Source organism: Eurosta solidaginis, chromosome 5 (genome assembly GCF_040869045.1).
Source record: "Eurosta solidaginis isolate ZX-2024a chromosome 5, ASM4086904v1, whole genome shotgun sequence".
Lineage (NCBI taxonomy): Eukaryota > Metazoa > Arthropoda > Insecta > Diptera > Tephritidae > Eurosta > Eurosta solidaginis.
The window spans coordinates 234,313,243-234,385,331 of record NC_090323.1 but is presented as its reverse complement, the minus strand read 5'-3'; the positions used below and the strand labels follow the sequence as shown (position 1 = coordinate 234,385,331).

Here is a 72,089-nt window from a genome sequence, read left to right as displayed (position 1 = left end):
TTTGTACGATATGGGTATCAAATTAAAGGTATTAATGAGGGTTTTAAAAGGGAGTGGTGGTAGTTGTATATGTGAAGGCGTTTTCCAGATATCGACCAAAATGTGGACCAGGGTGACCCAGAACATCATCTGTTGGATACCGCTAATTTATTTATATATGTAATACCTGCCAAGATTTCAAGGGTTTTTTATTTCGCCCTGCAGAACTTTTTCATTTTCTTCTACTTAATATGGTAGGTGTCACAACCATTTTACAAAGTTTTTTTCTGAAGTTATATTTCGCGTCAATAAACCAATCCAATTACCATGTTTCATCCCTTTTTTCGTATTTGGTATAGAGTTATGGCATTTTTTTCATTTTTCGTAATTTGCGATATCGAAAAAGTGGAAGTGGTCATAGTCGGATTTCGTTCATTTTTTATACCAAGATAAAGTGAGTTCAGATAAGTGCGTGAATTAAGTTCAGTTCGATTTTTGCTCAAGCTATCGTGTTAACGGCCATGCGGAAGGACACAAGGACGACTGTGTATAAAAACTGGGCGTGGCTTCAACCGATTTCGCCCATTTTCACAGAAAACAGTTAACGTCATAAAATCTATGCGCCTAACAAATTTAAAAAGGATTGGTAAATATTTGTTCGACTTATGGCATTAAAAGTATCCTAGACAAATTAAATGAAAAAGGGCGGAGCCGCGCCCATTTTAAAATTTTCTTTTATTTTTGCATTTTGTTGAACCATATCATTACTAAAGTTGAATGTTGACATAATTTACTTATATACTGTAAAGATATTAAATTTTTTGTTAAAATTTTACTTTATAAATTTTTTTTTTTAAAGTGGGCGTGGTCCTTCTCCGATTTTGCCAATTTTTATTGAGCGTACATATAGTAGTAGGAGTAACGTTCCTGCCAAATTTCATCACGATATCTTCAACGACTGCCAAATTACAGCTTGCAAAAGTTTTAAATTACCTTTTTTTAAAAGTGGGCGGTGCCACGCCCATTGTCCAAAATTTTACTAATTTTCTATTCTGCGTCATAAGTTCAACTCACCTACCAAGTTTCATCAGTTTATCTGTCTTTGGTAATGAATTATTGCACTTTTTCAGTTTTTCGAAATTTTCGATATCGAAAAAGTGGGCGTGGTTATAGTCCGATATCGTTCATTTTAAATAGCGATCTGAGATGAGTGCTCAGGAACCAAAGTACCAAATTTCATCAAGCTACCTCAAAATTTACTCAAGTTATCGTGTTAACGGACGGACGCACGGACGGACGGACATGGCTCAATAAAATTTTTTTTTCGAAACTGATGATTTTGATATATGGAAGTCTATATCTATCTCGATTCTTTACACCTGTACAACCAACCGTTATCCACTCAAAGTTAATATACTCTGTGAGTTCTGCTCAACTGAGTATAAACAAGTAAGGAAGGTTAAGTTCGGGTGTAACCGAACATTACATACTCAGTTGAGAGCTATGGTGACAACATAAGGGAAAATAACCATGTAGGAAAATGAACCGAGGGAAACCCTGGAATGTGTTTGTATGACATGTGTATCAAATGAAAGGCATTAAAGAGTATTTTATGAGGGAGTGGGCCATAGTTCTATAGGTGGACGCCATTTAGGGATATAGCCATAAAGGTGGATCAGGGTTGACTCTAGAATGCGTTTGTACGATATGGGTATCAAATGAAAGGTATTAATGAGTATTTTAAAAGGGCGTGGACCTAAGTTGTATAGATGGACGCCGTTTCGAGATATCGCCATAAAGGTGGACCAGGGGTGACCCTAGAATTTGTTTGCACAATATGGGCATCAAACGAAAGGTGTTAATGAGTATTCTAAAAGGGAGTGGGCCTTAGTTCTATAGGTGGACGCCGAATCGAGATATCGCCATAAAGGTGGGCCAGGGGTGACTCTAGACTTTGTTTGTACGATATGGGTATCAAATGAAAGATGTTAATGAGTATTTTTAAAAGGGAGTGGGCCTTCGTTTTATAGGTGTTCGCCTATTCGAGATATCGCCATAAAGGTGGACCAGGGATGACTTTAGAATTTGTTTGTATGATATGGGTATCAAATGAAAGGTGTTAATGATTATTTTAAAAGGGCGTGGGGCTTAGTTCTATAGGGGGACCCCTTTTCGAGATATCGCCATAAAGGTGGACCAGGGGTGACTCTAGAATTCGTTTGTACAATATGGGTATCAAACGAAAGGAGTTAATGAGTATTTTAAGAGGGAGTGGGCCTTAGTTCTATAGGTGGACACCTTTTCGAGATATCGCCATAAAGATGGACAAGGTGTGACTCTAGAATGCGTTTGTACTATATGGGTATCAAATGAAAGGTGTTAATGAGTATTTTAAAAGGGAGTAATCCTTAGTTCCATAGGTGGACGCCGTTTCGAGATATCGCCATAAAGGTGGGCCAGGGGTGACTCTAGAATTCGTTTGTGCAATATGGGTTTCAAACGAAAGGAGTTAATGAGTATTGTAAGAGGGAGTGGGCCTTTCTGGACCAGGGGTGACTCTAGACTTTGTTTGTACGATATGGGTATCAAATGAAAGGTGTTAATGAGTATTTTTAAAAGGGAGTGGGCCTTCGTTCTATAGGTGTTCGCCTTTTCGAAATATCGCCATAAGGGTGGACCAGGGGTGACTATAGAATGAGTTTGTACGATATGGGTATCAAATTAAAGGTATTAATGAGAGTTTTAAAAGGGAGTGGTGGTAGTTGTATATGTGAAGGCGTTTTCCAGATATCGACCAAAATGTGGACCAAGGTGACCCAGAACATCATCTGTTGGATACCGCTAATTTATTTATATATGTAATACCTGCCAAGATATTAAGGGTTTTTTATTTCGCCCTGCAGAACTTTTTCATTTTCTTCTACTTAATATGGTAGGTGTCACAACCATTTTATAAAGTTTTTTCTAAAGTTATATTTCGCGTCAATAAAACAATCCAATTACCTTACCATATTTCATCCCTTTTTTCGTATTTGGCATAGAATTATGGCATTTTTTTCATTTTTCGTAATTTTCGATATCGAAAAAGTGGGCGTGGTCATAGTCGGATTTAGTTCATTTTTCATACCAAGATAAAGTGAGTTCAGATAAGTACGTGAACTGAGTTTAGTAAAGATATATCGCTTTTTGCTCAAGTTATCGTGTTAACGGCCATGCGGAAGGACAGACGGACTACTGTGTATAAAAACTGGGCGTGGCATCAACCGATTTCGCCCATTTTCACAAAAAACAGTTAACGCCATAAAAACTATGCCCCTACCAAATTTCAAAAGGATTGGTTAATTTTTGTTCGACTTATGGCGTTAAAAGTATCCTAGACAAATTAAATGAAAAAGGGCGGAGCCACGCCCATTTTTAAATTTTCTTTTATTTTCGTATTTAGTTGCACCATATCATTACTGGAGTTGAATCTTGACATAATTTACTTATATACTGTAAAGATATTAAATTTTTTGTTAAAATTTTACTTAAAAAAAATTTTTTTTTGAAAAGCGGGCGTGTCCTTCTCCGATTTTGCTAATTTTTATTAAGCGTACATATAGTAATAAGAGTAACGTTCCTGCAAATTTCATCATGATATCTTCAACGACTGCCAAATTACAGCTTGCAAAAGTTTTAAATTACCTTCTTTTAAAAGTGGGCGGTGCCACGCCCGTTGTCCAAAATTTTACTAATTTTCTATTTTGCGTCATAAGTTCAACTCACCTACCAAGTTTCGTCGCTTTATCGGTCTTTTGTAATGAATTATCGCACTTTTTCGGTTTTTCGAAATTTTCGATATCGAAAAAGTGGGCGTGGTTATACTCCGATATCGTTCGTTTTAAATAACGATCTGAGATGAGTGCTCAGGAACCTACATACCAAATTTCATCAAGATACCTCAAAATTTACTCAAGTTACCGTGTTAAGGGCCGGACGGACGGACGGACGGACGGACATGGCTCACTAAAATTTTTTTTCGATCCTGATTATTTTGATATATGGAAGTCTATATCTATCTCGATTCCTTTATATATGTACAACCAACCGTTATCCAATCAAACTTAATATACTCTGTGAGCTCTGCTCAACTGAGTATAAAAATTAAAAGTAGTCCGATCAGGTTAATCTGCTCATGCTGTCTATGCATTTTTATGCGCTGAATCCGAATAAGCTATAAGAATTGGCCCAACTGGTCTTGGTATGGCCTTAACCTCAAAAGACGTAAAAAAACCACTACATATTGATTTTTGAATAACGATAGGGCCAAGGCAAGACCTGCTAGCCCAATTCCGTTGGCGGATTGGGATTCGGAGCATCACAATACTTGGGAAAACATCCGCGGCTTTGACTCATCGAAAGTATGTATGTAAATGAAAAAAGTTACACCTTCAATTCAATGTCATATACACTAATATGTTTTTATTTAAGATATTATTGCAAACATAGAACTAGTTCTTATTCTCATAAGAATCAAAATCTTCTGAAATTTTGGGTTCAGGAAAAGCGTTTCCCTCAAAATTTTTATAAAGAGAATGATATTATTTTGGTATAACCAGTTTTTCACAAAGAAGAAACGGGTTCCAATAAATCGGTTTGCATTCATTTGAACAACTATTTTTTTAAGGATATTAAGCTATTAAAAATTCTTCATCGGTGTAATTATTTTTTAAGAATATCAGGCACGTATATCCGAACGATGGAACATACGAATATGTGCTGTTCTTATTATTTTTCAAAAATTATAAAAATTGTTTAGCCATATCAAAGAATGCAATTGCAAATTATTGGGGTTTCCATGTACGTCGGAAGCTATACATTAAAGTAGAACCTAGAGAAGCTAAAGGGTAATCCAAAGAGGCCTCTAACACGAAATCGGCCAAATTGCACATTCATTCTTCTGGCTAGCGGGAGACGATATATGAATAGAAAGCGACCTATGGAAAAAAATCGCCGCTGGGTGACGCAAGTATCGAGATATTCACAAAAATCGTATTTGTGGTCAGATTTGGCTCATATTTGGAACACATAATACATACAAGAATAGAAAGCGACCTATGAAAAAATCGCCGCTAGGTGGCGCAAATATCGCGATATTCAAAAATATCGTATTTGTGGTCCGAGTTGGTCCATATTTGGAAAAAATATTACATACAGTCCGGTAGAAGTGACATCAAAATATTTTGGAGTTGGAGGAGTGACAAGCATACGTGGCGCAGAGTCAAGTAAAGTCTTTGGAAGGATTATGTATTGAGAACTTAGATTGTAACAAATTGTCAGGAAAGAGTCCTTATAATAAAGAGTCACTAAATGAGCTAAATAGATTGCGAAATAATGGACAATTAAATAAAGACTAAAAACTTGAAAATAAAATAATAAAAAAAATTTTTTTAAGTTACACGGTTTTATTGAAAACAATACTTACATGAAATAATAATAATAATAATACTAAATGCTAGAAAATAATTAAGTATGTCCTAGGTACTAGTAATCACACTCCTCATCAATTTAAGGCGTTGACCAGACAATTAAATAAAAGCGTTGGGCGCATGAAATTTCTAAAAATATGAGGCGTTGCATAGCCTTATTAAGGTTCAGTTGGTCTTATATATGACTATCAATAGAAATTTGGCGCGTCCAACGCTTTTATTTAATTGTCTGAACAACGCCCTAGATTGATGAGGAGTGTGATGACTAATACCTAGGACCTACCTAATTATTTTATAGCTTTTAGTATTATTATTACTACATGTAAGTATTGATTTCAATAAAACCGTTTAACTTAAAAATTTTTTTTAAATTATTTTATTAATGAATAAATACAGAAAATGACCACTTAATTAGTTTCATCTGTTACCAGAGTGCTTTTAAGCATAAAGTACTACATGATAAATTTTGTGGACGCGATGTATACCTAATTGAGCCTTGTGAATAAAAAATAAACAACAACTTTTTCTTATAGATTTCAGGAATAGTACAAAATAAGTAAAGGTGTATAAGTTCGGGTGTAACCGAACATTATATACTCAGCGTGAGCTTCAATTGTACATTTCATTTCAGATAAATTACTTTTCTACATAACGCGTGGCACCGCTCGTTTAAAAAAATATCTCCCTATTTTCTCTTACAAAAAAACTTGGTAAGTGAAATATCGTTGATTCAAAACTATATATATTATATATATATTATAGCTTATTATTTTCGTCTACGACCCTTTTAAAGATATTTTATATAAAAGTGGGCGTGGTCTTTAACCGATCTCGATCATTTTTTCTAAAAATATTTCATGCTACAGGGAAAATTTGTGTACCCAATTTTATTACGATCCGTTAATTTTTCTTCGAGTTATGGCTCCGAAACATAGAAAATTGCTTAGTCATAAAAAGGGAGGTGCCACGCCCATTTTTTTTAAATTCGAAGTTTTCCTTTTCATTGTTATAAATCATACATGTTAAATTGCAATTAGAATTAGTAATTGATGCAATTGGTTTATATTCTCTAATTCATTAAACAATTAGAAATAGTCAACTAATTCCCATTAGATAATTGAAATTTTTATTCTAATGGTAAATCTAATTGCAATTAGTTGCCATTAGAAAAAAAAATTGGGTTACCTTTACATTTAGTAATGTAGTTGACTTCTGCTAATGTAATTAGATATTCAATTAGCTCGAATTATAATCAACATCTTGTTTTTATACTTAGTTGAGCAGAGCTCACAGAGTATATTAACTTTGATTGGATAACGGTTGGTTGTACAGGTATAAAGGAATCGAGATAGATATAGACTTCCATATATCAAAATCATCAGGATCGAAAAAAAATTTGATTGAGCCATGTCCGTCCGTCCGTCCGTCCGTTAACACGATAACTTGAGTAAATTTTGAGGTATTTTGATGAAATTTGGTATGTAGGTTCCTGAGCACTCAACTCAGATCGCTATTTAAAATGAAAGATATCGGACTATAACCACGCCCACTTTTTCGATATCGAAAATTTCAAAAAACCGAAAAAGTGTGATAATTCATTACCAAAGACGGATAAAGCGATGAAACTTGGTAGGTGAGTTGAACTTATGACTTACTTACTTACTTTATTTAATTGGCGCTTAACCGTCTAAACGGTTATGGCCGTCCAACAAGGCGCGCCAGTCGCTCCTTCGCTCCGCCAACCGGCGCCAATTGGTCACACCAAGGGAGTTTAAATCGTGTTCCACCTGGTCCTTCCAACGGAGTGGGGGCCGCCCTCTACCTCTGCTTCCATAGGCGGGTTCCGATAGAAACACTTTCTTGGCCGGAGCATCATCTTTCATTCGCATAACATGGCCTAGCCAGCGCAGCCGCTGCGTTTTAATTCGCTGGACTATGTTGATGTCTGCGTATAGCTCGTACAGCTCATCATTAAATCTTCTTCGGTAATCGCCATGGCCAACGCGTAGAGGTCCATATATCTTTCGAAGAACTTTTCTCTCGAACACTCCCAAAGCCGCTTCATCTGCTGTTGTCATGGTCCATGCTTCTGCCCCATATAGCAGGACGGGTACGATAAGTGACTTGTAGAGTATGATTTTCGTTCGCAGAGAGAGGACTTTACTTTTCAAGTGCCTACCTAGTCCAAAGTAGCATTTATTGGCAAGATTGATTCTTCGCTGGATTTCAGTTCTGATGTTGTTGCTAGTGTTGCTGCTGGTTCCCAAATAAACGAAGTCATTTACTATTTCGAAATTATGGCTGCCAACAGTAGCGTGGTTGCCAAAGCGCATATGCGCTGACTCTTTGCTCGATGACAACAGGTACTTCGTTTTGTCCTCATTCACCATCAAACCCATCTTTACCGCTTCTTTTTCCAGTTTGGAGTAAGCAGAGCTAACAGCGCCGGTGTTTAGGCCGATGATATCAATGTCATCAGCATATGCCAGTAATTGCACGCTTTTATAGTATATTGTTCCAGTGCGGTTAAGTTCTGCAGCTAGTATAATTTTCTCCAGCATCAAAGAAAAGAAAGCGCACGATAGGGGTCACCCTGTCTGAAACCTCGTTTAGTTTCGAACGGCTCGGAGAGGTCCTTCCCAATTCTGACTGAGCTGATGGTGTTGCTCAACGTCATTTTGCACAGCCGTATAAGCTTTGCGGGGAAACCAAATTCAGACATAGCGGCATATAGGCAGCTCCTTTTCGTGCTGTCGAAGGCGGCTTTAAAGTCGACGAAGAGGTGATGTGTGTCGATTCTTTTTTCACGGGTTTTTTCCAAGATTTGGCGCATTGTGAAAATTTGGTCGATGGTACATTTACCAGGTCTGAAGCCGCACTGATAAGGTCCAATCAGCCGGTGCAGTGGGCTTCAATCTTTCGCACAATACACTTGAAAGGACCTTATATGCGATATTGAGAAGGCTGATTCCACGATAGTTGGTGCATTTTGCAGTATCCCCCTTCTTGTGGACTGGGCAAAGAACACTTAGATTCCAACCGTCGGGCATGCACTCTTCCACCCATATTTTGCTAAGAAGCTGCTGCATGCGCCTTACCAACTCCTCGCCGCCGTACTTGAATAGCTCCGCAGGCAATCCATCAGCGCCCACGCCCTTGTTGTTTTTCATTCTCGTTATTGCTATTCTAACTTCGTCATAGTCGGGCGGGGGACATATATTCCATCATCATCGATTGCGGGATCGGGTTCTTCTGCGCTCTGAATTGCTGCCTCCATTTAGGAGAACAGAGAAGTGTTCCGTCCATAATCTAAGCACTCTCTGGACATCAGCTACAAGGTCGCCGTTTTCGTTCCTACAGGAGTTTGCCCTTAAAACCTTCCGTCTGTCGCCGTATTTTTTGATAAAATTTTCGGGCGTTATTCCTGGTGGCTAGCAGCTCAAGCTCCTCGCACTCACGCCTTTCTGCTTCTGCTTTTCTCTTCCTGAAAAGGCGTCTCGCTTCCTTTTTCAACACACGATAGCGTTCACACACTCCTCTTGTCGCGCTCGCTTTTAACGTAGCCTTGTAGGCAGCGTCTTTTCTTTCAGTTGCAACGCGGCATTCTACATCGTACCTGTTGTTTTTTCGTGGTCGCCGGTAACCAATTTTTTCCTCGGCGGCAGTACGAAGTGCTTTGGAAATATGCTCCCACTGCTCCTGTATTCCTTCAGGATGAGTTGTGCTTTCAGAGAGCAGGTGTGAGAGTCGAGTTGCGAAATCATTGGCAGTCTGTTGTGATTGAAGCTTTTCGACGTCTAGCTTCCCTTGTGTTTTTGTTCCTGGTCCGAGTCGATGTTAGGTCCTCGGATCGTGCGCACATCTAAAACACTGGAGGCATGCCGTCCGTCATTCACAACGTGATCGATCTGATTGCGAGTATTTCGATCAGGAGACAGCCATGTAGCTTGATGTATCTTTTTATGCATGAACCTCGTGCTGGATATGACCATGTTTCGAGCACCGGCAAAGTCAATCAGCCTCAGTCCGTTAGGAGAAGTTTTATTGTGTAGGCTGAACTTTCCGACTGTAGGGCCAAAAACACCTTCTTTGCCCACACTGGCGTTAAAGTCACCAGGCACGACTTTTATATCGTGACGGGGGCAGCGCTCGTATGTGCGTTCTAATTGTTCATAAAAAGTGTCTTTCATCTCATCGTCTTTATCCTCTGTCGGCGCACGGGCGCAGATGAATGATATATTAAAAAATTTTGCTTTTATTCGGATAGCGGCGACACGTTCGTCCACAGGTGTGAACGCCAGAACTTGGCGATAAAGTCTCTCTCCCACAACGAATCCGACGCCGAAACTGCGCTTATTCGTATGGCCCCTCCAATATAGGTCACAATTTCTGATCTTCTTTCTTCCTTGCTTCGTCCAATGCATTTCTTGGATGGCGGTGATGTCAGATTTTGCTTTGACGAGGAAATCAACCAGCCGGGCATCTGCACCAATCCAATTCAGGGAGCGGACGTTCCAAGTGCATGCCCTCAATTCATTGTCCTTCAACCGTTTGCCTTGGTCGTCATCAATAGAGAGTGTTGTTGTTGTTGTTGTTGTTCTAGCAATGCTCGCCCCACCTAATAGCCGCGACCGATCACAAATTGTCATCAATATCCTCTAACGGGAGTCCAAGGAAACTTGCCGTTTCAACAGGGGTGGACCATAAGGAAAGGGGTGTTAGAGGCGTTGGTTCCACATTACAATTAAAGAGATGGTTGGTGTCATGTGGGGACACATTGCAAGCGGGGCATACATTTTGTATGTCGGGGTTGATTCTGGATAGGTAAGAGTTTATCCTGTTACAGTATCCAGAACGAAGTTGAGCAAGAGTGACGCGCGTTTCCCTGGGGAGTATGCGTTCCTCTTCCGCGAGTTCTGGATATTTTTCTTCAAGTGCTGGATTCACCGGGCAATTCCCGACATAAAGGTCCGACGCCTGTCTATGGAGTTCACCAAGGACCTGCTTGTGTTTTTTCGCTTCATACGGCTGGGTTCTCAGGTGCCGTATTTCCTCAAAATGCTTACGGAGATTACTCCTTAGGCCCCTAGGCGGTGCTGGTTCGTCAATCAGATGTCTGTTGGGATGCCCAGGTTTCTGGGTATTCAACAGAAACTGTTTGGTCAGCATCTCATTTCTCTCCCTGATGGGGAGTATTCTCACCTCATTATGCAGATGGTGTTCTGGGGACATAAGAAGACAGCCCGTGGCGATTCTGAGAGCAGTATTTTGGCAGGCCTGTAGTTTCTTCCAGTGGGTAGTTTTTAGGCTTGGCGACCATATGGGTGACGCGTAGCACGTAATCGTCTGGCTAATTGCTTTGTATGTGGTCATGAGCGTTTCTTTATCTTTTCCCCAGGTACTGCCAGCAAGGGATTTGAGGATTTTATTACGGCTCTGAATTCTCGGAACAATTGCGGTTGCGTGCGCACCAAAATGTAGATCCTGATCAAACGTCACACCCAAGATTTTGGGGTGTAGGACAGTCGGTAGCGTAGTGCCATCGACGTGGATGTTCAATATGGTCGACATTTGGGGCGTCCATGTTGTAAATAAGGTCGCGGAAGATTTAGTCGGTGACAATGCCAGGTTTCGCGAGGCGAAAAAACTGGAGTGATCAGGGAGATAGCCGTTTATTTTATTGCATAGCTCATCGATCTCTGGGCCTGGGCCTGTGGCCATTATTGTGCAGTCATCGGCGTAGGAAACTATTGTGACTCCTTCCGGTGGTAAAGGTAGCTTAGATATGTAGAAATTAAACAAAAGTGGGGATAGGACACCACCCTGTGGCACCCCTTGTTTAATTCTCCTTGGTTTTGATGTTTCGTTTCTGAATTGCACCGATGCCTGCCGACCACCCAGATAATTTGCGGTCCACCTTTTAAGACATGGGGGAAGGGTAGACCCTTGCAGGTCTTGCAGTAACGAGCCATGGTTGACCGTATCAAAGGCTTTTGATAGGTCTAGCGCTACGAGTACTGTTCTATGGTGGGGGTATTGATTCAAACCGCAATTTATCTGGGTGCCAATGACATTTAGCGCGGAGGTAGTGCTATGGAGTTTTCTGAAGCCATGCTGATGAGGGGCTAGCTGCAAATGTGCTTGGAAATAAGGGAGCAAAATGGCTTCAAGCGTCTTTGCCACTGGCGATAGGAGAGATATCGGACGATATGACTCACCTATGTTAGCTGGTTTCCCAGGCTTTAGTAGCGGGACCACCTTGGCCATTTTCCATTTCTCGGGTATGACAAAGGTGTAAAGAGACAGGTTGAAGACATGCGCTAAATATTTGAAACCCTCTTTATATATTTATAATATTGCATAGAGTGGTGTATAATAAACGCCAGGCTGCCTCCATTTCCGCTCTCGCGGTCTTTCCTGTGGACATTATACCCAGCGCAGGTCTGCAATGCAGATCTTGCTGTGAGTTTAGTCTCTTGAATCGCAGCAATGCGGATGTTGTGCCGCTTCATGAAATCGACTATCTCCGTAATCTTCCCAGTTAGTCCATTACAGTTTAACTGCAGAATTCTGAAGTGCATGAGGGGTGACGTCGCCACTCTAGGGGTAAGTGACGGGTGACTACGCCTAGGTTGTGGAAGGACAGGACGCAATTGCTGTTGTGGCCTTGGGACTGGGCGCCCTTGGGCAAGCATTGGGGTACCGGGATGATTTGGGTTTGCGACCTGGCAACATGGCGCGATGAAACCCGTCGAGGGGTTGCCGTCGCGGAGACCAGAACATCTAGGAAAGTGGCACCACACAAGGCAGGAGCTGCATTGAGCGGATGTCGCAAACCTATATATTCTGTGCTGGCAGACGGTGCACACGGAGGTAGGGACTAAGAGTCTGTTGCCCTGACTTGCACGATTGCTGCCAGAAAAGAGGGGGGAGAAGAAGACGGGGGCAGGGGCTGATGCTCAGCATTGCTACCAGCTCTACTACGAAGGTAGTAGTTATGAGTGGTATCAGCTGTTTGAGTTGTTGGCGCCGTGGGGCGCGAGCAGCAGCGGGTACTTGTTGTGGCTTGCTGAGCAGCGAGGCTGATGGAAGGTAGTGGGGGGGGGGGGGGGCGCTTAGGCGTAGACTACGGGACGCCCTTGGGTGTGAGCAGCAAGGAGCCACAAAAGATTTATAAAGGTTACGTGGACGTCGGGTTTTGTGATCAAGCCCAGAACAACCTGTCCGATGCAACCATCCCTTGCACGAGACACACTGAACAGAGTATGACCGTCCTAAAAAGATTCTTTTCTGGCAAATGCAGCAAAACCATTTCTCAGGACCGGGGTCAGGAGACGGACCCGGATTGGGTTCGATACCTTCCCGGAGTAAGAGAATATGTAGCAGTCCTGCTGCAAGGAGCTGCTGGGAGGATGACAATTTGTGGGAGGGACGAAACAAATTAAATGGGGTCACACTGAAATGACAGTCCTTGGTCGGGAAAAATCCCGAGTCGCTCCGGTACATAGAACCGACTGCCTTGGGAAGTGAATAGAGAGTGTATTTATCCGAGGCTTGTTGTTATATTTCATTGGAGTACGGTTTTACGTGGCGGGTCCCAAGGCCAGCGCACAACCCGCTCAGCGGGGGTGAAAATGTTACTTGGCACATTTATATAGCGAGCCGCTTGCTCCAAGACAGACGCGCGCTTGCAGCCGCACCAAAAGATGTACAGACGCTGCCGATGAGATCTCCCCCGGCTAGCCCTTCAACCGATTATGTCAGAGTTGCCTAGCCAGGTTGTCGCCTTCTCATATTAGCTCACTGCTAAATGGATGTTTAGCGGCTACCCAGAGGATACTAGGCCGCAAACGAGAGGCAGTAGTGAGCTGCTTGAACCGCATGGAAAAGAATCGCTCTGGCCATTCCCAGGTGAATGGCGGTTAGAAGCTTTCCCCACTTTCGTGGACTTCTACACACGGCCCCACCCTCCTACCCAGCCTGTCAAGTCAAGCTAAATAAAACCGTTTAAAAAAGCATCAGGCGCTCGATTTACAAAAACATGGCACAAAGCGCCCACATTTTTTTCACGATAATACTAGTATTTTTTGTTCGTTATTGTTTTAAACTTATTTTGCAAAATTATTTTTAGCTTTTTAGTTCGATATTATTTAAAACCGTGTATTTTAGTTTTTATACTCAGTTGAGCAGAGCTCACAGAGTATATTAACTTTGATTGGATAACGGTTGGTTGTACAGGTATAAAGGAATCGAGATAGATATAGACTTCCATATATCAAAATCATCAGGATCGAAAAAAAATTTGATTGAGCCATGTCCGTCCGTCCGTCCGTCCGTTAACACGATAAATTGAGTAAATTTTGAGGTATTTTGATGAAATTTGGTATGTAGGTTCCTGAGCACTCATCTCAGATCGCTATTTAAAATGAACAATATCGGGCTATAAGCACGCCCACTTTTTCGATATCGAAAATTTCGAAAAACCGAAAAAGTGCGATAATTCATTACCAAAGAGGGATAAAGCGATGAAACTTGGTAGTTGAGTTGAACTTGTGGCGCCTATACTTGTTGTCAATACACTGTACTTTTATATTATATCTTTTGAACGAATATGCTAAGAGTTTTTTGTAAAAATATTGAAAAGTTTTTTTGGTGATTAAAAAAAAGTTTAGTTGTTCAGAAAATATTCGTTTGTGTAAAAATTAATTTCTTAAATATATTATTTAAGTGAATCCTTTTCTAAGGCACTTTATTGGTGACCCCGACAGAGCTTTGTGAATATTATTCAAGCATGTTCAACCCTCCGCAACTAGCGCCAGTAACCAGAAGTTTCACGAGCCGTGGTTTATACGAATCCGAACACCCACATCTTGATCAGCATGAAATGGAACAACAAGAGGAACATTTTGCTGATGCATCCAACATCATGGTCAAACCATCAAGTGCAGCAGCAGCCGTGTTAATTAAATCACAGCCACCAAAACTATAAGGATATGCAGTAACTAATATCCAATTATGGTTTATTCGACTAGAAGCATACTTTCAGATTCATGGATTGCAGCAGGATGAAGATAAGTTTAACGCCACCATCGTCAATTTAGATGAGCGCATTTTCGATCAAGCTTATGATGTTATCGGCAATCCACCAATCAGCAACAAGTTCGGAGTGCGTAAAGAAACTCTCATTGATAAATTTTCAGCATCATCTTTAACTCGTCTAGAGCAATTGTCCTCCGGTATACAATTAGGTGACAACAAACCAAGTCAGATGTTGACACAGCTTCAAAGGACTAATGTTAAGCGTGATCAACAAATTATAAAAGACTTTTGGCTGCAACGTTTACCAACTGCAGCACGTGCAGTAATTGTTGGTGTAACTAAAACCCAACCGTCCATGTCAGTTGAAAGCCTTGCTAAAATTGCTGATGAGATAATTGACACTATGCGTAGCAGCAATGTTGAAGATGTAGGCACGCAACAACATGTCTAAGCTGTTCATCACAGTAGTAATCGCCATAACCACGATCGATTTTCACAAATTGAGCAATCCATTGATCGTTTGGAAAGTAAACTTAATCAGTTACTCAGAAGCGATGCTCAAACTTCAAAATTATCATCGCCTGTTAACACAAAAACTGCCGATGTGTGCTGGTATCACACAAAATTTGGTGAAAAAGCAAATCAATGCAAGAAACCCTGTTCTTATCAAAAAGACTAGTTTCGTCGACGACGTCATTTAATAGCGTCGTCGATGATCAAATTGCAACAAGCTCTGGACTTTCTAACAACTTGTTTTTTTCGAAACGTCTTTTTATCACAGATCGCTCCACCAAACGCAAGTTTTTAATCAATACTGGCGTAGATGTTTCTATGATTTCTTCCTCGGGTATTGGAAATTTGACAAGAACTTCTCCCGTACTTTTTGCAGCACACAACAGCCCTATTCCAACTTTTGGCACCATTCGAATACCGAATGATTTTGGACTTAAACGAAAATTCGAATGGCCGTTTGTAATAGCATCCACGCATTACAATATAATTGGGGCTGATTTTTTAAATAATTTCGGGTTAGTTGTTGATGTTAAAAACTCGTCTATCGTCGATGCACTCACTAAATTTCAATCAAGACGTGTGATTCATCCTCACCCTATAGTCAGCTCTTAGCTGAATTTTCTGACATAACTCAGTTAAACAAAATTTCATCGTCCTCACCTACGTCAACCGAGCATGTAATTGAAGGAAGAAAGGAAGAATTTTTTTCCTTATGCAGCTTGGCATATGTAGACCATCGAAAAGTCCGTATGCCTCACCACTTATAATGGTTCGTAAACCTAACGGATCTTGGCGGCCTTGCGGGGACTATAGAGCACTCAACGCACAAACGATGCCAGATAAATATCCCTTGCCACACATGCAAGACATTAGTAATATTATGTACGGAAAGTGAATTTTAGTAAAATCGATTTAAATCGTACTTATAATCAAATTCCGATTAGAACGCAGGATATTCCGAAGACGGCTATAATAACACCTTTTGGCCTTTTCGAGTTTACACGTATGACATTTGGCCTTTATAACGCAGCACAGATATTCCAGCGTTTCATGCATGAAGTTTTAGCAGGTTTAGAATTCACATTTTGCTATCTGGATGACATTTGTGTAGCGTCGTCATCATTACTTGAACATTTACAACATTTGTGTAAAGTTTTTGAAAGGTTGCGTCTCTTTAGCCTCACCATTAATCCCTCAAAATGTGAATTTGGAAAGTCTGAAATACTTTTCTTAGGACATGTGATTTCCAGTGCAGGTATAGCACCAAATCCAGCAAAAATTGAAGCCATCATGAATTATCCGATACCCACGAAAGTTTTTGAACTTAAAGGTTTTCTGGACATGATAAATTTTTATAGGAAATTCATTCCGCATGCAATTGTACATCAACAACCCCTTATCAAGTTAATTCCAGGAAACAATAAAGAAGACAAAAGCATAATTGCATGGACGCCAGAAACAAAACATCACTTCGAGCAATGTAAGCAGACTCTTGCCAACTTTACTCTTTTGACTCACCCTCAACCCAAAGCAGAAATTGTTGTATTATGCGATGCTAGGTAACACGGCCGTTGGTGCGGCTTTACATCAAATTGTCAAAAATCAACCACAGCCACTTGGTTTCTTTTCGAAAAAACTATCTGCTGCTCAACAAAAATATAGCATATATGATCGTGAGTTATTGGGAATATATTTAGCTGTAAAAGATTTTAGGTATGCTTTAGAAGGACGCGATTTCGTCATTTGGACAGATCACAAACCGTTAACATTTGCTTTCTTGAAAAAACAAGACTCATCAATACCTCGTCAAATGCGTCACTTAGATTTCGTTGGCCAATTCTCAACATGCATTAAACATGTTCCGGGAAAAGATAACATTACAGCTGATACATTATCCCGAGTAAATGCTTTGCAATCGATGAGTACAGTTATAGATTTTGATACTATAGCAAAAGAACAGCGCAAATGCGCGGAACTAAAAGCTTTTCTTGAGGCTAAAACAACCTCTCTTCAGCTCAAACCTTTTAACTTTCCGCAGTTGTCCAATCCTATCGTTTGCGACTTTTCGATATCTTATGTAAGGCCTTTCATACCACGTCCTTGCAGAGACAATTTAATTGCAAAAATACACAACATAGCACACACCGGTATCAAAGCTACTTCTAAAACAAAAAAGATATTGCAATTTTCGTTAAAAACTGCATCAATTGCCAACGCGCAAAAATACAACCACACACATCGACACCTTTACATCGGTACGTACTTCCACCTCAGCGCTTTGAGCACATTAATATTGATTTAATTGGTCCTTTACCCCCATCAAATGGATATCGTTATTGTCTTACTGTTATTGATCGGTTCTCAAGATGGCCTGAAGCTTTTCCAATTACTGATATCAGCGCGGAAACTGTGGCAAGCAAACTCGTAAGTGATTGGTTTTCAAGGTTTGGAGTACCACTTCGCATTACTTCCGATCAAGGAAGGCAGTTTACATCCACACTTTTTACTGAGTTATCAAAACTTCTTGGAATCAACCATATTAAAACAACAGCTTATCATCCGCAAGCGAATGGTTTAATAGAATGATGGCATCGCACATTAAAATCATCTTTAATGTGTTTCAACACCAACAATTGGTCTCAACATCTACCTCTCATTCTTCTGGGGCTTCGGTCTACGAATAGACCAGATATTGGTGCCAGCCCTGCTGAAATGGTTTTTGGTGCTTGATTAAGGCTGCCGGGCGGAATATTTACCGACAGTAAATTCATTCCACATAACGAGTTCGTAAAAAACTTAACAGATATAATGCGATCCATGCGTCCATCGGATACGGCACATCATAGAGTTAAAAAGCCTTTTGTCAATTCAAATTTAATGAATTCCACGCATGCTTTTGTTCGAAATGATGCGATTTCTCCTGCACTTACTCCACCGTATGATGGTCCGCATAAGGTCAAAAAAACGTTATTCGAAATTTTACACAATTATTATCAAAGGAAAGCCAGTCAATGTTTCACTAGATCGTCTAAAGCCAGCATTTTTATCAACTACTTTCGATCAATAGTCCCACGAATCTTTCATAATTCAACTAGCTTTAAATTTACTTGCCCTAGTCTGGCGGGGAAGTAGTGTGGCGCCTATACTTGCTGTCAATACACTGTACTTTTATATCATTTTTTTTGAAGAAATATGCTAAGAGTTTTTTGTAAAAATATTGAAAAGATTTTTTTGATGATTAAAAAAAAGTTTAGTTGTCCAGAAAATATTCGTTTGTGTCAAAATTTATTTCTTAAAGATATTATTTAAGTGAATCCTTTTCTAAGGCACTTAAAACTTATGACGCAGAATAGAAAATCAGTAAAATTTTGGAAAATGGGCGTGGCACCGCCCACTTTTAAAAGAAGGTAATTTAAAATTTTGCAAGCTGTAATTTGGCAGTCGCTGAAGATATCATTATGAAATTTGGCAGAAACGTTACTCCTATTACTATATGTATGCTTAATAAAAATTATCAAAATCGGAGAACGACCACGCCCACTTTAAAAAAAATTTTTTTAAAGTCAAATTTTAAGAAAAAATTTAATATCTTTACAGTATATAAGTAAATTATGTCAACATTCAACTCCAGTAATGATGTAGTGCAACAAAATACAAAAATAAAAGAAAATTTCAAAATGGGCGTGGCTCCTCCCTTTTTCATTTAATTTGTTTAGGATACTTTAATGCCATAAGTCGAACAAAAATTTACCAATCCTTGTGAAATTTGGTAGGGGCTTAGTTTCTGGGACGATAACTTATTTCTGTGAAAAAGGGCTAAATCGGTTGAAGCCACGCCCAGTTTTTATACACAGTCGACCGTCTGTCCTTCCGCTCGGCCGTTAACACGATAAATTGAGCAAAAATCGATATATCTTTACTAAACTTAGTTCACGTACTTACCTGATCTCACTTTGTATTGGTATAAAAAATGGCCGAAATCCGACTATGACCACGCCCATTTTTCGATATCGAAAATTACGAAAAACGAAAAAAATGCCATTATCTATACCAAATACGAAAAAATGGATGAAACATGGTATTTGGATTGGTTTATTGACGCAAAATATAACTTTAGAAAAAAACTTTGTAAAATGGGTGTGACACCTACCATATTAAGTAGAATGAAATGAAAAAGTCCTGCAGGGTGACATAAAAAACCCTTGAAATCTTGGTAGGAATACTTTTCGTGGTATTATATATATAAATAAATTAGCGGTATCCAACAGATGATCTTCTGGGTCACCCTGGTCCACATTTTGGTTAATATCTAGAAAACGCCTTCACATATACAACTACCACCACCCGGCCACCGTGGTGTGATGGTAGCGTGCTCCGCCTATCACACCGTATGCCCTGGGTTCAACTCCCGGGCAGAGCAACATCAAAATTTTAGAAATAAGATTTTTCAATTAGAAGAAAATTTTTCTAAGCGGGGTCGCCCCTCGGCAGTGTTTGGCAAGCACTCTGGGTGTATTTCTGCCATGAAAAGCTCTCAGTGAAAACTCATATCTCATCTTTTCGATATCTCGAAAAGGCGTCTACCTATAGAACTAAGGCCCACTCCCTTTTAAAATATTCATAAACACCTTTCATTTGATACCCATATCGTACAAACAAAGTCTAGAGTCACCCCTGGTCCAACTTTATGGCGATATCACGAAAAGGCGTCCACCTATAGAACTAAAGCCCACTCCCTTTTAAAATGCTCATTACCCCTTTCATTTGATACCCATATCGTACAAACAAATTCTAGAGTCACTCCTGGTCCACCTTTATGGCGATATCTCGAAACGGCGTCCACCTATGGAACTAAGGATCACCCCCTTTTAAATTATCATTAACACCTTTCATTTGATACCCTTATCGTACAAACAAATTCTAGAGTCACCCCTGGCCCACCTTTATGCCGATATATCGAAAAGGCGACCAGCTATACAACTACCACCACTCCCTTTTAAAACCCTCATTAATACCTTTAATTTGATACCCACATCGTACAATCACATTATAGAGTCACCCCTGGTCCACCTTTATGGGGATATCTCGAAAAGGCGTCCACCTATAAAACTAAGGCCCACTCCCTTTTAAAATACTCATTAACACCTTTCGTTTGATACCCACATCGTACAAACACATTCTAGAGTCACCCCTGGTCCACCTTTATGGGGATATCTCGAAAAGGCGTCCACCTATAGAACTAAGGCCCACTCCCTTTTAAAATACTCATTAACACCTTTCGTTTGATACCCATACTGTACAAACAAATTCTAGAGTCACCCCTGGTCCACATTTATGGCGATATCTCGAAACGGCGTCTACCTATGGAAGTAAGGGTCACCCCCTTTTAAAATACTCATTAACACCTTTCATTTGATACCCTTATCTTACAAACAAATTCTAGAGTCACCCCTGGCCCACCTTTATGCCGATATCTCGAAAAGGCGACCACCTATACAACTACCACCACTCGCTTTTAAAACCCTCATTAATACCTTTAATTTGATACCCATATCGTACAAACACATTCTAGAGTCACCCCTGGTCCACCTTTATGGCGATATATCGAAAAGGCGTCCACCTATAGAACTAAACCCCACGCCCTTTTGAAATACTCATTAACACCTTTCGTTTGGTACCCATATTGTACAAACGCAATCTATGGTCACCCCTGGTCCACCTTTATGGCGATATCTCGAAACGGCGTCCACCTATGGAACTAAGGATCACTCCCTTTTAAAATACTCATTAACACCTTTCATTTGATACCCATATCGTACAAACAAATTCTAGAGTCAAACCTGATCCACCTTTATGGCGATATCCCTAAATGGCGTCCACCTCTAGAACTATGGCCCACTCCCTCATACAATACTCTTTAAATTCATTTGATACACATGTCATACAAACACATTCCAGGGTTACCCTCGGCTCATTTTCCTACATGGTTATTTTCCCTTATGTTGTCACCATAGCTCTCAACTGCGTATGTAATGTTCGGTTACACCCGAACTTAACCTTCCTTACTTGTTTTTTTTTTTTTTTAATTAGTTGAACAATCTGATTTTTTACGGTACTTATGCATATTTCTGCGAAATGAAATGAGATCAGCTTTAACAAAACACTTGCTTTAGTTTTTCAAAAGAAAATTTCCTAGTAATGACTTGTTTATATATGTATTCGCAGAGTTGAATTGTGTTATTAATTAGATATGTGTACAATAGCCGTCAGTGGTGGATCTAGGATTGTACTTTCGGGGGGTTTTTTACTTCATTATTTTATGTCGTATATTTGATTATAACATGATGTAGGCAGTATGTATTTATTTTTATTTTTACCGATGGCCAAAAAGGCAAAACGTTCTCCAGGAAAAAATTTCGATTATGCAACAAGTAAGGAACTCTAAGTTCGGGTGAAACCGAACATTACATACCCAGCTGTACACTTGAACCCACTTTTTCGATATCGAAAATTTCGAAAAACCGAAAAAGTGCTATAATTCAAAAGACGGATAAAGCGATGAAACTTGGCAGGTGGGTTGACCCTATGACGCAGAATAGAAAATTAGTAAAGTTTTGGACAATGGGCGTGGCGTCGCCCACTTTTAAAAGAAGGTAATTTAAAAGTTTTGCAAGCGGTAATATGGCAGTCGTTGAAGATATCAAGATGAAATTTGGCAGGAACGTTACTCTTATCACTGTATATCTGCTTAATGAAAATTAGCAAAATCGGAGAACGACTACGCCCACTTTAAAAAAAAAAAAATTTTTTTAATTCCATTTTTAAAAGAAAAGTTAATATCTTTACAGTATATAAGTAAATTATGTCAACATTCAACTCCAGTAATGATATGTAGCAAGAAAATACAAAAATAAAAGAAAATTTCAAAATGAGCGTGGCTCCGCCCTTTTTCATCTAATTTGTCTAGGATACTTTTAATGCCATAAGTCGAACAAAAATTTACCAATTCTTGTGAAATTTGGTATAAGCTTAGATTCTAGGAAGGTAACTATTTTCTGTGAAAAAGGGCGAAATCGGTTGAAGCCACGCCCAGTTTTTATACACAGTCGACCGTCTGTCCTTCCGTTCGGCCGTTAACACGATAACTTGAGCAAAAATCGATATATCTTCACTAAACTCAGTTCACATACTTATCTGAACTCACTTTGTATTAGTGTAAAAAATGGCCGAAATCCGACTATGACCACGCCCACTTTTTCGATATCGAAAGTTACGAAAAATGAAAAAAATGCCATAATTATATACCAAATACGAAAAAGGGATGAAACATGGTAATTTTATTGTCTATTGACGCAAAATATAACTTTAGAAAAAAACTTTGTAAAATGGGTGTGACACCTACCATATTAAGTAGAAGAAAATGAAAAAGTTTTGCAGGGCGAATTCAAAAGCCCTTGGAATCTTGGAAGGAGTATTGTTCGTGGTATTACATATATAAATAAATTAGCGGTACCCGACAGATGATGTTCTGGATCACCCTGGTCCACATTTTGGTCGATATCTCGAAAACGCCTTCACATATACAACTAAGGGACACTCCCTTTTAAAACCCTCATTAATACCTTTAATTTGATACCCATATCGTACAAACACTTCTAGAGTCACTCCTGGTCCACCTTTATGGCGATATCTCGAAAAGGCGTCCACATATAGAACTAAGGCCCACTTTTTTTTCAAATACTCATTAACACCTTTCATTTGATACCCATATCGTACAAACAAATTCTAGAGTCACCCCTGGTCCACCTTTATGGCGATATCTTGAAAAGGCGTCCACCTATAGAACTAAGGCCCACGCCCTTTTAAAATACTCATTAACACCTTTCATTTGATACCCATATTGTACAAACAAATTTTAGAGTCACCCCTGGCCCACCTTTATGGCGATATCTCGAAAAGGCGTCCACCTATAGAACTATGGCCCACGCCCTTTTAAAATACTCATTAACACCTTTCATTTGATACCCATATTGTACAAACGCATTATAGAGTCACCCCTGGTCCACGTTTATGGCGATATCCCGAAAAGGCGTCCACCCATAGAACTAAGGCCCACTCCCTTTTAAAACACTTATAAGCACCTTTCGTTTGATACCCATATTGTACAAACGCATTCTAGAGTCAAACCTGGTCCACTTTTATAACGATATACCGAAAAGGCGTCCACCTATAGAACTAAGGCCCACTCCCTTTTAAAATACTCATTAACACCTTTCATTTGATACCCATATAGTACAAACCAATTCTAGAGTCACCCCTGGTCCACCTTTATGGCGATATCTCGAAAAGGCTTCCATCTATAGAACTTAGGCCCACGCTCTTTTAAAATCTCATTAATACCTTTCATTTGATACCCATATCGTACAAAATAAATTCTAGATAGAACTGAGGCCCACTCACTTTTAAAATTATCATTAACACCTTTCATTTGATACCCATATAGTACAAACAAATTCTAGAGTCAGGCCTGGTCCACCTTTATGGCGATATCCCTAAATGGCGTCCATCTATAGAACTATGGCCACTTCCTCTTAAAATACTCTTTAATACCTTCCATTTGATACACGTGTCACACAAACACATTCCAGGGTTACCCTAGGTTCTTTTTACAACATGGTGATTTTCCCTTACTTTGTCTCCACAGCTCTCAACTGAGTATGTAATGTTCGGTTACACCCGAACTTAGCCTTCCTTACTTGTTATTTTAACCGATGGCCAAAAAGGCAAAACGTTCTCCAGAAAAAAATTTCGATTATGCAACAAGTAAGGAGGTCTAAGTTCGGGTGAAACCGAACATTATATACCCAGCTGTACACTTGAACCCACTTTTTCGATATCGGAAATTTCGAAAAACCGAAAAAGTGCGATAATTCAAAAGACGGATAAAGCGATGAAACTTGACAGGTGGGTTGACCCTATGACGCAGAAAGAAAATTAGTAAAGTTTTGGACAATGGGCGTGGCGTCGTCCACTTTTAAAAGAAGGTAATTTAAAAGTTTTGCAAACGGAAATATGGCAGTCGTTGAAGATATCAAGATGAAATTTGGCAGGAACGTTACTCTTATTACTGTATGCGTGTCAAATGAAAATCGGATGACGAACACGCCCACGGTTTAAAAAAAATTTTAAAAGTCAAATTTTAACAAAAAATTTAATATCTTTACAGTATATAAGTAAATTATATCAACATTCAACTCCAGTAATGATATGGTGCAACAAAATACAAAAACAGAAAAATAAAAGAAAATTTCAATATGGGCGTGGCTCCGCCCTTTTTCATTTCATTTGTCTAGAATACTTTTAATGCCATAAGTTGAAAAAAAATTTACCAATCCTTGTGAAATTTGGCAAGGGCATAGCTTCTATGACGATAACTGTTTCCTGTGAAAATGGGCGAAATCGGTTGAAGCCAGGCCCAGCTTTTATACACAGTCGACCGTCTGTCCTTCCGCTCGGCCGTTAATACGATAACTTGAGCAAAAATCGATATATCTTTACTAAACTTAGTTCGCGTATTCAAAATATAAAACTTTAGAAAAAACTTTGTAAAATGGGTGTGACACCTACCATATTAAGTAGAAGAAAATGAAAAAGTTCTGCAGGGCGAAATCAAAAGCCCTTGGAATCATGGCAGGAATACTGTTCGCGTGATTACATATATAAATAAATTAGCGGTACCCGACAGATAATGTTCTGGGTCACCCTGGTCCACATTTTGGTCGATATCTCGAAAACGCATTCACATATATAACTAAGGGCCCCTCCCTTTTAAAACCCTCATTAATACCTTTAATTTGATACACATATCGTACAAACACGTTCTAGAGTCACCCCTGGTCCACCTTTATGGCGATATATCGAAAAGGCTTTCACGTATAGAACTAAGGCCCACTCCCTTTTAAAATACTCACTAACACCTTTCACGGGAACTAACTGAACTTAACAAATTAAAATATGAGCTTTTCAAGCATGCGCAAAATACAAATGAATAGGACAATTATAATCATACAAAACGGCACTATAAGAAATTAATTAAAATAAAAAAGAAACATTTTATGGAAAATAAAATAGCGGAAAATTACAATAATCAAAGACTAATGTGGAAATGTCTAAAAGATGCCATAAACTTGAACAGTGACGCATCGCAAAACGCATCGTTATAAATAATATGATCATTGAACAAGACTATGAAATTGCAAGCCAACTAAACCTTTACTTCGTCGAGAGCATAAGAACAATTTGCAATAATATTGAATCAACTACACCAGGTGAAACCCCAGAGGATAGTATTAGAAGTGTATTTAAATTTAAACAAATAAACGTGGAGCAGCTCATGAGAACAAGTGCGACTTTAAAAAATAAGTACGGAGGAAAAAAGCTTGTATCTGAAGGTGTATTTAAAGACAGTATGGAATACTTAGGATACGCATATACGTGTATTATCAATGAAAGCTTTAAAAAAGGTGTCTTTCCGACAAGTTGGAAAATCTCAACCGTTGTACCAGTTGAAAAAGTCAAAAGGACGGAAAAACCGGAGGAAATACGGCCCATTAATACGTTGCCCAGCGATGAAAAAATTATAGAGAAAATCGTGAAGGACCAGCTTCTAGGGTACCTGAACAATCAGAAAATTATAATACATGAGCAATCGGGCTTCAGGTCTAAACACAAACTGCCCTAAATTTGGTAATAACGGAACGGAAAGAAGCCATATCAAAAACCTAATAACAGTTTCAGTCTTCCTAGACCTTAGACCTAAAAAGAGCATTCAAAACAATTGCTAGGGTTATCCTGTTGAGAAAGCTAAAAAGAATAGGAGTACGAAATACGGTTCTTGATTGGTTTAAAAGCTACCTTACTGGAAGAAAACAAAAAACAGTAATCAGAAATGCACAGTCGCCCGCAATAGATGTTGAAATACGTCTACCGGAGGGATCTGTACTTGCAGAAATTTTGTTCATTATTTACATAAACGATATTAAAAACTGTCTTAGCCATTGCAACATACGACTTTTCGCAGATGATGCATTATTGACAATAAACTGTCCAAAATGCAAGCGGATTTGGATGCTACATATAAGTGGTTGTGCCAAAATAAGTTTAAACTAAATATTGAAAAAATAAAATGGATGATCATGTGGAGAAAAATAACAGAACGCAATATTGCCCTAAAAATGGCAAATTGTGTTGATGAAATGAAATACCTAGGAGTAATTGATGAGAAACTCAAGTTTGATGGGTATCTGAAATATATAGAGGCAAAAATATCAAAAAAAAAATTGGATTTATGTTCCGAACGTGCAAGCACGTGAGCAAATATTACAAAATAATGGTCTATAGGTCTATTGTAGAACCGCACTTCATATATTGCCCTACAATTTTATTTACGTTAGCTGACTCGAGCATTACAAAACTGCAGGTGAAACAAAATAAAGCTATGCGGTTCATCCTCAAAAAACGATATGACACTCCAATACATGAAATGCTTAATAGCCTAAATTGGCTGAGTGTAAAACAACTCACTGTTTATTACACTTTAAAATTTATACATAATATCAAACTAGGTAACCTGCCGATATATTTGAGCGACCGAGTGTTATATAATAATGAGGTCCATGCTTATAAAACGAGAAATAGGAACAATTTTCATTTGCCGGCTGTAAGATAGGAATTCGACAAAAAAAAAATATATATTACGATGGAATAAGAGAATACAACGAGCTACCAAATGATATAAAACAATGTCGAAATAGCAATCAATTTAAGAAATTATTGTTCAATTACTGCAAAACAATTCCTTTTAGATAATTTAATGATGAAAACACAAAAATCAATTGCAATAACATAAAGAGATCTCTTAGATGTAATTTTAGAAATTTAAGAAATTAAGTCTACAAGACTGTAAATAAATAAAATAAATAAATTTGATACCCATATCGTACAAAGACATTCTAGAGTCACTCCTGGTCCACCTTTATGACGATACAATAGACGCTCACAAATTAGAACCACTTTGTTTTTAGGGTGATTCTAATTTCTGAAAATTTCTAATTCCTGGACTTTTTTTTATTTATATAAAACTTTAAAAACATAAAATAACAATCCCGTACAATGCATAAAATAAATAAATGTAAGGCGCGATAACCTCCGAAGAGATATAAGGCCAAGCTTCTCTTCCAATTTGCGTCGCGCTCCTTTTGATTTTCCCTACAAATTGGCTAGACGGGACCTACATGTTTTATGCCGACTCCGAACGCCATCTGCAAATCAGAGGAGTTTTCACTGAGAGCTTTTCATGGCAGAAATACACTCGGAGCGCTTGCCAACCACTGCCGAGGGGCGACCCCGCTTAGAAAAATTTTCTTCTAATTGAAAAATTGTATTTCTAAAATTTTGATGTTGCTTTGCCCGGGGTGCGAACCCAGGGCATACATTGTGGTAGGCGGAGCACGCTACCGTCACACCACGGTGGCCCGTACAATGCATATAACATGTTTTTTATTATATATACATATATGTATATATAGGCTAAATCAAAATAATCGGAAAAAAAACTCCAATTACAATAAATATATTTTTTCATTAAAATACATAAGAGATCGATAGAAATACATTAAAAAATCCAAAAATAAATCAAAAACTCCATAACTAATATTCAGCTATGTGCAATAATTTTTTGTTAGGCTCATGATAGGAATTAGAAACAGCGTTTAAAATTGATGATTTATTCGATTTGATATAGCTGATTGCAAAAGGCACCACATCAAATTCTAGGGCTCACCGCTTCGCATGAACACCTTTGTCAAGCTTTTCCAAGATCTGAACTTTGGTTTCCAAGCACAAATTATTTTTCCTACGTTTATTTGGAATTTCAGCGAATTACTTTTAATTTTAAACAAACAATGTCAAAACACGTGCACGCGTATCGAATTTCACACAAAAACTGTACAGAACCGCGACGAAAATCCAACGACTACCGAGCGTAACATGAATAAATTGGGGATTCCCCTTTTTATATCTATTTTGAAACAAAAAATAAAATACGCTCAGAAATTTGAATTATCGATTCTAATTTCAGATCGTGTAATGTATTGAAAAAGTTGATTCTGATTTCTGGATATTCTAGTTACTAAAGGTTCTAATTTGTGAGCGACTACTGTATCTCGAAAAGGCGTTTACCTATAGAACTAAGGCCAACTCCCTTTCAAAATTGTCATCAACAACTTTCATTTGATACCCAAATCGTACAAACACATTCTATAGTCACCCCTGGTCCACTTTTATGGCGATATCCCGAAATGGCGCCAACCTATAGAACTATGGCCCACTCCCTTTTAAAATACTCTTTAATACCTTCCATTTGATACCCATGTCATACAAACACATTCCAGGGTTACCCTAGGTTCATTTTCCTACATGGTGATTTTCCCTTATTTTGTCTCAAAAGCTCTCAGCTGAGTATGTAATGTTCGGTTACACCGGACTTAGCTTTCCTTACTTGTTTTGATGATTTTGGATTGAATTGGAAACAAAGAAGAAACATATAAAAAATAAATAAATATGTCGTTATTCCAACCAACAATCAACAAACGTTGCGTGCGCAGCGGGGCAAGGACATTATCAAACATTATGAATGAAGGTTTGTTAATTGACTCACAATTTCAATACGTATTACTATACTCAGATGCAACTGAAATGCTTATCAATGTTTTACCTCTACACTACCTCTATGTATTACATCTACAAATGGAGTGTGTCCACTATTCACCGCAACCGATTCAACTATAGGTTATACACTATGGCCAACAGACGTGTAAATAAAAACACGGCTTTGGGGTGACCCCGCTTAGAAAAAATATGTTTCTAAATTTTTGATGTTAATTTGCCCGGGAGTTGAACCCAGGACCCTCGGAGTGATAGGCGGAGCACCCTACACCCGAACCACGGCACCCGCCAATTACCATATGTATGTATATGTCATACTTCTATATTGCTACTACAGGCTGGGTACACTCACAAACATCAGAGTGCCGATATATTGCTGTGTTAATGTTTTTGTTTTTGTATTGAATAATCGAATGTACCTAAATTAAAACGTTTTCTTGTCACACTTATGCTGCTACAATCACACAAATTTAGTAGGCTGAATTTTTTTCAATTCAAAACTAATTTTTATTTACACAACAAAATTTTGTATAAATAGCACCCACAAATTCCAACTTCCTTCACTTTACACTTAAAAACCAATTGAAAATCTTATTAAATTAAAATGTATTTATGCAAGTCTTTCGCGATCGTTTGTTTGATATTTGTCATCTTTGTCAGTCTTTTGAACAATACGCTTTCGGAAAATCGCATTGTAGGCGGATTTTTTAATTGGGATATGCAGAATAGCGCGTATGTGGTGGCAATATTATATGACGGACAATATCGTTGTGTTGGTTCTTTAATCTCCACAAAGAGGGTGCTTACATCTAAATCCTGCGTTGGAACTTCACCCGGAGATCATTTCACTGTTATAGCTGGTACATTCAATTTACAACCAGGAGAAGGAGTAAAACGCAAAGCGGGGCGTATATTTCGTCCATGTGATTTTAATCCGGAATTCGTAGAAATGGATTTAGCTGTAATTGCAGTGAAAAAACCTTATTACGAGAGCTCATTAATAAAACCAATAACTTTATGCGAAACTGACTTAAGCCCCGACGTAAAATTGCGAGTTAGTGGATGGGGTTCGATGCATCCATACATTGAGGCCGCTTATCCTATACTCCAATTTGCTGAATTTGAAGTATTCCCAATCAACCAATGTAGGGATTGTTATGCGCCCCTTTATGCGGAAGCAAGGACAAATTTCCCAACAACAGCAATTTGTTTAAAAGATCCGGCAGAGAAAAGTGCTGTGTGTTGGGGAGATGCTGGTGCACCTGCCGTTGCGGAAGATAAACTTTATGCGGTGCTATCAACTATGGTAAAACCTTTGGACCGCTTTTATCCGGCTATATATACAAGTATAAATAATAATGATGTTAAAGCTTTTATAGGATATGCGATGGGGCATGCTAACAGACCTTGAAATAAAAGAAATCAATATAAAAAATGATTCATCATTTTGAATTTTCTGATTGATTGAAAACAAGGTATTTTTTATTGAAGCATATCTTGAATAATGAATAACATTTTATCGTGAGTGATTTTTGTAAATTTTAAGTTAAGGGTTGAGTTATCTTTCATCATTTAAAAATATGGAATAAAATAAAATTTAAATTTTTATTCGGTTATTCAAAAATTAAATAAAATAATTAAAAAAAATTGTTTAAGTTAAACGGTTTCATTGAAAAAAATACTTACATTAAGTAGTAATAATACTAAAAGATAGAAAAGAATTAGGTAGGTCCTAGGTACTAGTCATCCCACTCCTCATTAGGCAATTAAATAAAAGCGTTGGACGCGTAAAATTTCTATTGATAGTCATATATAAGATCAACTGAACGTTAATAAGGTTATGCTCTGCCTCACATTTTTAGAAATTTCGCCCATCTAACGCTTTTATTTATGTGCTCCAAAGTATTTTGATGTCACTTCTACCGGACTGATAAGTACGAGTTTTTTGAATATCTCAATTTTTGCGACACCTAGCGTGAATTTTTTTTACTAAAGCGGTTTCCATTTCTGTATGTCAAATATGATTTCCAAATATGAGCCAAATCGGAGCATAAAGGGCCTCCCTTGGGGTCATTTGGGGCACATTCCGGGATGGTTTTGGGGACTCCCTCGGGGTCATTTGGGGGAGGTTCCGTGATGTTTTGTGTACTCCTTTGGGGTCATTTGAAGGTCATTTGGGGGTCGTTACGGTTTTTGTATAAGAAATTATCCCGAAATAGTTCCGAAAAAGTCCCGAAATAACCCTCAGGGATAACCGGACGGATCCCGGCAACCATCCAGGAAGTATACCGGAAGAGTCCCCAAATGATCCCGAAATAGTCCCGATATAACCCTACGGTATCCCGAAAACCATCCAGAAATGATACCGGAATACTCCCGAAAAAGTCCCAAAATAACCCTCACGGAATCCACGACGGATCCCGAAAACCATCCAGAATGGATGCCAGAAGGGTCCCCAAATAATCCGATAAAGTCCTAAAATAACCCTGGCGAGATCCGGGACGGATCCGAAAACTATACAGAAATGATCCCGGAAGAGTCCCAAAATGATCCCAAAATAGTCCCGAAAAAGTCCCGAAGTTACGCCGACGGGACCCCGGACTGATCCCGAAAACCATCCAGAAATGATCTCGGAAGGGTTTCGATATGACCCTGACGGGATTACAAATAAGGTGAAGCTAATTATTGAAGCATGTTAATAAGGCAAAAGGCGCGTTGAAGCGAATGAAGAGTTAAAAACAAACATCAGGTAAAAATTAGCGTCCTAGCAAAAACAATTAAAGGATGGCGGATGGCGGAAGGAGAAGGAGAGCACCACTGATCGTTTTTCCAAAATTGTTTAGATCGCAATCTATACGAGCCCGATAACAAAAATTATTGATGTTGGAGAAAATTTATATTGAGGTATAACAATAAGGGTGTCACTGCTCACTTTGTAAGCCCTCGACTTATTTTACCCATCGAGTTTGTAATATTGGTGAAGGTCAGTATACTTAAAGTTACAATGTGTAAAAATTATTTAGACGTACTTTTTCGAGAGGTCGTCGACGCCCCCGCCCCTTCTTTCCATTTTCGAAAAATTTTTAGATAGTAGGCTATTGTCGATCTGTGTCCCAAATTTCCTCAAAATCCGTGTAGCCGTTCTTGCGTGATTGAGTCACAAAGACAAACGCCTGGACACACAGACATTCAAACATCAAAGCATTCGCATTTATAATATTACTAGCCTTTACCCGCGGCCCCGTCCCCAAGGAGAAAATAAACAAGTAAGGAAGGCTATGTTCGGGTGTAACCGAACATTACATACTCAGTTGAGAGCTGTGGAGACAAAGTAAGGGAAAATCACCATGTTGTAAAAAGAACCTAGGGTAACCCTGGAACGTGTTTGTATGACATGTGTATCAAATGGAAGGTATTAAAGAGTATTTTAAGAGGAAGTGGGCCATAGTTTTATAGATGGACACCATTTAGAGACATCGCCATAAAGGTGGACCAGGCCTGACTCTAGAATTTGTTTGTACGATGTGGGTATCAAATGAAATGTGTTAATGATAATTTTAAAAGGGAGTGGGCCTAAGTTCTATAGGTGGACGCCTTTTCAAGATATCGCCATAAAGGTGGACCAGGGGTGACTCCAGAATTTGTTTGTACGACATGGGTATCAAATGAAAGGTGTTAATGAGTATTTTAAAAAGGAGTGGGCCTTAGTTCTATATGTGAACGCCTTTTCGAGATATCGCCATAAACGTGGACCAGGGGTGACTCTAGAATATGTTTGCATGATATGGGTATCAAACGAAAGGTGTTAATAAGTGTTTTAAAAGGGAGTGGGCCTTAGTTCTATAGGTGGACGCCTTTTCAAGATATCGCCATAAAGGTGGACCAGGGGTGACTCCAGAATTTGTTTGTACGGCATGGGTATCAAATGAAAGGTGTTAATGAGTATTTTAAAAAGGAGTGGGCCTTAGTTCTATGGGTGGACGCCTTTTCGGGATATCGCCATAAACGTGGACCAGGGGTGACTCTAGAATGCGTTTGTACAATATGGGTATCAAATAAAAGGTGTTAATGACTATTTTAAAAGGGCGTGGGCCTTAGTTCTATAGGTGGACGCCTTTTCGATGTATCGCAATAAAGGTGGACCAGGGGTGACTCTAGAATTTGTTTGTACGATATGGGTATCAAATGCAAGGTGTTAATGAGTATTTTAAAAGGGCGTGGGCCTTAGTTCTATAGGTGAACGCCTTTTCAAGATATCGCCATAAAGGTGGACCAGGGGTGACTCTAGAATTTGTTTGTACGATGTGGGTATCAAATGAAATGTGTTAATGATAATTTTAAAAGGGAGTGGGCCTTAGTTCTATAGGTGGACGCATTTTGAAGATATCGCCATAAAGGTGGACCAGGGGTGACTCCAGAATTTGTTTGTACGACATGGGTATCAAATGAAAGGTGTTAATGAGTATTTTAAAAAGGAGTGGGCCTTAGTTCTATGGGTGGACGCCTTTTCGGGATATCGCCATAAACGTGGACCAGGGGTGACTCTAGAATGCGTTTGTACAATATGGGTATCAAATAAAAGGTGTTAATGAGTATTTTAAAAGGGCGTGGGCCTTAGTTCTATAGGTGGACGCCTTTTCGATGTATCGCAATAAAGGCGGACCAGGGGTGACTCTAGAATTTGTTTGTACGATATGGGTATCAAATGCAAGGTGTTAATGAGTATTTTAAAAGGGCGTGGGCCTTAGTTCTATAGGTGAACGCCTTTTCAAGATATCGCCATAAAGGTGGACCAGGGGTGACTCTAGAATTTGTTTGTACGATGTGGGTATCAAATGAAAGGTGTTAATGAGTATTTTAAAAAGGAGTGGGCCTTAGTTCTATAGGTGGATGCCTTTTCGAGATATCGCCATAAAGGTGGGCCAGGGGTGACTCTAGAATTTTTTTGTACGATATGGATATCAAATGAAAGGTGTTAATGATAATTTTAAAAGGGAGTGGGCCTAAGTTCTATAGGTGGACGCCTTTTCGAGATATCGCCATAAAGATGGACCAGGGGTGACTCCAGAATTTATTTTGTACGATATGGGTTACAAATGAAATGTGTTAATGAGTATTTTAAAAGGGCGTGGGCCTAAGTTCTATAGATGAACGCCTTTTCGAGATATCGCCATAAAAATGGACCAGGGGTGACTCTAGAATTTGTTTGTGCGATATGAGTATCAAATGAAAGGTGTTAATGAGTATTTTAAGAGGGATTGGGCTTTAGTTCTATAGGTGGACGCCTTTTCAAGATATCGCCATAAAGGTGGACCAGGGGTGACTCTAGAATTTGTTTGTACGATATGGGTATCAAATGAAAGGTGTTAATGAGTATTTTAAAAGGGAGTGGGCCTTAGTTCTATAGGTGGACGCCTTTTCGGAATATCGTTATAAAAGTGGACCAGGGTTGACTCTAGAATGCGTTTGTACAATATGGGTATCAAACGAAATGTGATAATAAGTGTTTTAAAAGGGAGTGGGCCTTAGTTCTATGGGTGGACGCCCTTTCGGGATATTGCCATAAACGTGGACCAGGGGTGACTCTAGAATGCGTTTGTACAATATGGGTATCAAATGAAAGGTGTTAATGAGTATTTTAAAAGGGCGTGGGTCTTAGTTCTATAGGTGGACGCCTTTTCGAAATATCGCCATAAAGATGGACCAGGGGTGACTCTAAAATTTGTTTTGTACGATATGGGTATCAAATGAAAGGTGTTAATGAGTATTTTAAGAGGGCATGGGCCTTAGTTCTATAGGTGGACGCCTTTTCGAGATATCGCCATAAAGGTGGACCAGGGGTGACTCTAGAATTTATTTTGTACGATATGGGTAACAAATGAAAGGTGTTAATGAGTATTTTAAAAGGGAATGGGCCTTAGTTCTATATGTGGCCGCCTTTTCGAGATATCGCCATAAAGATGGACCAGGGGTGACTCCAGAATTTGTTTGTACGATATGAGTATCAAATGAAAGGTGTTAGTGAGTATTTTAAGAGGGATTTGGCCTTAGTTCTATAGGTGGACGCCTTTTCGGAATACCGTTATAAAAGTGGACCAGGGTTGACTCTAGAATGCGTTTGTACAATATAGGTATCAAACGAAAGGTGTTAATAAGTGTTTTAAAAGGGAGTGGGCATTAGTTCTATGGGTGGACGCCTTTTCGGGATATCGCCATAAACGTGGACCAGGGGTGGCTCTAGAATGCGTTTGTACAATATGGATATCAAATGAAAGGTGTTAATGAGTACTTTAAAACGGCGTGGGCCTTAGTTCTATAGGTGGACGCCTTTTCAAGATATCGCCATAAATGTGGACCAGGGGTGACTCTAGAATTTGTTTGTACGATATGGGTATCAAATGAAAGGTGTTAATGAGTATTTTAAAAGGGAGTGGGCCTTAGTTCTATAGGTGGACGCCTTTTCGGAATATCGTTATAAAAGTGGACCAGGGTTGACTCTAGAATGCGTTTGTACAATATGGGTATCAAACGAAAGGTGTTAATAAGTGTTTTAAAAGGGAGTGGGCCTTAGTGCAATAGGTGGACGCCTTTTCGAGATATCGCCATAAAGGTGGACCAGGGGTGACTCTATAATTTTTTTTGTACGATATGGGTATCAAAGGAAATGTGTTAATAAGTATTTTAAAAGGGCGTAGGCCTAAATTCTACAGATGAACGCCTTTTCGAGATATCGCCATAAAGATGGTGTTTGGGGGGGATAGCGACGAAAGAAAGCGCCGGTACGAACTCACGAGTAAACGTTGGTAATCTATGTATGTACAAGATTCGTTCTAAATGTAGTAGCTCTCAATTTACAATATAATGCTTAACTCTATAAATTCAAACATGCGTGTAAAGGAAATAAATTGTTGAGCTTTTATTTATATATGTGTATAACTACGTATGTTTTAGGAATTCAATATGTTATAGTATATTCTTACATCTAGTCCTCAGTAAGGAGGCGCCTTCGTAAATTTGTAAACGGTACCCAGTAGGGGGTAGATGTGTCTTAAAGGGCACATGGGCCAGAAAGGACCCAACCGAATATTGAGTTCTGGGCAGTAGGATACCCAGAATACGCTACGATCTCGGTACGCATTATTTTATTATGTACATCGCCGCCGAAGATTACGGCTACCGCGGACGAGGTATGAAAGTTCGGATCGGCTAATAGTAGGTTAACGAATTTGTCTCGCGTCGTTTGGCTGAGGTGGCGGACAGGGGTTTTCAACCCGACCTCCGCGACGACCCTAGCAGCAAACGAGAACTGCACGTATGGGTCATTAGACGAGCTGACGTGCAACTCGCACATTTCGGTGGTTTCACCGGTAAGGTTCGCAAGCTGAGACGCTTGACTAATGACCCACAAACTTTACTCGTCTGCGAGCACGGATCGAGCAGGCCTCGGGTCAAAACCCTCCGCTGCCCCACATGTAAGTATACCGCGACCGTTGGCAATACAGTGATGGTTCCCGAGAGTTGCGTCAGAAGCTGAGGCACCTCTTTTTGGAGGTATAGAGGAGTTTTGGAGTGTAAGAGCGTGTGGTGAGTGTCATGGCAGTACTGGCACGTTCCACTACTTTGGCAATTTTTGGCCCCATGTGAGTGCGCTAGACAGCGCGAACAGTAGCGATGCAATAGTACGAGTCTTAAACGACGTTCATGGTTCGCTTGCAGAAACTTCTTACAGTACCGCAGTGGATGCGCGCGGTGGCAAACTCTGCATTTGAATCGGCCGTCCGATTTTGATGGGGGTTGGATGGCTTTTTTCGGTGCAGTTGGCGCTGGGGGCGATGAGGCGCGTGCCGTGGAGGTTGTCGATTCATTTAAACGTGCCAATTCCATGATGCTAAAGTGAGAGAAATAGAATATACATAAAAGTTAATTGGGTAAGACTACTAACTTCCCGATGTGGCGCGTTATCATTCCCTTTTGGGTGCGAATGTCGGCGACGCGAATTCTTTTATCGGTGCCTTGGAAGACCTTAGTAACCCGGCCCAAGCGCCATTCATTGGGTGGTATATTTTCGTGACGTACAACTACTAAATCATCAATCGCGATATCTCTCTTGGGCAACTTCCACTTATAACGTTTGTGGAGTTCTTTTAAGTATTCCTCCTTCCATCGAAGGGCATGCTGTTGGCTCAAAGCTTTTAACTTCTGCCACCGATTAATTAGCGATGTGGGATTGGCTTCAATGGATGGTTCTGCGGGCGAGAGGATGGGACCTCCCGTGAGAAAATGACCAGGTGTTAAGGCGGCAGAGTCCGATATTTCAGTGGAATTTGGCGATAGTGGTCGAGAGTTAAGGCAAGCTTCTATGCGACATAACAGAGTTTGGAACTCTTCGAATGTGAATTTCTGAGACGCAGCGACTCTTCGGAAATGGAATTTAAAACTTTTAACCCCAGCTTCCCATAGCCCACCCATGTCAGGAGCGCCCGCCGGTATAAAGTACCACGACACCTCTTGATGACTATAGAGGTTACACAAGGATTCCTGAGATGAGGTTAAAAATTGCTTAAAATCCTTTTTAAGGCTGGTTGACGCACCAACGAAGTTTGTCCCATTATCCGAAAAGATATTTTTTGGACAACTTCTGCGGGAAGTGAACTTAGAAAAGGCCCGGAGAAAGGCTTCTGTGGAGAGATCACTGGCCGCTTCCAAATGAATTGCTTTTGTAGAAAAGCAAATGAAAATGCACACATATCCTTTGGTCACCTTATACGATCGTCCGGAATACGTCTTAATGTCGAATGGACCCGCAAAATCGACCCCAGTGTTTTCGAACGGTCTGGAGAGAGTTGTCCTTTCCTCTGGAAGAGCAGCCATGATTTGACTTTGGTCTCGTTGTCTATGCAGAACGCAAGGTAATGATGAATCGTAGTCCTGATTAGATTTTTGGCTTGCGGAATCCAATACTGCTGACGAAGTAACCGTAGTGTCAGTTGATTGCCTCCGTGAAGGGAAATGCAATGTAGAAAGTAAACTAGCAATTTGGAAAACGAACAGTTGTACGGAAGTAGAATTGGATGTTTTTCGTTGTAGGGTATGGTCGGCGAGTTTGCTAACCGGCCGTTGACTCGTATTACACCCTGACTGTCAAAAAATGGATTCAAGGTCAAAATTTTACTTTTCGAGTTAATAGGAATTTTGGAAGTTAGATTGCGATGCTCTTCTGGGAAACAATTCATCTGAGCAAGAATAATTAGCCGTCTACGCGTTTTTGAGATTTCCTCTCCAGAGATGATAAGAGATGGATACAAATGGAACCGACGCGTGTGTGTACAAGTCCGATGGTAAAATCTCATGACGTAGGAAAGCACCCGAAGTGCTCGCGGAAACGAAGAAAACCTTGCGAGAAGGTCCTCATATTTGAATACGACTGAAGTGTGCGCCTTCACTCCCCTCGCTTCGAGGGTTAAGTCCTCGGTTTCAGGATAGTACGATGGCCATTGCCCCGCATCCTTTATCAGCCACGGAGGGCCGTGCCACCATTGCTGATTTTCTCGCAAGTCCACGGGGTAGGCTCCTCTGCTACCAAGATATGCAGGATTCTCCTTTGAGTCCACATGATTCCAATGATCAACCTCGACTAGTTCCTGTATTTTTGCCACTCGATTAGCGACAAAGGTGGTCCAGGAGCTAGGTCGCTTTTTAAGCCACGCTAGCACGATAGTTGAATCTGTCCAACAGAAGATATTTTCCGGTTTAAATGGAAGTTCGCTGAGGAGAGTTTGAAGCATTTCGGCGATGAGAAGAGCACCACATAGCTCCAATCGAGGTAAAGAAATCATTTTGATTGGTGCAACTTTGGTTTTTGCAAATAAAAGGTGAGAAGAAGTGATGTTTGCGGTTTCCACTCTCAAGTATATCACCCCCGCGTATGCCTTTTCCGAGGCGTCGCAAAAGGCATGAATTTGGAAGGGTGATTGTTCGTTGTATTCCACCCATCGTGGAATTTGTATCTCCTCGACATATCTATAGTTTTCCAAAAAGGTTTTCCATTGGGAAAGAGTTTGAAGCTTTAAAGGCTGATCCCACAAGGTACCATCTGACCAAATTTGCTGCATGACTATCTTTGCTAATACTACTACTGGTGCTAGCCAACCGGCTGGATCAAAAAGCTTTGCTATGATCGAGAGCGCTTCACGCTTGGTATAGTTGTCTTTCATAGGAGGGGTATGAACTTGGAAGAAAAACTGATCTGACTTAGCATTCCATCGTATACCTAAAGCTTTTGTAGTGCTAGTTTCCTCTAATTCTAAGAAATCTTTATCTAATAAATGGTCTCGGGGAAGATCTACCAAAGTTTCCCTTGAATTTGACGACCACTTTCTTAGAGACAAACCTGCACTACCTAGTGTTTCAATTAGCTCATTTCGTGCTCTCAGCGCTGTAGATACGTCATGAAAGCCTGCTAGTACATCGTCTACATACATATACTTTCGAAGGATTTGAGCTGCTAATGGATGAGAATCTTGGTTATCCTGGGCCAGTTGGTGAAGCGTCCTAATTGCTAAGTAAGGCGCGCAATTGACCCCAAAGGTTACCGTGTTTAATTGAAAGTCCCTTATGTTACCTTGTGGATCCTCTCTGAAAAGGATTCTTTGATAAGGCCTATGCGCTGGATTTATCAGAATCTGACGATACATCTCCTGAATATCACTGTTGAGAACGAACTTATACATTCTCCATCGAACGATTAAAAGTGTTAAATCCGCTTGAAGAGCGGGACCTACATGCAGAATATCATTTAATGACACTCCATTGGATGTTTTGCTAGAAGCATTAAAGACTACTCGCAACTTCGTTGAAGTGCTTTCAGGCTTTAATACCGCGTGATGTGGGAGATAGAAATGACTAGGAGAATGTTCAAAGGTGGGAGAATCGACTTGTTCATGTGGTCTAGTTCCAAGTATTCCTTGACCACTTTGTCGTATTCTACCTTTAAAGAAGGATTCTTTAATAATCTCGATTCATTGGTATAAAACTGGCGTAGCGCGATGGGTCGAGATACCCCTAACTTCAGATCCGTAGGATAAAACTGTTTGAAGGGCAGTGACACTATGTATCTCCCCTCCGCGTTCCGTATGGTGGTCTTTGCGTATAGCTCCTCACAAAATGAATCCTCTGCCATTTGAAGGTTTCTTTTAGGAAATTCCTCTAATTCCCAAAACTTACACAATTGGTTATCTAGTGGTATGTCCTCTCCCATTGAGACTTTGGTGGCAAAGCAAGAGACGTGTGCAGTGGAAGATGCTCCGGTGATGATCCACCTAAACACGGTCTCTTGGGACAGTAAATTTTTATGGACATTGCGCTTTACCCCATCTAACATCACTTTGGGATACAAGTCTCCTCCTATGAGAACGTCTACCGGACTGCTTTGTAGGAAATTCGGATCTGCCAAGGTTACTTTGGGGATTTGTTCTAAAATCTCTTCGTTTATTGAAGTTGAGGGTAAGTTGCCAGTGATCTTTGGTAAAACATACGCGGTGGCTTCTATCAAAAGATTTGGGTCACGGGGTGAGCCCAAAATGAAGGAACAACTCTTCGAGGAATTATTACAAACTTTTTGATTTAGTCCCGAAATAACCGCGTTTGTTTTTGAGCATGGAAGCTTTAGAAGCTTGCGAAGTCGCTCCGAAATGAAGGATGCTTCCGCAGCTGAGTCAATCAATGCCCGAGCGACATATGTTGACCCCAAGTGACAAATGTGAACCATTGCGGTTCCGAGAAGAGCTGAGGATGAGCTTGACGATTTCAAGGTTTCTTCATCTGGAGATGAGTTTCTATTGGATGGTGTGGACTGTAGATTGGTGTGGAATGCTTGTGAAGCAGTTGCTGCGGTGGAGTCTTTGGAAGGTTGGGTGTTAGAAGTGACTCTGTGCAGAAGAGTATGGTGTCTACTTTTGCACTTGGAACACGAGTATGAACTTTTACAGTCCTTTAATGAGTGGCCTTTTCCCAGACAATTGAGGCAGCAATTATGCTTTTTAACTTGCGCAAACCTGTCATTCACGGCTAGAGCTAAAAATTTGGTACAAAGTCGTAAAGGATGTTGTTGCTTAGGACATAATATACAATTTGATGAGGTGACTTTAGTTGCGAGTGCCATCTTCTTTGGATTTGTTGGATTATGTGACTGTGACGAAATTTTTTGTTGTTGGTTCGTTGAAGCCGCTGAACACTTCACATCCACTATCGATTCCAAAGTCCTATATCGCATGGTGAGGAAGGAATCCATTTGACTCCACTTCGGTATAGCCGTTTTGTCTACTAAAGATTGTTCCCAATGGGCAAGTGTGGTTTCTGGGAGATGGTTGGAACATATGAAAATAAGGATTGGATCCCAATTTTCAATGTTGACCTCGTGCATTTTCATCGCGGACAAGCATCCATTAATGCTCCGCTGTAGCTCTTTTAGAGCTGAAGCGCTTTCAGTCCGAATGACTGGAAGCGAGAAGAGCACCTTCAAGTGGCTATTAATTAACACCCGCTTATTTTCATACGCCGCTTTTAAATTGGACCATGCCATATTAAAACCCTGATTGGTTAGTGGGGCTTTGCTGACGATTTCATTTGCTTCGCCACTTGTCTTTTTAAGAAGATGAAACAGTTTTTCAACGTCACTGAGTCTCCCGCTATTTATAAAAATCGCGGTAAAAAGATCCCGAAAGGATGGCCACGACACATAGTCCCCATGGAAAATGTCTGTGTCACATGGCGGTAAGCGTAAACTATTCGAGGAGTTGGCTACTTGGGCAAGGGTCTGGGAAGGTGCCTGGATATGTACGACGGTTGCTTTCTGAATGCATTCAGTAATGCGTGCTGAACAAGACATATAATCCTTAAAGGTTGCAGATTGTTTGGCTTTTACAGCTTCTAACTCGTCCTGATCAGTCAGCGAGTATAAACATTTTTCGTACGCTTCCTTTGTTCTGGACCAAATGTCCAATACTTCTGCTTTTAAAATGTCTAGGGAAGCCACTGGATGTTCTTTTAACGTTGATTCATCGTATTCTGCGTTGAATCTGACGACCTGATCTGAGCATCTGGTGAAAAAGTTCAAAGCCATCTTTGCACTTCGAAGTAAAATGATTTACGATCAATGAAAATTCAGATTGAAAAAAAAGTACTAAATATTCCTCAAAACCCGCGTAAGTTATAATGATAATGAGCTTAAAATGCGACCCGTATGAAGGGAATGATAAACGCTACCAAATTATAAGCAAAACTCTAAGTGGTTCTAATGGAACCAGTACTACTCCACCAGTGACTACTAGGCTGATGCAAATTTTTTCCTACCAGGAAATTTACTACTGTGATATGCGTTCAAATGTAAATGGTCGTTTAGTGTGCAACTGATGTTGCGAGAGCGGCAAATAACAAAGCGAAGTCAATGTTAACAAATGTTTGTAGTCAAAGCAGTCTAAATCAAAAAGTTTGAATCGGACAAAGCTAATAAAAATTAGTATTTGTGATTAAGGAATCTTATTGGAAAATTGATAGCAGAGTACAAAGAAAATTAGGTGCTTCAACAGCTGTAGTTTTTACGATGTTTTTAAGACCTTTAATCACTAGAAAATTTTAACAATACTCACGTTTGAGTTATATTGAGTTAGACAACTTTGACCAAAAAGAACAAGCAATTGACTTTGCGCCTATCGTTTGTGCACTGAGCAGACGTATGTATGTATGTATGTATATGCAAATATGTAGCTACCACTGTTGGAGTGAACGTAGGCGAAAGAGTAAAAAAAGCAAACCGTAGGGCACAAGCCAACGACCAAAAAAATAAATAAACGAAATCGAAATTTATTAGAGTTTGTTCCGAACACTAAATGACGAAAATTCTTGTTATTAATTTTTCAAGGATGTAGGCACTTTGTACAAATAGGTTCTTAACTCACGATAGTTGTAAACCGGATAAATACGATCGTATTGACTTATTACGGCAGAAATTAAGTTTATTTAAATTATCTATCACAATCTATTTGCACATAGAAAGGTGCTTCGGAATCAAATAAAACAAATGCCGGCCCGTCTAATGTATGAAAGCAATCGTATTTATCACTCGATATTTGTACATATGTCACGAAGTAAATCTATTTGTACACTTGTTGCTTTTATCACTTTTTTCACTCTACAAATGATAAATTTCACTCCACCACAATTAATTTAATTTAATAAAAACAACCAAAATTATATTTATTTATATGCACTCTAAATTCTTAATAAAATAGCTCAACAAAATATTTTATTTTACACGCACCTTTTTGTTCCAATTTTCTCGATGAGTTGTTGGTTAATTTTATTTCCTTCTTCGTTTTGGTTATTCTTCTCTCTCTAAGGCTGAAAAGATGTAGAGATGCTTTAGCGAATTGTTCGTTGCTTGTTGAGTTCGTAGGCTCCGGAGGACCAAATGTTTGGGGGGGATAGCGACGAAAGAAAGCGCCGGTACGAACTCACGAGTTGGACAATTTGTTCAAGCAGCGAACCACAAAGAAAGAAAAAACAATGAATTAGAATACAATTCAAGGATTGTTTATTTGCATAAAAATAAGAGGTAAATTACATATATAGAAGGATATATATGAATTTATGCAAATATATACAATAATTAAATAAATTTAATTTGATGATTTTGATTGAGCTTTAGGCCAGATTATTGAATAAAACTTCTTTTTTAGTAGTATTCAAAATATATTTATTTTTCGATATTTCGACTTCAATCTGAAGTCATCATCAAGAATCTACGAAAAGAAAACAATTAACATTTTTAAACATACATTTCCGTAGCAAAAATACGACTTACACATATGGATATGTATGATCGACTGAACAGAAATTATGACAACATAATTTTAGTAAAAACAAAAGAGCGAAAAATATAAATAAAGATAAATCAAAAACTCCCGCGAATATAAACAATTTCATGTACCGCAAGTGTAAACAAAAAACATATGTATACAATAAAAAATGTGTCAACAAAAAATAAAAAAATATATATATATATATGTATGTACGTATTTAATGTATGTTATGCTCTCAGCATTGCTAGAGTTATTGTTCCAGCTTAAGTTTAGTGAGTGTGCTTAACTAACAGCAGCGTGATGTTGTTGTTTTAAGACCAAATTTCTGTAGGTTTGTGCACAATGGTCTACATCTGATTTAAAATTCATTTTTATATCATTAGGGGTGTTCAAAATGTGTAAGGTTTCTAAAATGAAGCGCTTATTATAATGTTTTTCATGTTCCAGAATGGTTACGTTTTCAAAATCTGGATAGTGTCCCGTTTCTTTGCAATGAGCAGCCAATGCTGTCTTGTTTTCTGGATTATTATTTCTCAATTTAATATTCGATTTGTGGGCGGAAAGCCTCGTCTTTAGTTTAAGTTTAGTTGTCCCTACATATACTTGTTCGCATACGTGGGACCCGTCGCCGTTACATGGAATTTTGTACACCACGTTGGATTTCTCATGATTTGGTATTTTGTCCTTTAAATTACTATAAATTGGTCGTAGAGTGTTGTTGTAAGTAAACGCGATTTCATATTTCTCTTTGTCATATAAATTTGAACCCTTGATTCTTTCAGACACTCCCGGGATATATGTCATTGATTTATAAATTTTATCACCTTTCTCGGTTGTATTATTATTGGCGCCAATAATAATACAACCGAGAAAGGTGATAAAATTTATAAATCAATGACATATATCCCGGGAGTGTCTGAAAGAATCAAGGGTTCAAATTTATATGACAAAGAGAAATATGAAATCGCGTTTACTTACAACAACACTCTACGACCAATTTATAGTAATTTAAAGGACAAAATACCAAATCATGAGAAATCCAACGTGGTGTACAAAATTCCATGTAACGGCGACGGGTCCCACGTATGCGAACAAGTATATGTAGGGACAACTAAACTTAAACTAAAGACGAGGCTTTCCGCCCACAAATCGAATATTAAATTGAGAAATAATAATCCAGAAAACAAGACAGCATTGGCTGCTCATTGCAAAGAAACGGCACACTATCCAGATTTTGAAAACGTAACCATTCTGGAACATGAAAAACATTATAATAAGCGCTTCATTTTAGAAACCTTACACATTTTGAACACCCCTAATGATATAAAAATGAATTTTAAATCAGATGTAGACCATTGTGCACAAACCTACAGAAATTTGGTCTTAAAACAACAACATCACGCTGCTGTTAGTTAAGCACACTCACTAAACTTAAGCTGGAACAATAACTCTAGCAATGCTGAGAGCATAACATACATTAAATACGTACATACATATATATATATATATATTTTTATTTTTTGTTGACACATTTTTTATTGTATACATATGTTTTTTGTTTACACTTGCGGTACATGAAATTGTTTATATTCGCGGGAGTTTTTGATTTATCTTTATTTATATTTTTCGCTCTTTTGTTTTTACTAAAATTATGTTGTCATAATTTCTGTTCAGTCGATCATACATATCCATATGTGTAAGTCGTATTTTTGCTACGGAAATGTATGTTTAAAAATGTTAATTGTTTTCTTTTCGTAGATTCTTGATGATGACTTCAGATTGAAGTCGAAATATCGAAAAATAAATATATTTTGAATACTACTAAAAAAGAAGTTTTATTCAATAATCTGGCCTAAAGCTCAATCAAAATCATCAAATTATATTAAACAAGGCTATTAAATTTACCAATAAAATAATTAAATTAAGGTAAAATAATGAAAGGAAGAAAAAGTACCTTGTAATGTTGATGACGACTGGAAGCGCAGCGGTTGGTGGATAGCCAAAGACTGTCTTCTCAAGTCGTACATCAATTTGTTCTCACTGCTTTCGCAAATTCTCACCGGTGCATTTCCCGGCACGAGTAGTTTTGCAGCATACGGCTGCATCGAGAAATGTCCAGTGATTCCCAACTATTGCAAGCCTTTTGGCTTCAACAGATGGACCAGGGGTGACTCTAGAATTTGTTTGTACGATATGAGTATCAAATGAAAGGTGTTAATGAGTATTTTAAGAGGGCATGGGCCTTAGTTCTATATGTGGAAGCCTTTTCGAGATATCGCCATAAAGGTAGACCAGGGGTGACTCTAGAATTTGTTTGTACGACATGGGTATCAAATGAGAGGCGTTAATGAGTATTTTAAAAGGGCGTGGGCCTTATTTCTATAGGTGGACGCCTTTTCGAGATATTGCCATAAAGGTGGACCAGGGGTGACTCTAGAATTTGTTTGTACGACATGGGTATCAAATGAAAGGTGTAAATGAGTATTTTAAAAAGGAGTGGGCCTTAGTTCAAACTTTTTCATTTTCTTCTACTTAATATGGTAGGTGTCACACACATTTTACCAAGTTTTTTTTTTAAGTTATATTTTGCGTCAATAGACAAATACAATTACCATGTTTCATCCCTTTTTTCGAATTTGGTATATAATTATGGTATTTTTTTCATTTTTCGTAATTTTCGATATCGAAAAAGTGGGTGTGGTCATAGTCGGATTTCGGACATTTTTTACACCAATACAAAGTGAGTTCAGATAAGTACGTGAACTGAGTTTAGTAAAGATATATCGATTTGTGCTCAAGTTATCGTGTTAACGGCCGAGCGGAAGGACAGACGGCCGACTGTGTATAAAAACCGGGCGTGGCTTTAACCCATTTCGCCCTTTTTCACAGAAAACAGTTATCGTCCTAGAATCTAAGCCTCTACCAAATTTCACAAGGATTGGCAAATTTTTGTTAGACATATGGCATTAAAAGCATCCTAGTCAAATTAAATGAAAAAGGGCGGAGCCACACCCATTTTGAAATTTTCTTTCATTTTTATATTTTGTTGCACCATATCATTACTGGAGTTGAATGTTGACATAATTTACTTATATACTGTAAAGGTATTGACTTTTCTTTTAAAATTTGAGCTAAAAAAATTTTTTTTTTAAAGTGGGCGTGGTCGTTCTCCGATTTGCTATTTTTTAGTAAGCAGATATATAGTAATAAGAGTAACGTTTCTGCCAAATTTCATCATGATATCTTCAACGACTGCCAAATTACGCTTGCAAAACTTCTAAATTACCTTCTTTTAAAAGTGGGCGGTGCTACGCCCATTGTCCAAAATTTTACTAGTTTTCTATTCTGCGTCATAAGTTCAACTCACCTACAAAGTTTCATAGCTTAATCCGTATTTGGTAATGAATTATCGCACTTTTTCGATTTTTCGAAATTTTCGATATCGAAAAAGTGGGCGTGGTTATTGTCCGATATCGTTCATTTTAAATAGCGATCTGAGATGAGTGCCCAGGAATCTACATACCAAATTTCATCAAGATACCTCAAAATTTACTCAAGTTATCGTGTTAACGGACAGACGGACGGACGGACGGACGGACATGGCTCAATCGAATTTTTTTTCGATACTGATGATTTTGATATATGGAAGTCTATATCTATCTCAATTCCTTTATACCTGTACAACCAACCGTTATCCAATCAAAGTTAATATACTCTGTGAGCTCTGCTCAACTGGGTATAAAAACATATGGGCTATTCACGTTAGCCTGTTTATCAAGTTATCTGCTTTAAAAGATGTGTCTGTCTGAGGTATTTTATATTTGTAATAGAGTAAAAAAAATAACTAAATGAGCTGATAGCCTGATAGGGTCCCCAAACGATCGAAAGGAAATGGCCCCGACGGTATCGCGGACGGATCCCGAAAACCATCCAGAAATGCTTCCGGAAGGATATCCAAATGATCCCGGAACAGTCCCAAAAAGCCCTGAAATGACAAAGGCGCGATTCCCGGAAGACTACCCAAATAGTCCCGGAGGGGTACCCAAATGATCCTGAAACATTTTGGAAATTACCCTGACTAGCTCCCGGGCGGATCCCTAAATCCATCCAGAAATAAGCCTAAAACAAAAAGTTTTTCAGTGGAATCTTGTATCCTCCTTTTTAAGGAACCCCTACCTTCTGTATATCACCTTTTGCTTATCTCCGCGACTGCAAGTATTTCACGATTTGTTGGTACTATTTATTTTCTGGACGACCTCGTTATTTTTTCAAGATCATATCTTGGCATATCGTGCGGACTGGGACGCTGTTTTAGGCTTGTTTTACGAATATGTGAAAGATGAACAGACGTTTAAATCCACAAAAAATTAACGCCTTATTAAAACTTAACGAAATATATTGATTATGTCAGCCCAATTAAGTTCGAGCAGTGTTGTTGCACAGAATTTCGTGCACTTCTCCCAACTCTATGGTTTTTTCGCAGTAAACAATAGAAACTATTAGCAGTTTGAAAACAGATAAAACTAATTAAGTGAACCCTTTGTATTTTCTGTATTTATTCACTAAAAATACAGCCATTGTACAGATATCAATTTGATAACACAATTCAACTGTGCAAATATACATATACTCGTATATAAACAAACAATTCCTAGGAAATTTTCTTTTGAAAAATTATAGTAGTTAAGTACGAGTTACCTTGAATTTTTGGATAGCTGCCGCTTTGTGGAGATGGTTTGTGATGATGTGGTAATGGTGGGGATGCTGCTATGTGGACACTTCGTTGGCGCTGTGTTGGATGCGTCTCTTACAGAAGCCCCGATCGCGCGCAACTCCGATGTAGTGGTTCGGATGTTGTGCAACTCCATGAGATAGTCATTCTTACAGCGCTTGCTGAATTGGTGATGTAAAACTTCCAAGCGTTCCCAACGGTAGATCATAGAGAGGTGTTCAAAGTTCGGTTCGTGGATGGCGAGAAGGAGTGCGCCTCGGAGAAACTGGCCAGGTATGAGGGCGGTGAGATCCGCTGGGTCCTGAGAGAGTAGGGAGATGGGAAGAGAATTGAGTACGGCCTCTTTACAAATTAATAAAGTCGAGAATTCCTCAAAGGTGAAGCTGTGTGTTCCGGCGACCTTTTTAAAATGGGTTTTAAAGATTTTGATGGCAGATTCCCATAATCCGCCCATGTGGGGTGCCCCGGGGGTATAAATTTCCACTCGATGCCTTGTGGCGCGTACTTTTGTACAATATCTGTCGAGACTTCGTTGAGGAAGGTGACGAACTCTTCTTCGGTAGCTGGCTTAGCACCAATGAATGTTGTGCCGTTGTCGCTCATCATTTGTTTCGGGTACCCTCGACGCCCTACAAACCGGGCGAAGACAGCGAGAAAAGCCTTACTGGTGAGATCCGAACACAATTCCAGATGTATCGCCTTGGTGGTGAAGCAAACGAAAACGGCCACATAGCCTTTTACGAGGGTTGGAGATCGGAGCATCGAAACCTTTATTTGAAACGGGCCGGCGAAGTCTACGCCAGTTGTAGTAAAAGGGGGCGCGAAAGTGCATCGTTCGGGGGGTAAAGCTGCCATTATTTGGGATTACGTTTGTCGCTTATGGATGGTGCAGACTTAACATTGGAAAATACATTTTTTCAGCTGAGGTTTGAGTCGGGGGTATAGAATTCCTGCCTCATAGCTTGTTGCAGGAGGCGGACGTCCGAATGGAGAAAGCTCTCGTGTAGAAACCTTATATAGAGGGCAGTAAATCGAGCCTTTTCGGGGAGAATGATGGGATGACACTCATTGTAGGTCATGTCGGCGTTTACTAACCGTCCGTTGGCACGGAGAATCCCGTTTGTATCCAGGAAGGGGTCAAGTGCCAGTAGGGGACTTCGCTTTCCGATTGGTTTTGAATTTTCGAGGGAAGCTCTTTCGGAAGCGAAGAATCTCGACTGAGTCAAGCTCAGCAGATGGATTTTCGCGCGCATGACGTCGGCGTAAGAGAGGCCGGGATCGTTAGGAGTACGATTGCCTCCTACAGCATTTCTAAGCTGAGTTATAAATTTCAACACGTACGCTGTTACGCGTAAGGCGCGGGGATAGGAGGTAAACCGTGATAAGACCTCTTCTGACTCTTCCGCTGCATGCAGTGCTTCGACTCGGCGAAGTTCGGGGGGTAGAATATTTCTGGCCGTTGGTGTTGGCCAGTCCTCGGGGGGTCGGGAAAGCCACTCTGGACCATTCCACCAAAGCGATGAGTTAGCGAGATCGTTGGGGTTACATCCTCTGGTTCCAAGATCCGCGGGGTTGTTTTTGCTTCGCACATGTCGCCAAGGGATATTTCCAACGAGGTCTATGATCTGCGCTGTTCGGTTGGAGACGTATGTTTTCCACGAGTGGGGTGGCTTTTCCAGCCAGGCTAGCACGATTTCCGAATCGGACCATATGATTAATTTTTTTTGACTTAGACCGAGATGGGGTTGGACTACTGCGACTAATTTTGCTAATAGGAGCGCTCCTCATAGCTCCAGGCGTGGCAGACTAATAGTTTTGAGAGGAGCCACTTTGCCTTGGACACTATAAGGTGAGAGTGGACCTGAGTACCGACGGTACTTCTTTTTTTTTTTTTTCTCGGACGTTGTGGCAGCGCACTGCCCTCAAGTGGCCCGATGAAACCAGGCTAATCCTGTTTTTTTTTTTTTTTTGTTTTAATTATACATATTTTTAATTTTTTTTTATTATTTTTTTTTTTTTTGTATCCTAATTCGTATTTATGTGTTACTTATAATTTTTTTGTTACCGAGTCTTTGAGAGGCAGTGGCTTCTTAAGCGCCGAGATCTAAAACCGTTCAGCTACAGAGAAACTCATCAGCTGAGAAATATAGATTCACAAAATACAATAGACTAAAAGTATAAATATAATTTTTTAATTATTAAGAGAAGATAGAACCGTCTTTTTTATGGCAAAGAGCGAGTCCGAAACATCAATTATTCTCGAGTGAGAGTTATAATCTTCACACAAACATAGAAAAGGTTCGTGTAGTTGGAAATTGCTTCTGCATTGTTTAAGAATTATAGGTTTATAATGCCTTGAAACTCGGCATGGAACATTCAAGTTTACTTCGTTCAATAGAAATGGGCTTGAAATCGATCCATTTAAAAGTCTAGCCATAAATAGTACACCTAGAATTTCTATACGACTTGCAAGGGTAGGAAGATTTATTAGTTTTAATCGATTAGTGTAAGGAGGAAGGTTATACGGAGAGTCCCATTGAAGATTTCTAAAGGCGAAAAGTAAAAACTGTTTTTGAATTGATTCTAGTCTATCTTAGGTAAAGAGTTGCGCAATAAGCCTTTTCTGAGGCGTCGCAGAATCCATGGAGCTCAGCATATTGATCGGGCGCAAAATTCATCCATCGGGGTATCTGGATGGCTGAGATAAAGGGAAGATTTTGAGAGAACTGCGCCCATTTGGCTAGACGGTTGGGTTTAGCCTCCTCGTCCCATTCGGTTCCGTCTAACCACAATGCTTGCAAGAGTCTTCGCTTGGATCATTGTGGGCGTCAGCCACCCTGCGGGATCGAAAAGTTTCGAAATGTTGGAGAGGATTTACCGCTTCGTGGCTGCAGTGGATGCCGGATTTGTGTCGACGGTATACGAGAATGTATCCGTTAGGGCGTTCCACTAGATGCCCAGGGTCTTGGCGGTGCTAGTCTTTTCGAACTCGAGAAAGTTGGTTTCATGCAAATCCGTTTTCGGTATTTTTTGGAGGATGTATGGTTTCCCGTGATCTTTTTTAGGGGAAATCCGGCTGAATTGAGAGCGTCTATAGTCTCTGTAAGGGATTGCTCGGCTGATTGGAGATTATGACTGCCAGATAGAATATCGTCAACATACCTCTCGGATTTTAGTATTGGGGCTGCGCGTAAATGGGAATCGGCTATATTTTTCGACAGCTCGTGTAGAGTGCGAATAGCCAGGAAAGGCGCGCAGTTAACCCCGAAGGTGACCGTTTTTAACTTGTAATCCTTTATTGGACTGTGTTCGGGGGTTCGGAATATTATCCTTTGGTAGTCTCGGTCATCGGGGTGCAAGAGAATTTGGCGGTACATTTTCTCGACATCACCATTAAACACATATTTATATGTTCGCCATTTCAACAACATACGTCGGAGATCGGGTTGGAGGGTTGGTCCGGTACATAAAACATCGTTAAGGGAGTGACCGGAACCCGACTGTTTAGAGGCGTTGAATACAACTCTGACTTTTGTTGTCTTCTTGTCTGGCCTTACGACTGCATGGTGAGGGAGATAGAATGAGCAGTATTTACCTCGAGATTCTACTTCAGTGGGACTGCATTCTTCCATGTGGCCTAGGGATAGATATTCTTCGAGTACCTGGTCGTATTGCTGCTTGAGATCGCCCTTTTTTGAGAGGGTGCGTTCCATGCCGTTAAACTGTCGTAGGGCTGCAGTATGGGATTGGCCCAGGTCGACATCGTTCGGGAATGTTGGTTTAAAAGGGAGCCGAACTATATATCGACCGTCATCCATGCGAGTGGTTGTTCTTTGATAAAAGCCTTCGCACATTTTATCTTCCGGGGTTTCCACTCGCACTCTAGGTATTTCTTCGATTTCCCAGAATTGCCTTAGCTGTTCATTCAGCTGGACATTCGTCACTGCCCACGCTTGAGAGGAGTGTGGTCCGACCTTTTTGGGGGTTTGGCTACTTAGCTTGAGGTGGGACTATTTACGTATTTGGACGTTAGTTAGCCTGATTGTTGGGAGTTGGCTAGTGAGACGAGTTAGCACGATTGCCTGGGCCTTTATTTTCATCTTGTGGTCATTTGAGACTAGGGTCAGTGAGCACTACTTGTTGGAGGTTTATACCACTCCGCCTCCAATGCCCGATATTTCAAATATGGAGTGGGTATATGGGAGGCCTAGCATGATTTGAGCTTTTGAAGAGATGAAGCTACGTTCTGACCCTTGATCCACTAAGGCTCTGAGCCTGCAGCAGTCCCCTCGGTATTATATCGACACTATCGCTGTAGAGAGGATGATTTGGCTATCATTTTCTGCATGAAACGATTGGATGTGGGCAGCGTTTGAGGTGGTGGGAAGTTCTTCGTTAGGTTCTGGGTTGGTAACGTCCTGACTAGTGGCTACTTGGGATACTGCTCTTCGAGGGCCATTGGTTTGGTGAGATAGTCCGGTATCATGGAGGGTGGAGTTGTGGCGACCTTGGCAGTAGAGACACGTTCTTGTGCTTGTGCTGTCTTTAAAGAGGTGGGTTTGAGATAGGCAACTTTCGCAAAGGTTGTTACCTTTCACGAATTTTTTTCGCTTAGGAATTGTCAGCTTCTTGTAACGAAAGCAGCTTTGTAGCGTGTGGGAGGACTGCTTGCACATTCCGCAGGCGTGGAATTTTGATGCTCTGCCACATGAGCATTTGTTGCTATTGTGCGGGGGGTTGCGACTGGGTTTGGGTTTGACCCTGCCTGAACTGGGAGCTGTTCTGACTTGGGGGAGGCCTTGAGATATTTGTGGAGGGTGGATTATATCGGGGTTTGACTGGTTGCCATTGATCCACCCTTTCAACTATCTCGTGGCGAGTAGTCAGAAATTGATCCATTTGGGACCAGTTCGGTAGGTCTCTTCGCGAACTTAATGATTGTTCCCATAGCGCAACAGTGTTTTCTGGGAGTTTTAAGGTTACTAGATATATTAATATGGGATCCCAACTATCTGTCGAGACTTGTTGGGTTGCTAATATCTGGAGGCAGTTATTAACGGAAGATTGCAATCTTTGGATGTCTTCGCTGTTTTCAGTCTGAATGGCCTTGAGGTTCATGAGGACTTTTATTTGGTTATCGACCAAGACTCTTTTACTTTCATATCGGGATTTCAGGGCTTCCCACGCCAGAGCAAAGTTGTCATCACTAAGTGGGAATTGCTTCACTATTTGGCCCACATTTCCTTGGGTCTTGTACCTGAGGTGGTACAGTTTTTGGGCGCTCGAGAGTTTGAGGTGGTTGATATAGACCGCCGTGAACATATCACGGAAAGACGGCCATTGATCATAACTCCCGTAAAAGACTTCGGTGTCACAGGCGGGTACTTTGACGGGCATCCCGGAACTTTCTTGGGGAGTGGTGTTTGTAGCGGCTTATCGCCTATTCTTGCCTTTGTGTCCTCATACGCTATACGGCAGGCGCGTTATTTGTTGAAAGCTGAGGCCTTAAAGTCTTCGGGAAGGTCGTTGTAATCTGACTCTACGACGGCGTCATATGCGCTCTGTACCCTTTCCCAGAACACATCGATATTTTTATCTTTTAGTTTTAGGGATGCCTCGGTGTTATCTTGGATGTCGGTCGTGCCAAACCGAACGCAGTAATCCGAAAAGAGATCCGTTTTGGATATAAATTTATTTTCGACCACAGTAGCCATTATAAAAAGGGACTTGCTTAATTTCACTTTAGCTATTTTGGGAATTTTTGGGGACTGCCTGGTGTTTATTTATGAGGGAATACCAAAGGCAGAAGCTTTCCTGTTGGTCGATGGTGGAGTAGGCTAGGACCAGTTAGACTGAATTGGGAGTAGTCTGGGTCCAGTTGCAATGACCTGCAGAATTTACTTCTGGGTATTTCAAGCAAGGTAAATGTGACCTAATTTACTGCTGGGTATCGCGAATAATACCACAGATGTGGGGATATGTATTTAAATTAAACCGCAAGGGACACAAGTATTAAAGGGCAATGAGCTAACTTTGTGCAAGTGTGTGTGGGATTTGCCTCGAAATTTTTTAATGCACTGCTTTTATGTACAGGTGTATATTGTGGTGAGAATGTATATATATATATATATAGATATATATATATAGTGTATTTGTATTTGGCGGGAGCCACCAAAATTTATTCGGGGGATATACTTACGGCCCTATTCTGTGCACTTGACAAATTGTCAATAAGTTGACAAGTAATCAAGATTTTTATCAAGTTGACAAATATTTCTATTCTGTGCATAACTTGACAACTCTAAAAAGCTCTACGACCTGTGCTTTTCATCATACTGTGGTGACCTAAATAAAGTAAACAGAAATCAGCTGTTTAGTGCAACAATCGCGAAATGAAATAAACGTGAGAATTAAATATTCTTCATTATTTTTTGTAACAAATATTTTAAAATCATGGTTTTTTCAAGGAAATCAAAAGTGGAACGTGCTACGCATGAGGAATTGGAGCGATATGTCTCATTTTATGCTGCTAGCTCCGAAATGGGAATAGGAAAAAATAATCCGCAGGGTTTTTTCGGGGTCATTTCGGCATAGCTTTGGAAACTCTCTGGGGGTCTTTGGAGGTCATTCCCGGATGGTTTTGGGGACTCCATCGGGTCCTCCCGGGGTCATTTAGGGGTCGTTCCGGGATCTTTTTGGGGGCTCTCTCGTGGTCATTTGGGGTAATTCCGGACTGGTTTTGAGGACTCCCTCGGGGTCATTGGGAGGTCATTCCGGGATGGCTTTGGGGACTCCATCGGGTCGTCCCGGCGCCATTTAGTGGTCATCCCAACCATCCCCAATCCCCGAAGAAGTCCCCAAAAAGATGCTGGAATGACCCCCAAAGATCCCAGAACGTCCCCCCAATTACCCTGAGGGAGTCCCCAAAACAATCCCAGAACGTTCCCCAAATTACCCCAAGGGAGTCCCCAAAACCATCCCAGAACGTTCCCCAAATTACCCCGAGGGAGTCCCCAAAACCATCCCAGAATGTCCCCCAAATGACCCCGAGGGAGTCCCCAAAACCATCCCAGAATATCCCCCAAATTACCTCGAGGGAGTCCCCAAAACCATCCCAGAATGTTCCCCAAATTACCCTGAAGGAGTCCCCAAAATCATCCCAGAATGACCCCTAAATTACCCCAAGGGAGTCCCCAAAACCATCCTAGAATGTCCCCCAAATTACCCCGAGGGAGCCCCCAAAACCATCCCAGAATGTCCCCCAAATGACCCCGAGGGAGTCCGCGAAACTATCCCAGAATGTCCCCCAAATTACCACGAGGGAGTCCCCAAATGGCGACGAAGGACCATTAGTTAAGTACGAGTTACCTTGAATTTTTGGATAGTTGCCGCTTTGTGGAGATGGTTAGTGATGATGTGGTGATGGTGGGGATGCGTCTCTTACTGAAACCCCGATCGCGCGCAACTCCGATGTAGTGGTTCGGATGTTGTGCAAAATCCTCCTCCAAATGTTTTCGCACCAATAAAATAACCGCTTCTCTAGCTTATAAATATGGAACGATTGTCAACAGTAACACCCTTGCCGGGAATATAATCACCCAGACCATTCGTAGTCAGTGCACTTAAGCAATAATGAAATGTGTCCAAATCACCCGAAGTCGGTTCGATGTAAGCGAAAACGGCCGTAGATATTGCAAGGAATGAGATACTCACAATGAAAGCTCCGATGAAAAATGCCTCAAGGAGACCCGGTATATTTGTATGCTGGTTTAATTGAATTGTCTTCATTTACATGGAATTTTGATTTCACTTTTATCCGCATAGAATATGTATTTTGTACAGGAGATTTCATCAACCACCAAATTGACCGAATCGCAAAGGTTACGTTAATTATAATAAATTAAAGAGAAAACTGTGTACTTTTTATATTCTTTTTCTTTTATACGAAGCAAATTCTCGAAAAATATAACTATTGAACAGAAAAATTACCACAATAATAATAACAATTTAGCAAAGATACCAGAGAATTTATACACATTAGTTACGTTCCATTGAGACTTGTGCGAGATACGGATAGAAATTTAACATGCAAATGCAACAACAACGTTGTGATCCTGATATTTATCTGGTTCAATTTCTGATCCGTATAGCAGTTCTGTTCGTTTCGTTTTCTGTAGTAGATTTTTTGACAGCTAACCACTTTTGAGTTGGTAGCACTCATAGCTCAACTATATGGTTGGCTCATCTCTACAGCAATAACATACCTTTGTTCACATTGCCAAAATTAGCGTGTTGGTGTTAGACGAATAGAATGGAATGAAAACATAAAACTTAGCAGAATTTGTAAGTAGTAAGAAAATGTTGTAAATTCGTTGGTTTCTTTTTAAGTTTGCCATCTCCTTCTGACAATCCCTACTCCAGTGAAATAAAAAAAATAAAATCAGCTGGTGAGATGAGCCAACCATATAGTTGAGCCATTGTAGCACTGAACTAAATACGTGTACATTTGTGTATACATAAAAGATCTCGCCATATTTAAAAGCAAAAACACTGAAAGAGTAAACAACTTGAAGATGATGTAAAGAAAATAAATAGTTTGCATCCGTGCGAAACTACTTAAATGTTAATAATTCTATCAGTATCTTAAAAATTTGTTTACGTTTCTTCTTATTTTCTACAAAACAGATGTTTTATATTGGTGCTGCCAGCTCTCATAAAGTTGATTCAGATCGTTCCAATGAGATTTGAGCCAGAGCCAGAGCTCGATAAACCAATGGAACGGCCCAATAGAGAAGGAGTTTTTGCTAGATTCCAACTTTTTTGCATGTGAACACGTCTTGCACTTCACCACACACAATCCAATTTCAATGTTAACCAGTTAACAGCAGAAAATTCTCTGTCAACAGTTTCAGCTGGTGTATAAATTCTCTGGAGTTTCTCTTAAGATTATTTCTTTGTGGGAATATAGGTATTTAGTAGGATTAATTATATTTAATAATTAATTTAACACCAAAGTTTATACTCAACGCCACGAAGAACATATCATACGTTCTCAACTGCAACACTAAGGACAATAGAATACCACGAAATATCATAAACGCGGCAATGGCATATCTAAGAACGGTGGAAAATAAACTCTTAAAGCTGGAGACATTGGTGCTTTATCGGTAACCGTATCGGTAAACTTTTAACAGCTGATTCGACCAACCTTATGAGAATCAATGCAATCGATTATTGGTGCCGCTAAAGTCGTAACCGTATCGTAGCCAACCAATTGGGTTTTGGTTTACCGTCGTAACGATAAACAGCTGATTACGTTAGGGATACGGATACAGCGATACGACATACGGCACCAATGACTCCGGCTTTAATCTTATTATGCGGATCAAATATGCAATAAGAAGCAAAAGGAAAGAGAGGTAAGCCCCATATTAGATATAATACACAAAGAATTTGATGCGGAAGATGCCATTGCATTCTTAAATAGTGAGAAACTATTAAACAATAACTTGACAACAGCATTAGAGAAAACACACACAAACAAATTTGACAGACTTAAACATATACAAAAACAGTCTCTTAACATTAAAAACGTACCGAAGTGGTTACACAATGCGACAAAGGTGGAGATACCTACAGACATCCAGTGGCTCCTCTCCTTAGGTCCGAAATACTCTTTACCAATAGCTAGCACTGAGTTCCCGCTGTTCAAATTGATAGCAGATGGAGAGGATTGCATTCAAACTATTCAAGATAAAGAGCAGCAAGAAATTGAGAGGAACAATCTAACCACACTAACACGGGATCAGCTGAGAAAGCCTAAAAGTAGCGTGAGAGATAAATTTGTATTAGATACACTGCACTCCACAAATAATTTCCTAAAAAACAATAAAAATGTACTTGTTCTGAATGCCGATAAAGGCAATGTTACGGTTTTAATGTATAAGGATGAGTACGAAAAGAAGTTACAACATATGGTTAACGACATTTCCACTTACAGAGTACTCAAACGAGACCCCACTAATAAGCTTCAAGAAAAAAATAATGAAATTGTAGAGAAAATATTTAAACATAAAATGATCGATACGAAAGAGAAATATCAATTTATAACCAAAACGGCTATCGCGCCAAGACTATATGGCTTACCCAAAATCCATAAAGAAGGATTACCATTGAGACCCATTTGTTCGTCTGTCAATTCCCCATCATACAAGTTATGTAAATATGTTTTCAATGTCCTTGAAAATATAACTAAAACATCTAAATATAACGTAAAAGACACTATCGCCTTTAAGAACAAAATTAAAGCTGCCTACATCTTTGACGACGAGAGTCTCGTTTCCTTTGATATTGTCTCATTATTTCCAAGCATCCCGGTAGATCATGCCTTGGAAATTATAGCTTCCAAGTGGGATGATATAAAGAACCATACAACTCTCACTAAGAAACTTTTTATGAATGTGGTTCGGTTCTGCATAAGAGATAATAGATATTTTAGTTTTAACATTAAAATTTATGAGCAACGGTCAGGAATGCCTATGGGGTAACCAGCATCTCCTGTAATAGCGGATATTGTGATTGAAGAATTGTTACAGAAATTCGAAGAAGATTCACATCACAATCCACGTTTATTAGCAAAATATGTGGACGATTTGTTCGCCATCGTAAAAACGGATGCCGTGGAAGATATGCTTAATATTTTGAATGGATACAATAGGAGCATCAAGTTTACTGTTGAAGTCGAAACTAATAATAAGAAGGAATAACCAACTTTCATTTGATTGGTACAAGAAGCCCACTGCATCGGGTAGGCTAATTAATTATAACTCGAATCATGACAAGGCAACGATAGTCAACACAGCCAAGAATTTTTTCCGAAGAGTTCACTCCATTAGTGATGAAGTTTACCACGAGGAGAATATAAAAGCAATAAAAAACATATTAGAAAATAATGAGTTTCCAACACATATAATACAGAGCTATATAAGAGATTATTTCGTAAAATTAAATACAAATAAACCAACTAATGATACAAAGAAAATGTATAAATCGACCACATTTGTATCTGGTCTGTCTAATAGAATAAAATATTCAAACATATATGACAGAGAGAGATTTAAATTAGCTTTCACATACAACAATACGTTGCAACGGAGGATTTTTAGCAATACGAAAAGCAGAATAGAGAAATTTGATAAATCGGACGTTATATATAAAATTAATTGTAATGGCGAAGGGTCCCACGTATGCGACAAAGTATATGTGGGGACAACTAAATCGAAATTGAAGACGAGGATTTCCGGATATAAATCAAATATCAAAAATCGTGACAACCCTAATGACAGTAAGACAGCTTCAATTCAGCACTGCAGAACCACTGGACACTCTCCCGACTTGGAAAATGTAACAATAATGCAGCATGAGGGAAACAGCAATAAACGCCGTATACTTGATATGTTACACATAATAAATACACCAAGTGACAAACGCATAAATTTCAAATCAGACACAGCCCATTGCGCCTACGCCTATAGAGAACTTATCAACAACAACAAAAAAGGCTTATAATAAGAGTGTGACTTCGTTTGCACAATTGTTCACCTGCTGCTGATGTGAGCGTCGCTTACGGTTGGAGAGTTAATGTATTGTTGTTTGTATAAAAAAAAATTTGTTTACGATTACTGTATTTTATTGTTTATATTTGTTCTTCTTTTACCCTTGTTTGTTAAAATGTAAAATATAAAGTTAGTCGACCAGGTGCAGTTATAAGGGTAAGTTGGCACTTGCGACAATTGTATAATTATGTATGTATGTACCAATGTCTCTATAAATGTTTTTCATTTTTTCAGTCCTGAAGATGACTTCAGATTGAAGTCGAAATATTGGCAAGACAAACCATTCGACAAATAAATATACATTGTTTAAACACATTTGCTGTATTTTAATAAACATATGTATATATTGGCCTAGAGCTCAAACATACTTTGAATATATTAACTAAAAGGCCGGAATACAAGAAATTAATTTCTATATTATGTTAATTAAATTCAAATTCATATTAAATCATAAAACATGCAAATATATTGCTACAAATAATAAAATTTAAATATAATTAATCCTACTAAATACCTATATTCCCACAAAGAAATCATCTTAAGAGAAAATCCAGAGAATTTATACACCAGCTGAAACTGTTGACAGAGAATTTTCTGCTGTTAACTGGTTAACATTGAAATTGGATTGTGTCCGGTGAAGTGCAAGACGTGTTCACATGCAAAAAAAATGGAATCTAGCAAAAACTCCTTCTCACTGTGTATCAATTCTCTGCTTTTGCCAAATGAAATTTCCTAGCAATTGTTTGTTTATATATGTACTAGCAGAGTTGGATTGTGTTATTAATTTGAAACGTGCATAACAACCTTATTTATATTGAGTAAAAAAAAAAACCCTCGCTAGAGTAGGCACCTTGTCGTTGGTGTGAGGGCTTGGCCGATCTCCATAGCGCCCAACTATGAGGAGCTGTTTAGGACTGGCATCTACGCCATTTCGCCTCATAGGAGATCGGCGGGATGTCGGTGACCAAGAACTGCCAACCCCCTAATGCAGGGTGTTATGCGGACCGTGCCTATTGGACGATTTGCAGCCAGAGGATAAATTCGGCTGTATTCGAATGGAGCCTTCCCGATACCGGGCCACCTCGGAAAGTATTGATGGCCTTACCACAGTAAAGGGCGCAGCTGTGGCTGACGGTTCTTTCCCCGTATACAATACTGGACCGCAGAGCCCGCCTTGTCGGGTAGGTGGACGTTCGACCAAGATGAACCACTCATTACGAAATTTTAATTAGGAGGATGATAAGAAGAGGACTGAGTCGCAAGCCAAGGACGGCAAATACGCATTAAGCGACCGTCGGACTCGGGGAGCAAGAGTAGTGCTGATTCAATGAACTCCGTGTTGGAAAAGCACACAAATGAAAACGGAGTAGAAGAGTGGAGAAGGGTACTGAGCAGAGGAAGTAAAAGAGCTCTCTCGCAGTACCGTGCAGCACTAAGGATTGTCCAACGCCTGGGAGCAGTGGTCGACCCAACAGAAGATCGAGAGCTTGGAATGGGCCCATTAGGCGGTAGATGTAGGTCGAAGGCTGTTCAAAAGGTTTACAAGAGGCTGAAGAGGGCTTCGAATACTCTAAACCAAAAGGGCAAGGGGAGGACGACGACGTCAAGACGAAGGTGCTGGAGGGGGACAAACAGCCCAATGGTGCTACGAGTCCTACAGATAAACCTCCAACACATTAAAGTGGCGTCGAGCGAACTCCTCCTAACCCTTGAGGAGGGTTCGTTTGACGTGGCGCTGATCAGGAGCCGTGGCTCTCATCGGGAGGAAAGGTTTCTGGACTAAGCGCGCGCGGTTTTGGCGTTTATTATGCGCCAACGGAAGGACGGGTGCGAGCTGTAGTAATGGTAAGGAAACAGCTGCATTCATATATGCTGGCTAATTACACTTCTGAGGACCTCGTAGCAATGTTTTAGATATTACACTGAGCTCCGAATATGATATATCAAGGTATGATTGGATGGTTCTTGATAGACCATCTTCTCCGGCCAGGCATATATCAGCTTCCAGGGCGAAGAGAATCTCATGGAAAAGTGTCTGTAAGGACATAGAGTGCTCCAGTGAAACAGCACGGTTGAGAAAAGGCCTAGCAAGGGGAAACATAGTCCAGGGACTAATACCGAAAGAGAACGGGGAATGGTCACGTAATAGTGAGGAATCCCTTGAGGTGCTTCTCGATACACATTTCCCATCGGGAGATAGTTTAGAAGAGCCAGCAGTCAGCACTCACACTTCGATAACGGAGCGGGTAGTGCCAGGCTTGGTGAGCCATACAAAGATCGAAAGAGCAGTGAAGACGTTTTCTAAGTTTAAATCGCCGGGCGCAGATGGTATATTGCCTGCCAGGCTACAAGTTTCAAGTAGGGTGGTGCTTAAAATAATATTCGATGGGTGCATACGGCTGAATCATGTACCAAACTCTTGAAGAACTGCTCGTGCAGCTTTCCTACCAAAGGCGGGGAAGATCGGTGACGTGTATTCCAAAGACTATAGACCCATTAGCTTAACATCATTTCTGCTCAAAACCTTTGAGAGGCTGATAGATGTGTACATAAAGTCCAACGTGGATGAAAAGCTGCTCTCCACAACACAACATGCGTACACCAAAGACAAGTCGGTAGACACCGCACTGCATAGGGTGGTAATAAGCATAGCGAAAGCCCTGGAATATAAGGAATATGCTCTAGGAGTCTTCTTAGACATTGCCGGGGCTTTCAATAATGTTTCTAAATAGGCGATTATGGATGGTCTTAATTACACTAAAGTACATCTAGCCTTAACGAGATGGATCGGCTGTATGTTAAATTGCAGGAAGATTGCATCACAATAGGGATTTTACGAGGCCGTGAAAGCAGCGGAGAGGGGAACGCTGCAGGGAGGGGTTCTATCACCTCTGCTGTGGACGCTGGTTATCAGCCAACTGCTCAGGTGATTCGATGAGGGACCCGTAAAACTTACGGCTTACGCAGATGACGTTGCAATTGTCATAAGTGGAAAGTGCCTTCCAACTATTAGCTCTTTGATGGATCGGGCGCTTCGGGATATTCATACCTGGGCATCAAATGTCGGCTTGAAAGTCAACTTGGATAAGACGGATATGGTCTTGCTTACAAAGAGGTACAAGGTCCCAAATTGGATCAGGCCTAAGTTAGGAGGAGTGACCCTACAGGAGAAACCTTGAACAAAATATCTGGGAATCATCCTAGACAATAAGCTGTCATGGAAGTTCAACGTGGAGGAGCGGGTGAAGAAGGCTTCAGCGGCACTTTATGCATGTAAGAGAATGCTGGGGTGTACGTGGGCTTCTCGCCCTCTCTTTCTCATTGGATTTTTACAGCGATTGTAAGCTCTATTCTATACTATGGAGTCCTTGTTTGGTGGAAAGCCACACAAAAAACAACATACCTCAAAAAATTAGAGAGGGTATGCAGACTATAAATGCTTAGCATTACGGGAGCCCTGAAAAAAACACCGACAGCTGCACTGTATGCCATTCTGCACATTCCATAGCGGCCATAGTGTTATAGCGTCATCAATCACAAGACGAACAGACTACCTGATTTCCTATCTGCTCTTCGACGGCTATCTTAAGGCCACAATAGAGGTGGACGGTTGCCGCAAGGGTGCTCAAATGGCGGACGAGGCGATACATGTGTACACAGATAGTTCCAAGGTAGTGGAAGGAGTAGGGTCTGCGGTATACTGTGCTGATCCGGAAATAAACAGATCCTACAGGCTGCCGGATTACTGCAACGTTTTCCGAGCGGAAATAGTAGCCGTAACCAAAGCAGTAGAAACTAGAGATGCCACGAATATTGAATTGGCCGAATACCGAATACCCAAAATCCGGCAACGCTGTCGGCCGAAGCGCCGAATATTAGGGTGCCGAATATTCGGCACGAAATACATGCTTGTCGGGGCATTAACTGAATTAAGACAAGTCGCAATCTCTTTTCCTCGTTGCGTTGGCGTGGCAGGCGACGACGGCGCGCGCACGTGGCGATGTGCAAGCAAACACTACACAGCGCGTGCGAGTATTAGTTTCAATTTTCTATTGCGAGTAAATCACGTCACGGAACGATTTATCAGTATATAAATAATACATAAAATAAAACTTAATTACTATTTTGCTAAGAAGTTTTCTCCTTAGTTCATTTTCAATTGCTTGTTCATTAAAAGGCTTATAAAATGACACCAATTAATAAAAAATCGCCCATATGGGAATATTATAACATTTGTAGTGAAAATAATAAACTGGCCCAGTGTTTGCTATGTAGCATCAAGATATCAAGAGGCGGAGAAGGAAAGAAAGCAAGTAAGTAAAACTTTAAATTAATTTAATAGTTTTAAATAGTTTTATACACTTAATACGTTTACGTAAACTACTTACTTACTTGTTGTACTGTACCTACTTGTAGATACTTACAAAATCGATTTTTTATTGCCCAAGTTGTTTCGGAATGAAGTTTTATGAGAAATTATTTATTTATATTTATTGATTTCATACAAGATAGACTAGGGAAATAAAATAACTATTTAATTATAATTAATTTTAGGTTTTTTATTTACAGCTACAACCTCTTTAAAAAACCATCTTAAAACCAAACATGCTGCCCAATACGCTGCTTTAATTAATGTTCCATCGACAAGTGGCAGCAACACGGGCGGTACTTTTACTTCTACTGAATCCGAGATGCCAGCAGTGCCTGGAACGTCCAGATCAAAGGAAAGACAGCTAACCCTGAAGGAAAATTCAGAAAAGAAATTGCTCTGGGATATTAATGATCCGAAATCAATAAAATATCATTATTGATTGGCGAAATGATTGCTTTAGACAGCGAGCCATTGTCACTTGTTGAACGAATTGGATTCCAGAGGATTATGGCAAACGTTTTGCCCCATTATAAAGTACCTGGGCGCACTTACATGACCGAGAAAATTATTCCTGATATATTCAACAGAATTTGTGCTAAAATAGAAGCCAGTATTTCGCAGGCAGCAGCATTATTAGTGACATCTGATATATGGACATGCCAGCACAATAACGAGAGCTTTCTGAGCTTTACTGCGCACTGGATATCTCCAGAGTTCATTCTGGAACATGGCGTTTTAGCTATGAAATAATTTCCCGGCTCACATTCTGGTATCAATATTGCAAAAAACTCAATGCTATTACCGAAAGATGGAATATTCCTCAATCCAAGATCCATTTGCTTGTCCATGATAGCGGCTCTAATATGATAAAAGGTGTGCGAGATGCAGGATATGATTCAGGCAGGTGCTTTATTAATTCACTGCAACGAGCTATAGAGGAGTCACTAAAATCTCAACCAGAAGTACTACAGATGATAGCTGCTGCGAGACGAATTGTTATCCATTTTAATCATTCTAGCTTAGCAGAGCAGAAACTTAAATCCATTCAACAAGAACTTAACTTGCCAAACCACCAACTAGTACAAGATGTGAGTACACGCTGGAATTCTACGTATTATTTAATGGAGCGATTATTAGAACAAAAGCGAGCTGTCTCCTTGTACATAACAGATCATGAAACTTTAATAAATCTGACGCACGCTCAATGGGAACTATTGGAACAATGTATCAATGTCCTCAAAACATTCGAAGAGATTACAAAAATAACCAGCTCAGGTATCTCTTGCATCTCTGAAGTGATTCCACATGCAGTAACTCTATTAAAATATCTGGGAAAAGCAGAGACAGCTGAAGTGATTCCACATGCAGTAACTCTATTAAAATATCTGGGAAAAGCAGAGATAGCTGAGAAAGTACCAAATTTAGTAACAATGAGATCTTCACTGCAAGGCGAGCTTGAAAGGCGATTCAGCTTCGATGAAAAAAACAAATATCTAGTTGCTACTTTTCTGGATCCTCGCTTCAAAACGAGTTTCTTAGGATTGGTTCAAGCAGAAAGAACAAGACAAAAAATTCTTCTAGAAGCTCTGAAAATAAGTTGTGATGAATTTAGTAGTACGGACGATTCTTCTCCAGTTCATAAGAAAAGAAACTTGAATGAAAATGATAGGACTACTGAAATACACGACAGTTTTTGGAACTGCTTTGAGGAAGCTACAGATAATATACGCAATGCTAATGAAGGGGAGGACGTGGAGAAGAATGCTGTCGCAAACGGGTTGGATTTTTATTTGAAAACAGTTCGCCTAGATCGCAAGGCCGATCCTTACAAGTGGTGATTAGTAAACGAAAAACAATACCCACACCTTTCGAAATTTGCTAAAATGTATCTTTCTTCTCCTGGAAGTATCGTGTATAGTGAGAGGTTATTTACGATAAAAAGCGTAATCGTTTGCTACCCATAAATGCTGAAAAGCTTGTTTTTATCCATCATAACTTACCACTGTAATTTGGAAATAAATACATAATTTTGAGTAATATAACGTGTCTTTTTTATATGATTTGGTAGTTGCCGAATATTCGTGACAACTCAAGTAGAAACCCTGGAAAAAAATAGCCCAAACTGCAATCGTGTTAACTTTTATATTGAAAGTCAAACAGCAATTAAGCCAATAATCTCGCATAGCACAGCATCTAAATGCATGTTAGAGTGCAAGCAGTCCCTGGTGAGAATCAGTACAGGGTGAAGCATATACCTATATTGGGTCTCAGGGCATATGGGAATCAAAAAGCGGACGAACTAGCTAAAAAGGGGGCATCCCTTGAAGCTTTCTCCGTAGACGTCCCAATTATACTGGGCGAAATTAAGCGAAGGCGCGAGGGGTACATGATCGACCAAGCAAGAATGGCGTGGGTTCAAGCGCGGGCCTGTAAGGTGTCGAAGATTATGTGTAGGTCTTACAACCTTAGACTAACAAAGTTGCTTCTGTCATTAAAAGGACTGTAGATTCATGACGGGTATGCTGACTGGACACTGCCTTTGGACTGGAGGAGGAAACAATCGAGCACGTTCTGTGCTCGTGCCCTGCGCTTGCCAGGCTAAGACTCCAGTTATTAGGAGTGATACAGCTGTCAGATCTAGAAGCAGCAAGTGGCTTAAGTCCTAGGAAGCTTCTAGTATTGGCCAAGAGGACGGAGTTATTTTATAACATAGGTCCCGGTTTTTGATAGGGTTCAGTTTGGCCATTAAAATAAACTTCTTGTAACACTACGGATTTATTCAGTCTATGTGAGGTCCTCATGGACAGGCCAGTTCAACCTAACCTAAATACAAAAAAAAAAAAAAAAACAAGATACCCTTAATTAGTTTTATCTGTTTCCAAACTGCTTAATATGTTCTATTGTGTACTGCCACAAAACCATAGTTAGGAGAAGTGAACTATTTATTCACAAAATTGAAGGTATTTATGTATATACTAGCGAATTGAAATGAGCTCAGTCTTGAACAAATATTTTGCTTTACTTTTGCCAAAGGAAATTTCCTAGCAATTGTTTGTTTATATATGTACTAGCAGAGTTGGATTGTGTTATTAATTTGAAACGTGCATAACAACTTTATTTGTATTGAGTAAATACAAAAAAACAAGATACACTTAATTAGTTTCATCTGTTTCCAAACTGCTTGATATATTATATTGTGTACTGCCACAAAACCATAATTGGGAGCAGAGAACTATTTATTCACAAAATTGAAGGTATTTATGTATACACTAGCGAATTGAATTGAGTTCAGTCTTGAACAAATATTTTGCTTTACTTTTGCCAAAGGAAATTTCCTAGCAATTGTTTGTTTATATATGACCTAGCAGAGTTGGAATGTGTTATTAATTTGAAACGTGCATAACAACTTTATTTGTATTGAGTAAATACAAAAAAACAAGATACCTTTAATTCGTTTTATCTGTTTCCAAACTGCTTAATATGTTCTATTGTGTACTGCCACAAAACCATAGTTGGGAGCAGAGAACTATTTATTCACAAAATTCAAGTTATTTATGTATATACCAGCGAATTGAAATGAGCTCAGTCTTGAACAAATATTTTGCTTTACTTTTGCCAAAGGAAATTTCCTAGCAATTGTTTGTTTATATATGTACTAGCAGAGTTGGATTGTGTTATTAATTTGAAACGTGCATAACAACTTTATTTGTATTGAGTAAATATAAAAAAACAAGATACACTTAATTAGTTGTATCTGTTTCCAAACTGCTTAATATGTTCCATTTTGTACTGGCAAAAAACCATAGTTGGGAGCAGAGAACTATATATTCACAAAATTCAAGGTATTTATGTATATACCAGCGTATTGAAATGAGCTCAGTGTTGAAGAAATATTTTGCTTTACTTTTGCCAAAAGAAATTTCCTAGCAATTTTTTTTTTTACATATGTACTAGCAGAGTTGGATTGTGTTATTAATTTGAAACGAGCATAACAACTTTATTTGTATTGAGTAGCATACCACAGTGTCCAGCAGTGAAATATTTATTCACAAAATTCAAGGTATTTATATATGTACCAGCGAAATGGAATGAGCTCAGTCTTGAACAAATATTTTGCTTTACTTTTGCCAAAGGAAATTTCCTAGCAATTGTTTGTTTATATATGTACTAGCAGAGTTGGATTGTGTTATTAATTTGAAACGTGCATAACAACTTTATTTGTATTGAGTAAATACAAAAAAACAAGATACACTTAATTAGCTTTATCTGTTTCCAAACTGCTTAATATGTTCTATTGTGTACTGCCACAAAACCATAGTTGGGAGCAGAGAACAATTTATTCACAAAATTCAAGTTATATATGTATATACCAGCGAATTGAAATGAGCTCAGTCTTGAACAAATATTTTGCTCTACTTTTGCTAAAGGAAATTTCCTAGCAATTGTTTGTTTATATATGTACTAGCAGAATTGGGTTGTGTTATTAATTTGAAACGTGCATAACAACTTAATTTGTATTGAGTAAATAAAAACAAAAAAAAAAACAAGATAAACTTAATTAGTTTTATCTGTTTCCAAACTGCTTAATATATTCAACCGTGTACTGGCACAAAACCATAGTTGGGAGCAGAGAACTATTTATTCACAAAATTCAAGTTATTTATGTATATACCAGCGAATTGAAATGAGCTCAGTCTTGAACAAATATTTTGCTCTACTTTTGCTACAGGAAATTTCCTAGCAATTGTTTGTTTATATATGTACTAGCAGAGTTGGATTGTGTTATTAATTTGAAACGTGCATAACAACTTTATTTGTATTGAGTAATTACAAAAAACAAGATACACTTAATTAGTTTTATCTGTTTCCAAACTGCTTAATATGCTCTATTGTGTACTGCCACAAAACCATAGTTGGGAGCAGAGAACTATTTATTCACAAAATTCAAGGTATTTATGTATATACCAGAGAATTGAAATGGGCTCAGTCTTGAACAAATATCTTGCTTTACTTTTGCCAAAGGAAATTTCTTAGCAATTGTTTGTTTATATATGTACTAGCAGAGTTGGATTCTGTTATTAATTTGAAACGTGCATAACAACTTTATTTGTATTGACTAAATACAAAAAAACAAGACACACTTAATTAGTTTTATCTGTTTCCAAACTGCTTAATATGTTCTATTTTGTACTGCCACAAAATCATAGTTGGGAGCAGAGAACTACTTATTCACAAAATTTAAAGTATTTATGTATATACCAGCGTAGTGAAATGAGCTCAGTATTGAACAATTATTTTGATTTGCTTTTGCCAAAGGAAATTTTCTAGCAATTGTTTGTTTATATATGTACTAGCAGAGTTGGATTCTGTTATTAATTTGAAACGTGCATAACAACTTTATTTGTATTGACTAAATACAAAAAAACAAGATACACTAAATTAGTTTTATCTGTTTCCAAACTGCTTAATATGTTCTATTTTGTACTGCCACAAAATCATAGTTGGGAGCAGAGAACTACTTATTCACAAAATTTAAAGTATTTATGTATATACCAGCGTAGTGAAATGAGCTCAGTATTGAACAATTATTTTGCTTTGCTTTTGCCAAAGGAAATTTTCTAGCAATTGGTTGTTTATATATGTACTAGCAGAGTTGGATTGAGTTATTAATTTGAAACATGCATAACAACTTTATTTGTATTGAGTAAATACAAAAAAAAAAAGATACACATAATTAGTTTTATCTGTTTCCAAACTGCTCAATATGTTCTCTTGTGTACTGCCATAAAACCATAGTTGGGAGCAGGGAAATTTTTATTCACAAAATTCAAGGTACTTATGTATATACCAGCGAAATGAAATGAGGTCAGTCTTGAACAAATATTTTGCTTTACTTTTGGCAAAGCAAATTTCCTAGCAATTGGTTGTTTATATATGTACTAGCAGAGTTGGATTGTTTTATTAATTTGAAACGTGCATAACAACTTTATTTGTATTGAGTAAATACAAAAAAACAAGATACACTTAATTAGTTTTATCTGTTTCCAAACTGCTTAGTATGTTCTATTGTGTACTGCCACAAAACCATAGTTGGGAGCAGAGAACTATTTATTCACAAAATTCAAGTTATTTATGTATATACCAGCGAATTGAAATGAGCTCAGTCTTGAACAAATATATTGCTTTGCTTTTGCCAAAGGAAATTTTCTAGCAATTGGTTGTTTATATATGTACTTGCAGAGTTGGATTGTGTTATTAATTTGACACATGCATAAAAACTTTATTTGTATTGAGTAAATACAAAAAAAAAAAAGATACACTTAAGTATTTTTATATGTTTCCAAACTGCTTAATATGTTCTATTGTGTACTGCCACAAAACCATAGTTGGGAGTTGAGAACTATTTATTCACAAAATTCAAGTTATTTATGTATATACCAGCGAATTGAAATGAGCTCAGTCTTGAACAAATATTTTGCTTTACTTTTGCCAAAGGAAATTTCCTAGCAATTGTTTGTTTATATATGTACTAGCAGAGTTGGATTGTGTTATTAATTTGAAACGTGCATAACAACTTTATTTGTATTGAGTAAATACAAAAAACAAGATACACATAATTAGTTTTATCTGTTTCCAAACTGCTCAATATGTTCTCTTGTGTACTGCCATAAAACCATAGTTGGGAGCAGGGAACTTTTTATTCACAAAATTCAAGGTACTTATGTATATACCAGCGAATTGAAATGAGCTCAGTCTTGAACAAATATTTTGCTTTACTTTTGGCAAAGCAAATTTCCTAGCAATTGGTTGTTTATATATGTACTAGCAGAGTTGGATTGTGTTATTAATTTGAAACGTGCATAACAAATTTATTTGTATTAAGTAAATACAAAAAAACAAGATACACTTAATTAGTTTTATCTGTTTCCAAACTGCTTAATATGTTCTATTGTGTACTGCCACAAAACCATAGTTGGGAGCAGAGAACTATTTATTCACAAAATTCGAGTTATTTATGTATATACCAGCGAGTTGAAATGAGCTTCGTCTTGAACAAATATTTTGCTTTCCTTTTGCCTAAGGAAATTTTCTAGCAATTGGTTGTTTATATATGTACTAGCAGAGTTGGATTGTGTTATTAATTTGAAACATGCATAACAACTTTATCTGTATTGAGTAAATACAAAAAAACAAGATACACTTAATTAGTTTTATCTGTTTCCAAACTGCTTAATATGTTCTATTGTGTACTGCCACAAAATCATAGTTGGGAGCAGAGAACTATTTATTCACAAAATTCAAGTTATTTATGTATATACCAGCGAATTGAAATGAGCTAAGTCTTGAACAAATATTTTGCTTTACTTCTGCCAAAGGAAATTTCCTAGCAATTGTTTGTTTATATATGTACTAGCAGAGTTGGAAAGTGTTATTAATTTGAAACGTGCACAACAACTTTATTTGTATTGAGTAAATACAAAAAAACACGATACACTTAATTAGTTTTACCTGTTTCCAAACTGCTTAATATGCTCTATTTTGTACTGGCACAAAACCATAGTTGGGAGCAGAGAACTATTTATTCACAAAATTCAAGGTATTTATGTATATACCAGCGTATTGAAATGAGCTCAGTCTTGAAGAAATATTTTGCTTTACTTTTGCCAAAGAAAATTTCATAGCAATTATTTGTTTATATATGTACTAGCAGAGTTGGATTGTGTTATTAATTTGAAACATACACAACAACTTTATTTGTATTGAGTAAATACAAAAGAACAAGACATA

At 39.1% G+C, this 72,089-nt stretch overlaps 1 long non-coding RNA gene across 1 annotated transcript; it reads right to left on the bottom strand.

The window, feature by feature from the left end:
• Positions 1-35,533: 35,533 nt before the first annotated feature.
• LOC137252803 (uncharacterized) lies at positions 35,534-46,019 on the bottom strand. The gene is made up of 3 exons (XR_010953662.1): positions 45,537-46,019; positions 43,042-43,121; positions 35,534-36,612 (listed from the first exon to the last, which is right to left on the bottom strand). It is a non-coding gene; the product is annotated as an uncharacterized lncRNA (long non-coding RNA).
• Positions 46,020-72,089: the final 26,070 nt, after the last annotated feature.